General features: G+C 36.6%; 3 protein-coding genes, 1 non-coding gene and 2 pseudogenes across 7 annotated transcripts; 2 read left to right on the top strand and 4 right to left on the bottom strand.

The window, feature by feature from the left end:
• The first annotated feature begins 1167 nt into the window (after positions 1–1167).
• LOC145572213 (ABC transporter G family member 20 pseudogene) lies at positions 1168–3794 on the top strand (annotated as a pseudogene).
• Positions 3795–3905: 111 nt separating this feature from the next.
• Positions 3906–11723, bottom strand: LOC145572214 (uncharacterized). The gene is made up of 4 exons (XM_081631215.1): positions 11509–11723; positions 5973–6145; positions 4901–5099; positions 3906–4268 (listed from the first exon to the last, which is right to left on the bottom strand). Exons 1-4 carry the CDS (start codon positions 11579–11581, stop codon positions 4048–4050), a joined length of 666 nt encoding a protein of 221 aa, XP_081487341.1. The 5' UTR covers positions 11582–11723; the 3' UTR covers positions 3906–4047.
• An 8382-nt stretch (positions 11724–20105) lies between these two features.
• LOC145571046 (pathogenesis-related protein 1C-like) lies at positions 20106–20750 on the bottom strand. Its single transcript, XM_081630145.1, has one exon. It carries the CDS (start codon positions 20748–20750, stop codon positions 20106–20108), a length of 645 nt encoding a protein of 214 aa, XP_081486271.1.
• Positions 20751–27058: 6308 nt separating this feature from the next.
• On the bottom strand, positions 27059–32275 carry LOC145570447 (putative plastidic glucose transporter 3). 4 transcript variants are annotated; one of them, XM_081629532.1, is made up of 7 exons: positions 31977–32275; positions 31515–31772; positions 31053–31161; positions 28182–28248; positions 27816–27948; positions 27309–27408; positions 27059–27229 (listed from the first exon to the last, which is right to left on the bottom strand). In XM_081629532.1, the coding sequence occupies exons 5-7, from the start codon at positions 27932–27934 to the stop codon at positions 27116–27118; spliced, it is 333 nt and encodes a 110-aa protein (XP_081485658.1). In that variant the 5' UTR covers positions 27935–27948; positions 28182–28248; positions 31053–31161; positions 31515–31772; positions 31977–32275; the 3' UTR covers positions 27059–27115. The 4 variants fall into 4 exon arrangements, with proteins under 4 accessions (XP_081485658.1, XP_081485660.1, XP_081485659.1 ...); XM_081629534.1 differs by having other exon boundaries at positions 31582–31772; XM_081629533.1 differs by lacking the exon at positions 31053–31161.
• Positions 32276–35763: 3488 nt separating this feature from the next.
• LOC145573497 (small nucleolar RNA R71) lies at positions 35764–35869 on the bottom strand. The gene has a single exon (XR_014097504.1). It is a non-coding gene; the product is annotated as a small nucleolar RNA R71 (small nucleolar RNA).
• An 18363-nt stretch (positions 35870–54232) lies between these two features.
• On the top strand, positions 54233–56377 carry LOC145572212 (cationic amino acid transporter 5 pseudogene; annotated as a pseudogene).
• Positions 56378–72089: the final 15712 nt, after the last annotated feature.

Raw genomic sequence — 72089 nt, 5'->3', positions numbered from 1 at the left:
ACATCAGATTTTTATTTAGGCGGGAAAATTTTTCTTATAAAGCTGCCACGTGGACAACATGATGTCAGCGGTTGTTCCTTTAGTTTATTTATAGATTATAAAAAGCAAAAATAGTTGAGAAAATTGGAGGAGAGAAATGTAAAATTAATAAAATATGACTTATGTTGGGTCCAGTAGGTGAGAAAAATAAATTAAATATTTTAAAAGTTTTTCAAATAAGGAAATGGAGCAAGTATTTAAAAATAACTGAAAATGAATAATGGAGCATGTATTTAAAAACGGAGAGAGTAGTATATGAAATTCAAACTTACTCTTGCAATTATTAATTTTTGTTTATTATACTGCCATGTGTAAATATTGTTTGCAGTGAAAGACATATAATATAATATGACATAGTTAGTTATTTAAGCCTCTAACCTTAAACCTTGAGATTAAGAATTCAAACTTCAGCTTATACAGACTACTTCATTTCGTAGGAAGTATAATGAAATGGAATGATTACTCATGAAGGAAAGAGTATCACGTGGCGCATGAACTTGTTTAGAAACACTTTTTAAATGCATAGCATAGAAAGCGCTTTGTCATTTAAACGAACAAATAACTATGCACAATGACCAACAAAGTGAGTACTCCAAGTAACTATCCTTGGTTCTTATGATCCAAAACAACTGCTAAAGAACATAGTAAAACAAAAATTATTATTTGTGTATAAAAAAAAAAAAAAAAAAAAAAAAAAAAAAAAAAAAAATAAAAAAAAAAAAAAATGCTTGTACGATCACATGAACAACTTGAAAACAGCAGCATTACTGGCTAGTTGCATGCATAAAATAAGAAAATTTTTGTTTAACGAATGAAATATTCATGCAATTGATAACATTCATTACCCGTGAACTTCACCAGAAGATGAATCTATTCCATGTATACTTGCTTTCTTATTTTTAAAATATAATTCTACTCAAATCAGCTGCAACGCCTCTTACCTACTAATTCAAGTTTAGATGAGATATAATATATCATAAGTTAGTTCTTAATTTGCTCCACCAAACAACTAAAAAACAACCCATACTTTCAACACACAATCCTGAAATTAATAACACCCCTTATATATAAAAACTTCCGTATTATGTAGTCCTTTCTTTCAGGCATAAAACATTATATAACCCACAATCCACTTCGCCTTCGAAAGACCGAGTCTATATAGCCTTTGATTTCTATACTTTTCGATGAACTGAGCACCCAAAACACACACAAACACAGTAGGATAAGCTAAGGAAGTTTTTGTCATGTCTACTATAGGAAATGGCAATGACGAAAGCGAGGTCCCTAGGATTCCATATGTGAATCTGAAGGATTCCATTAACAATCACAAAGAGTATTCTCAGAGAATTAAGCCTAGCATATCGCCGACCCTTGGTGAGCTCCTTAAGTGGGTTTACAAAGATGATTCTGGTGGCAAAGATAAGCCTCCGCATCATGTTGTAGAGCTTGCTGATGCACCTTTTAAGCCTACGATTCCATACCCTTTTGTGCTTTCGTTTCACAATCTTACGTATAGTGTGAAGGTTAGCAAAAAGTTAAACGGGTTAGACCATAAGGTGCTGTTGAATGACATTTCTGGAGAGGCGAGAGAGGGGGAGATCATGGCGGTGTTAGGGGCAAGTGGGTCAGGTAAATCAACGTTGATTGATGCGTTAGCTAATAGGATATCGAAGGAGAGTATAAAGGGGTCGGTTCGTTTGAATGATGAGGTGTTAGAGTCCAAGCTATTGAAAGTGATCTCGGCATATGTTATGCAAGATGACCTTCTCTTTCCAATGTTGACAGTAGAAGAGACCCTGATGTTTTCAGCTGAATTTAGACTTCCTAGATCTCTTTCAAAGTCGAAAAAGAAGGCTAGAGTGGAAGTGCTTATAGACCAACTAGGCCTAAGGGGCGCTGCTAATACTGTCATTGGAGATGAAGGCCACCGAGGAGTTTCTGGAGGGGAAAGGAGGAGGGTTTCGATAGGTATCGATATCATCCATGATCCCATCATATTGTTCCTGGACGAGCCAACCTCAGGGCTTGACTCTACCAGTGCCTTTATGGTGGTAAAAGTTCTCCAAAGGATCGCTCAGAGTGGAAGCATAGTTGTTATGACAATTCATCAGCCAAGTTCTCGTATTCTCAACCTTTTGGATAGGCTCATCTTTCTCTCCCGTGGACAAACCGTTTTCACTGGTACCTCGTCAGAGTTACCTTTGTTCTACTCGGAGTTTGGGTGCCCTATCCCAGAGGGCGAAAATAGGACTGAATTCGCCTTGGACCACATACAAGAACTCGAGGAATCATCTGATGGGACCCAAGCAATGGTCGACTTCAACAAATCCTGGCAGCAGCAGAGGAGGAATAATAACTTCCCTTCTCATCGACAGCCTAAGATGTCTCTTAATGGTGCAATTAGTGCTAGCATATCGAAAGGAAAACTGGTTTCAGGCGCAGCCAATGATGACTCCAACCCAACCTCAGTTCCAAAGTACGCAAATCCTTTCTGGCTTGAAGTATATGTTATCGGGAGAAGGTCAATGTTAAACTCAAGGAGAATGCCTGAGTTATTTGGCATCCGTTTAGGTGCAATTGTGGTGACAGGTTCAATCTTGGCCACCATTTTCTTGCATCTTGACCAATCCCCAAAGGGTGCTCAAGAAAGACTTGGCTTCTTTGCTTTCGCCATGTCAACAACATTCTACACCTGCGCTGAGGCAATCCCAGTTTTCCTGCAGGAGAGATACATTTTCATGCGAGAGACAGCCTACAATGCATATCGTCGGTCTTCCTATGTCCTCAGCCATGCTCTCATTTCAATTCCATCCCTAATTGTGCTTTCTCTTACTTTTGCAGCCATTACCTTCTGGCCAGTAGGCCTTGCAGGTGGTCTCCAGGGCTTCCTGTACTACTTTGCCTTCATTTTGGCATCTTTCTGGGCAGGTCATTCCTTTGTTACCTTCCTCTCTGGGGTGGTGACCCATGTCATGCTTGGCTTCACTGTCGTTGTGGCTATCCTTGCCTACTTCCTCCTTTTCAGCGGCTTCTTCATATCACGTGACCGTATCCCCTCTTACTGGCTATGGTTTCATTACATCTCGCTGGTTAAGTACCCATACGAAGGTGTCCTTCAGAACGAGTTCAGTGACCCTACAAAGTGCTTCGTCAGAGGGATTCAGATGTTTGATAACACCCCTCTTCAGGCTGTTCCAGATATTCTCAAAACAAGGTTGTTGACGAGTATGGGTAATGTGTTGGGGAGGAACCTTACGAGCACTAGCTGTGTTACTACAGGTGAGGACATACTCCGGCAACAGGGGATTACAGATTTGAGTAGACTGAGTTGCCTCTGCATCACTATTGCTTGGGGCTTCTTTTTTAGATTTCTCTTTTATGTCGCCCTGATGTTTGGGAGCAAGGATAAAAGGAGATGATTAGGGAGTGGCATCAAGTATTTTCAATTTATTTTACTTTTCCCAGATTGATACTTCGGCTCGGTCAATAGTAAAAATCTAATTGTAACTTTGTAATATTACCTATTCCTTTCACATATCTTCGTCCCATTCTTTTGATCCCAAATTCCCAAATTATACGTTCTTAAAGAACAAAATAAATTAGAGATCTGTATCCGAAGAATTCAGGAGTATATATGGAATCAGACCACTTCGAGGGCGCTGGACCTCATGGCCTGAGCCGCATATGAACAGTTTCCCCACAATTATATTGATGGCCTGAGAACTTCAAAAACCCAAGCATATGAACAGTTCCCCCATAATTATATTGATGGCCTGAGAACTTCAAAAACCCAAACAAATTTTGGGGCAAATGGGAAGGTGTCTAAGCAGTCAACAAAATCTGGTACTTAAACCTCAGTATGGGTAATGGTTGTTTGAAAAGGAGGAGTATAACTAAAACTGCCAAACATCAAGCACACAATATATTTCTGAGGTTGAAATCACAACAATAAAGTTTTGATCTATACAGGTAATTCAGGTGCGGTGCACTGGTATACTGTGGTATCTATCATATAACATCCCTAAGACCTAATTCATCTTCGATATCATCATGATCCTCAAAAAGTTTCAGGAAACGTGCTTGCTCATTTTGCCTCTTCTTCTTCTGCCAATACTTATAACCTCCGACGAAGGCCACTATGACAATGATAGTAACAGCAGCACTGATAAGTATAACTATACCAACACTTAGTCCGTTTCCTTTAGTATCTGAACCAGAGGCAGCATTATCTATAACCAGAAGAGATGACAAACAAACTTAGACAAGGAACACAATGAATCATTTGAATTTTCTAACACCCAAAAAAAAAAAAAAAAAAAAAAAAAAAAAAAAATGGGAGTTCCATTCATTGCATAATAACATGAATTATTCTCATAATCAAATTTTAAAGACGGCCAAAATAAATGCATTTTACCTGAAGAAATCAAGAAGCCTAAAATTAATCCAAATTATTATGTGAAATTTAATAGAAATTGGGAAAATTACACTGCAAACCTAAACTTTTCAGTAACTTGCGCATAATGATACAATAAATGTGCACCATGAAATGTTATAGGAATATTCAACCATGAACTAGACTACCTATTACGTCAATTCACTGAGTGGTTCATCAGATTTACAATTCACAGGTAACAATAATTTCTTTTACATTTTTAAAATGATTCTTCTCTTGAAGACTTATTTAAAATGTTCCCAGTTGGATATGCGTCCATTGTCGGCAAGGCTACCATTGTATTATGAAATACTACAATATTAATACTCTGTAATGAGAAGGTCATGAAATTTCCTAGTTTATATTATAGTCTACTTACAGGCACTACATTGAATTATCATTAGACAGTACTTAGAAAAAAAAAATTACCTGCACCCATATCTACACATGTGGAACAACTGAAAGTCACATTTAATTCTCCTTCTTTAACAAGAGTATATCTTCCATCATCAGCTGTAAAGTCCGAAGGACAAAACTCCCATTCATCAAATTTATCATCAGGAAAAATTAAGTCCTTTTCAAAGAACCCACATCTCTTGCACTTTTTACTTGAAAATTCTGTCAAGGGCTACAAAACAAAAATAACAATTATTCAGAACATGACAAAACAGCTCAAGCCAGTCTTATGATTGATAGTCAAGAATGCAAAACAGACATTAAACAAGGAAGAGATAGTCACCACCCAGATTATATGAACAAGAAAGGAATTCTCCGGGATCATATCAGGACAAAAATGTACAGGTTCATGTGATTCAAAACTCCTTCTCTATACTTTTATAAAAATTCCAAAATGATATTTTAAGTATAACCTAATCTTTCTGATTTTCTCTCTATAGCAGACAAAAAGTACAGGAATCAAAACTTTGAGAACTGTACAATTTAGGAGAACCACAGGGAAATAAAAAAGATAATCATTACATGTTATAATAGACTAACAAAATTATTCAATGTCATTATTCCCTACAGCATGTAAAAGAAGCTTTTGGGCATTAAGAGGTTATAAGCCTATAACAAGGAAAAAGTCAGCAGCAAAGACAATTGCAGTACTACATTAAGTGATCAAGTTTAATGATGAGATAAAATAATTATTATGTTTGGGTTTGGATTTGGATTTGGATTATACTTACTGTGATTACTGTCTCAAGAAATAGCTCTTAAAATTGTCTGCAATTTTCTTATTATGAAATAGCATGAACAACTTTATTTATACATGATCTAACAATACAAGTTACAACATTACGGATCCTTTATATCAAATGATATGGTCCAAATTACATGTCAGGAAAAGCATTACATGGAAGAGGAAAAGAGGAGATAACCATAAGGCAATGTCACATATCAGCTTGATTGAGTGAAAAGTACAAGATTGGTTAGTTGATAAAATATATGAATCAATGAACAAGTATGATAAACATAAGAGAGACTATGACAAGAATATAACCTGCCATGATTCTTCTCCTTTGAAAGTATATATAGTATTGGCCTTCTTTACATCAGGAAGAACAGTCTTATTCTCTCCATTGCAATGAAAATATATTGTCGGTGTCTTTAACCAGTCATGAGTTCTGTATATTTGAATTGATTGGAGAGTGACTGCTGCAGCTGATAAATGTGCTGGAAAAGGACATTACAGCATTCAATTCAGAAAATAAGGCAAGACAAATTATGGCATTGCAGAAGACCTTTAAATATATTTCAAAGCAGCTCATACCAAAATCACAAAAAAAAAAAAAAAAAAAAAAAAAAAAAAAAAAAACAGTGTGCCACATATAGAGTTTAACAATAAAAGTGTGAGCTGAGAAACTAGTACAAATGATGATTGGAAGCCTATTAAATTAAAAGTTAGCTCTAAACTGTGAAAAAACAAAAAGACAGAAAAGGTCACGAGTATGTTGTCTTTTAACTTACATATGGTGACACACCATGAGAGTTACTGTATGTCTTCTAGAACATTTCCACACATTTGGTAGACACGAGGGGGTATTTGGTTTATTAAATTGGAATGGATTGGTATGGAATCTCATACTAGAGAGGTATGGATTCTAAAACCCATACTAGTATGAGATTGTTTGGTTTTAATGTTGGAATGAATTATATATTTCATTAATAATGAGTTGTGAATCTTAGGGGAGAGGTGGGTATGAGATTCCATAGGTATGGGGTAGAGTTAGAACCCTTTGGCTATGAAATTCCATACTTATAAAACTCCACCGAACAAAAAAATAGATGGCAAAAGATCCAACCAAACGACCCCTAAATTACTTTTGATATTTACATAAAAGTATTGGGTTAAGCTTATTACTTAAGGGGAGAGTTTGGGAAATAAAAATTCTTAATGGCGATTCTTAATGGCGCTAAGCCTTGAATGTTTAAGAAAATTGTAATATGCAAGTAACACTAGGACTTATCGAGATTATGCAACTAAAAATTTCAATCATGTTTTCTTTTCTAAAATTTTTTCCTCCTAGTTGCCTTTTGTTTACTTTGTCTCTCTTGATTCTTATTCCTTATTCACCAAAATGAGTTATATTTCTTTAATGAAGAACATTTGGTAAGCCTATAAAAAAAACTGGTTTGTGCGAGAAATATTTTGAATATCTACATTTTTGTGTGCAGAAGTCTGAAAGACAATCTATAATTATTTGTTGTAAAGTAGCTGTGGTGATAAAAAAATAACCCTTAAAAATAGCTGTGTGATTATTAACATATCTCCCTGAATAATTATAGCTTGTCTTTCAGACTTAAGTTAAATGTACAAACTTTGTTACATCATACAGCACTGTATTAAACTTGTGAGAGGTTGAAGTGATGATGTATCGCTGATAACGAGAACAAACATACTGAAGGTGTTTAATATTTTGAAATTACCACGTACTGATGGGAAAGAAATCAAGAAAGATAATAAGGTTATACCTAGAAATATGCTACATCATTCATGATATAGATCTATATCAGACTACTGAGTAAAGGAGTGTTACTAATATGGAAAAAGAGACCAATTCAATTTGGGCTGAAATTAATCAAGGATAAACGGAAAAGACAGAGGCATTGATAAAAAAAAAAAAAAAAAAAAAAAGAAAATAATAATGATTGGCCAACAAGCCTTGTAAAATAATTGTTTTGTTACACTTCCTAGTTAAGGAGAGGTGAAGAGGAAAGGATTAAGATGTAAAGTTAAAAATGTAATAAGATAGTTTGATGATTTGAAAAGATAGAATACATGCCAAAGATTGGGAAGAAACATGATCTCATTTCGAGATATCTGGTAGTGGTTTAACTGCTGAGAGAGCGGTTTAACAGCTGAGGGAAACATGTGTATATCTTACAAGAAGCAGATGTTTCTTAAAAGACCAACAACTAAACTTGGCAGATCCTTTTGCTGTGGCTATATTGAAATTATGTTCTTGTCAAACATGATGCACTGACACTTTATGGGGTTTCAATCAATCAATCAATCAATCAATCAAAGCCTTAATCCCAAAAGTGGGGTCGGCTAACATGAACCAAATTTGATTATTCCGTGTAGTCATCAACATAAATCTTTCTCCTCCATCCCTTACGATCCAAAACTTCATCCTCACGTAAATCCATGCACTTCATATCCTTCCTCACTCCTTCCAACCAAGTCATCTTTGGTCTCCCTCTTCCTCGTTTAATCCCTCCATGGTCCCACTCTTCCACTCTTCGCACCGGTGCACCCTCGGGTCTCCGTCTTACATGTCCAAACCAACGCAGACGATTTTCCCTTAATTTATCTACAATGTCCGCCACACCTACTTTCTTGCGAATAACCTCATTTCTGATTCTATCTCTTAAAGTGTTTCCACACATCCACCTTAACATGCGCATTTCCGTAACCTCCATCTTTTTAATATGCTCTTTCTTAGAAGCCCAACATTCTGTACCATAGAGCAACACTGGTCTTATGGCAGTCCTGTAGAATTTTCCCTTCAACTTTAAGGGAATGCTGCGGTCGCATAACACTCCCGTGGCCGCTCTCCATTTAAGCCACCCTGACTTAATCCTGTGGGTCACGTCTTGATCAATGTCACCATTCTTCTGGATGATCGACCCTAGGTACTTAAAACATTCACTCATGGTCAAATCCTTTCCATCCAAACTCACCACTTCATTGCTTGTCCCCCTCTGAGTGCCAAAACGACATACCAAATATTCAGTCTTACTCCGACTTAGCTTAAACCCTCTAGATTCCAACCTTTGCCTCCATTGCTCCAACTTGACATTAACCCCATCCTTAGTCTCATCCACCAAAACGATATCATCTGCGAACAGCATACACCATGGAACCTCATCTTGAATTGGTCTAGTTAATTCATCTAGAACCGTTGCAAAAAGAAAAGGGCTTAATGCAGACCCTTGATGCAATCCGATTGTAATAGGGAAATCTTTTGTCAACCCTCCGCATGTCCTCACATTTGTTGACACATCCCGATACATATCCTTAACTAGGTCTACATACCTTCGTGGGATACCTTTCTTCAACATTGCCCACCAAAGTATCTCTCTTGGCACCTTGTCATATGCCTTCTCTAAATCAATAAAGACCATATGAAGATCTTTCTTCTTTACCCTATAAAACTCCATCATTTGTCTTATCAAATGGATTGCCTCCATAGTAGATCTCCCAGGCATAAAACCAAATTGGTTATCTGAAATGCTTGTGCATGCCCTCAACCTTTGTTCAATCACCCTTTCCCACAACTTCATAGTATGGCTCATAAGCTTAATTCCTCGATAGTTAGAACAATCTTGAGCGTCTCCTTTGTTTTTATAAACCGGGACCAAGGTGCTCTTCCTCCAATCTTGTGGGATCCTTGTAGCCGTCCATATCTTGTTGAAAAGGTTTGTTAACCAATCAATACCAATCTTACCCAAACACCTCCACACCTCTATCGGTACCCCATCAGGGCCAACCGCCTTCTTAGGTTTCATCTTCCTCAGTGCAATCTCCACCTCTACTCTCCTAATCCTTCGCACATACTCCATGTTGATTTCTTCATCACTCATAGAGGTATCTCCTATCACAACTCCATTACTTCCATTAAATAATTCATCGAAGTACCCCTTCCACCTGTCCTTGATGCCCTCCTCTTGCACTAGGACCATTTGGTTCTTATCTTTGACACACTTCACCATGCCAATATCCTTCCTTGCCTCTTGTCTTCTCTTTGCCATCTTATAAATGATCCTTTCTCCCTCCTTGGAATCAAGCTTTTCATAAACCTCCTGATATGCCTTTTCTTTTGCTTGGCGAACAGCTGCCTTTGCCTTGCTCTTAGCCTCCTTACTTTATGGGGTTTATCTTCTTAAAATTGATATACAGAGATCACCCTTTGTCAGCTACTGTTGCACACAGATAGTTGATTATTTTCTTTACAATCGAACCATTAAGGAAGTAACAGAGTTCAAACTGGTCACAATCCTGGTGGAAAGACCATTAGATGACAATGAAGGTAAACAGATTCTATGTAATAACAAGTTCAAGAGTCATCTTAAACCAAAAAAATGTAGAGTTGCACAAATTCAAATAGTTGTATCAATATACAGGATTATGAAGTACTCAATCATGCAAGACATACTATAAAATTAACTTGGTTATTTACTTACTGCTTAGAAAAATTGATCCTGGTGCAAGGAGAATTAACACAAAGTATGAGCAACAAAAATTAATAATTTACTATGTACTTTCTCCACTTCAAAATAGTTGCATCATTTAGACTTTTGAATTTGTCAATGCAAAACGCGAGAATGTATATCTATGATGATCTATTAGTATAGATTGTGAAAAGTTGATACATTGAAAATACCCATTGAAATGACCCCCAATGACATCTTACAAAAAAAATACTTGTAGAAATTTACAAGAATTCTATGAAGAATAGATTTGGCAATAAAGGATACTCTTCTACTCACTCTGATTTTGTAATAAAAGTGTATCTTCATTTTAAATAACATAAATATCTGTGATGCTCATTTTTAGAAAGCATAAGACCTTTATCAACAGCCCTTGCTCAGGCTTCTAGTACAGTACAATACCTATCTTGCAACACAATTCTTTTCCTCTTTACTTAATCTACATCATTAAAGTAAACTATCAAATTGTACAAAACTCTATATGATTACACTAAACATATCATATTGTATCCAAACTCGTAATTTATATCATAAAGCTAAACATACCATATGATACCCAAACTGGTACATAATGACCTGCTCTAACACCAAGTTTATAAAGCGATTTACAGAAAGAATCCAATAATAGCTCATATATCCTATTCCTGCAACCTCTCTATGGCATCAAAATACGCATATAGGTCGGATGTCCATCCCAAAACTCAGTCTATGCATAACTTACAAGCCTTATATTCCTCATTCAAAACTGAACTACATATTATTCAATCATATATGGTCACCCTTTCATCTAATGGCAGCAATTTTTTTCCTCCGCCAACACTTTCAAGAGTCAACGAAAAGATCGACGATTACGACGAGTAAAAACCACAAAACTCAATCATTTCTTGACTAAATACTGTATTCATAATGCATCTATGCACATCCCATTGATTACTCATCTGAACCTTTCAATTTTGATTTTCATAGACATGTTGAATTCTATGTTCAAGCAACAAGATATTAGAAGTAAATGTCATCGAAGCACCAGAAATTTAGCTGCCCAAAAAACTAATTGAAGTTTAGGTTAAAATCATCAAAGAAAACAATTCAAGAGATTCAAATATCCCAAATTCGAGCCAAATATCTTAGAATCACACTAGATTAACACAAAATCTTAGTTAATTCAATCTTAGGGTTTATACAATCACAAATTCAATCCCAATAAAATAAAAAGTGCAATCCCTGGATAAATTCAGTTCTTCAACCAAAATTAAACTACAATAATCGATAACAAAGACGAAATTCAAAATCAAATTAGAATTTCAAGATGAATGATAACTTACCAGGGAAAGAGCTAAGAAAGATCGAGACTACGAAAAGTATTAGTGAAAATCCAGAATTCATCGGACATAACATCAAATTCGAATAACAAAAGAGATCGATTTGAGTCGACAATCGAAATGGAATGATGAAAGGACAGAAAGTACGAAAAAAGATGGAGACGTCATAAAGTTGAGAAGGAGAAAGATGAAGCTAATAAGCAAGGCGGTAATAGTTTGGTCATTAGACCACTAACACGCTCTTGTAAACGCCATCTAAATTCTATACACCGGGTAGAGCTGTCAATTTGGGTATTCGGGTCGGGTTTGAGTCTGGTTAATGTGCGTCAGATCAACTCAGATCAGGTTAGTTTGGGTTAATATGATTATCTTTGTAAGTCGGGTTTAGGTTGGATCAATGTGAGTCGGGTTACGTTGGGTCATACATCCTATCAAGTTTGGGTCCGGTTTAAATCAGGTCAATAATAGGTCGGGTTTAATTTGGGTCGCATTTACAACAGGTCGGGTTAAATTTGGGTTTCAACAAGTTGTAACGGGTTAAAGGCATTCTCGGGTTAGTCTTGGGTTCGGTTCAAGTCAATAATTTGCGGGTTGTATTCAGGTCGGGTCGGGTCTCGAAAACTGGGTTGACTCGGGTCTTGGGTTGGTCTTAGGTTGGGTCATATTCTGCTTGGATCATCAATTTCTCGGGTTTAAACACGTCGAGTAATCATGATCAGTTTAGATAGACATATTCTAAACACTTAGAAATGAGCAAATAGCTATAATTTGTCTAAGGAGTAGTTAGTATTGATTATTGAATTTCTCATAGTAAATCGTTGGCTCAAGAATACATTGACACAAATTGTCATTAAATTCATATAATATTATCTTATATTCTTAAATTATTTGCACGACGAACATTATATTCTCCTTAGAGAGAGCACTCACATCAGTGAGCATTTTTTTGCTCATGAGCAAAAATGGTGAGCAAATTTGGTAGAAATGGTACTACATCAATGAGGAAAATGAAAAATGCTCATGAGCATTTCAGAATTTGCTCATAGGATGAGCAAATTTCATGATGTAGTAATCTCGTGGGCCCCAGCATTCATCCAAAATTGATGAGCAAAAATGGTAGAAATGTTACTACATCAATGAGCAAAATAAAATATGCTCATAAGCAATTCAATTATTTTTTGATTACTAGTGGGATAAAATTTCCTCACCAAAAATGCTCATGAGCAAATTGGTTGGGAAGAGAGAGAAAGTGGCTAGAGAGAGAATGAGCAAAAAAAATTTTGCTCACTAATGTGAGTGCTTTTAGCAGAAATTAATTAGAAGGAAGTACGTAACTATATAACTATATGTCTATAAGGTGGTCGTAAATGAATTTAAGGTGATTTGAAATTGGGTTAGGTTAATAACATGTCAGGTTGAGTTTGAGATAGGTCATGAACAGGTCGGCTTGAATTTGGGTCGGGTCAATAAAAGTCGAGTTGAATTCGAGTCGGGTTAGTTACAGGTCGGGTTGAATTCGGATCAGGTTAGTAACAAGTCGGGTTAAGTTTAGGTTTTGACGAGTTAAAACAAGCTTGGGTCAATCTGTTCATGTTAGATTCAGTTCGTTTCAAGTTAATAATTTACAGGTTATATTTAGGTCGGGTCATCTCCAGGCCGGATCGTGTTTGGGTTCAGGTCTCAAATACCCAGGTTAACTCGGGTCTAAGGTTGGTTTTAGGTCGGGTCATATCAGATCCATTTTCTCTAATTCAAACAGATTGGGTCAAAATTGGGTTCAAGTAGCTTTTTAGTTCGGGTTAGGTTTTGACAGCTCTACATTTGGGTGCACCATGAAACCACATCCCGCAAAACTTAAAATGCACGGGACATTGAAACCTAAAAAAGGTGGAAAGAATGATAGGCGGCATGATAAAGAACATAGGATTTGTAATGAACATACAATTTAAACAAAAGAAAGAGAGGAAAATAAAGGTGCTTGATTCATTTAATTTCGGAAAATAACTAGCCATGTCCCACATTAACTCACCAAATCTTTTCGTACAGATCAATTCTAAAAAAATCATTTTCTCCCTATAGAACTTCTTATTTTGTGGTTTTTCTAACGTCTTGCTGGAGAGTTACACGGTGTATTGGAGTTTCGCCATTAAGTTAGTATCGTAGTAAAAGTAATAAATGATGTGAGGTGAGATGCCAGAGTAATTCTCTTTATTTTTTTGTATGTGATTGAATCTGTCTATTGATCAATTCTAAGCAATACTTATAATGCATGGAAATACCTGCTTTTTAGGTTATTAAACCTAAGTAGGCTACCACCGTTTTTACGGTTTTTCGAGAATTGGGCCTTAAGCCTATTTTACCTTGATGCTCACTCATAGGGGTGTTCATAAATCGGTCCGGACCGAAAAAATGGACCGGACCACCCCGGACCGGACCAGACCGAATTAATCGGTCCGGTCTTCGGGTCTTGAAATTCATTTTTTCGGTCCGATCCAAAACCCTATAAAAACCGGTTTTGAACCGGACCGATTTTTTTATTAAAAATATGTGTGAAACCTTAAATAATGGTTAAAATTATCCTTAATAAGCTTAGTAAACTTTAAATTTATAAGTTTTTTTGCACTAAACATACAAAAAAGACGTAAAAATGACGTTACAATATAGTTTTTTCAATAATTTTTTTGTGTTTTCCTCAACTTTATTAAAAATTTAGTATTCATTTTTAAAAAAATTCTTAAATCGGTCAAAGAGGTCCAGTCCGGGTTTTGGACCAATTCTTTCGGTCCGGTCCGGGTTCTGTCCTAACTTAATCGATCCGGTCTTCGGTTCTTAAAATTTTAATTTTCGGTCTTCGGTCCAATCCGGGTCGGTACGGTCCGGTCCGGTCTTGGACCGATGAACAGCCCTACTCACTCATGCCATGTCATGCCCTGATTGGCTCTTTATTTGAACATTATAATTGGGGGACACGTGTCATCATGCTACTAGTGCACATGTTGAGGGTATTTTTACCTTAAACACTTTTATCGAAATAGTTGTAAGAACACCCTAAACATCTGAATTAGAGCAAGAGAGAGGTTGTGCAGCGATTTTGGAATCGTAGGCAACTACAAATCAATGAAATCGCCGAACCCTAGACGATGAATAGCAACAACAACAATAGTGAGGAAATCTCTTCATAATTTCGAATAACAACACAGCAAATCAAGAATTGATTCACAAGAATTAAAACCCCTAAAATCTAAATCTATTCCGAATCAAGATTCACAAAAATAAAACCCCCAAAATTACCATATCTTGAACGAATAGGGAACTGAAAGCAGCATATATTAGATAAAAAGATTGGAAAAATGCTAGGAATTAGAGGAGAGAGAGTGACATTAGGGAGAGAGAGTGACATTAGAGGGGAGAGAACGATGGAGGAGAGAGATGGAGAAGAACGAAGGAGAGATAGAGAAGAGCCTTGACAGCTACGGATAAAGAGCCTCACTTGCGGCTCCTCCAACGGTATTCACCCGTGCACCCAAGCTTGGCCGGGTTTAGTGGCTAGACTAAAACTCGACACAACTCAAGAGAATTACGTACTCCAAAGATTTTCTCACTTTTATGCGAAGATGCCTTTTTCGAGTCTAATTCTTGTGTTAATCCCCAAAACATTGTTCGGTATTTATGGAGTTGGCATCTCCATTCCAAAGGTATTCTTTCCATGTGGGACTTTCAATAAAAGTGAAATCCTAGAATTTAATTTAATTCCAAATTAAATAAATACGGAAACAAATAATTAAACGACACTTGTCATTAAACTAAGGAGGAGTAGGTAAGGACCACAAGTGGAGGACCACTCCCTCCCTTTCTCCTCAAGTCTTCACCCGCCCCTATTAGCTTTGGCCAGCTGGCAGCCCTAGCCTTGGGCTCCAAGGCATGCCACATTGGCGGCCTAGTTGGGCCTACTAATTCTCACTAGTCCAGCGTGGTTGGCTGGTGGATTGGTGTGTGTACTGGCCTACTAGCTTCCTGCTAGCATGCGAGCCGGCATGCACATGCAGCTTGGCAGCTAGCCATGCGACGCATGGTGTGCTAGGCTAGCTGCCATGCTGCATGCATGACAAGCAGCCTAGCTGCCATGCTTGAGACAATAGGTAGCACACCTTGGCCTAGACCTCGAATGGCTAGCATCACGCTAGCACACCTTTGGCCATTTGTGTCGTTTGAATTATTTTCTCTTCTTCGTCGATTCCTAGAATCAACTTGATGTTCGACGATCAGCTTCGACGCTCTAAACTCGGAATCCGACGTCTGTGTACTGTAGGGAATATTTCAAGCATCCCACACTTAAGCCCCACTGTGATCATACACTTAAGCATGGTGGCGTCCAAAGGGAAGGAAGTTAGAGCAAAAGAGTCGCCAACAAGTTTTAGGAACTTGTAAACCGTTCACATGGTGAAGGTTACACCCCTTCACGATCCATGAGATCGATAACTCCATAGTGGTCCTGAACCATGACTGGATATTCGAGGATGAAGGTACAAATCCAACCTAAAAGAGATTGAACCTGCCCTAAATATAGGCCTCTACTTTATTCTTCTCATATTCATGTGCGCTTTCTGACTAACATACAATCAATATATTAATCCTAAACCTGTTTAATCTATGTTGGTTGAATATTAATGCACAAACAAATCTATTATTGGCGATCACTTGAATTAAATTCATATTAGCCTAAAATAAAATTATTAATTATCTTATTAAGCGTGATTTCAAGTACAAATTCCCTTTAAACCTGCAAGAGAGGGCGTGATAAAGCAATAACAATAAATATCAAGCAACATAATAATTATTGATATAACAAATCATCATCATCATCATAATAATATCAATATTCTCAAAGCATAATATTAGCAAGATCCTAGGCATGATACTAACAAGGTTAATAACAAATCCTAGCATGTCACTAAACAATAAAAATCAAAGCTTTAACCCTAACATGACACTAACATGATAGAAGAAAATAGGAAGTAACCTAAACATGATACTAGAAAGTAATAAAAACATCCTAACATCATACTAGGAATTAAAATAATCTAAGCATGCTTTCTATAAAAATATAACAATGAAATTACTCACTTTGTTGCCTCGTATCTCTTTCTATCAAATCAATACACACGTTAGTAACTTCAATGAAAATATTAAATCAAACAATTAATTTAAATAATTGAAATAGGGATTTGGGACCAAACCCTCAGAAATTATCAACCTTTCACGTCTAGAGTGAAGGCAACTTCGAGCCTGGCTATGTGTGTCTAAGTCTCGTGATGGAGAAATAGTGTTTTGAAAAGGCAAGGCTTAGAAATCAAGAGAGAGAAAGAAATAATAAGCTTTAGCTTAAAGAGAGAGAGAGATGGTGATTGTTGGTGATTTGAAACGGGGAAATACGACCCTATCTATAGAGAAAAACATCCGAAAACGATAGAAAAGAGTCAGAATTCGACTCAAAGTAAAATTGGTTATGTCGCGACGCGACAGAGTCATCGCAACGCGACAACCTTCATCGCGACGCGACAGCGTCATCGTGACGCGACATACTTCATCGCAACACGACAGATTTCATCGCAACACGACAGACTTCATCGTGACTCGACAGCGCCATCGATCGCTATGCAATGGATCTTATCGTGACGCAATAGATGATGTACGATAAAATTCGTACAAAGTCCTTCTTCCAATGAACTTGGCTAAGTAGAGTCCGTACTTATCTTTTATTAAATCAAAAATTTAATCCTTAAAACACTTGTTTTATTCCAAATAAAATCCTTTATCTTTTCAAAATCAAATAAAATATAATTATTAATCCTAATCTCTTTAGAACTTAAAAGAACCTTCTACATTATTCTAGTAAATCCTAATGACTTTAGGAATAATAATTTATGGTCCCTCCACTTGATCATTGGGCCGTATATAAAATCCGGTTTAGCCCATAACTTCCTCATTATTCATTGGAATTGGGCTTATAATATATCATTGGAAAGCTCTTTTTGAGCCCCATCCAACTACACAATTATTGGACCCTGATTATGGAATATACTAAAATGGATTGGACTTTTTTCATAAGTAGGATACGAAATGAATGATATTCGAAAGCAGAAAATGAATTATTTTTATTAAAACATTTTAGAAAACAGAAGAATTCACGAGACTCTTCAACATTTCACCTTACTCGATATCAACGAGGTGAAAGATATTCATCACTGGGTTTAGTTTTTGGGGAGACACAATTTGGCGTCTACAAGTACGAAATCTCTTTATTGATGTATTAAGACCTTCTGCTTAATTCGTCGCCTTAGTTTGGTTGCACGCTTTGGTGTGACCTGTTGGTTTCAGTCAAAGGAAAGCTGTGAGATTAATTACTGATCGAAGATGGCATCTAACCCGACTTTCCGATCACTTAACTTCACTGAATAATTATCTCCGTAATTAATTCTGAACCCACTGTCGGAATAATACACTTGTTCGAACGACAGGGCCGCTAAAGTATTTAGGAGGCCCTATGCTAATTTTTAATATTAGGCCTCTCAAAATATAAGAGACAATTTAATTTGAGATAGAGAATAAAATCGGTTAATTAAAAGAAAAATTAAAGAAAATCATCAAGGAAAATAATTGATTATTAAATTTTTAGAGGGGATAATTGCAATTTAACGGATTCGAAATGATAGTTGCATTGCTATGTATCAGAGGTGATAATTGCAAGTTGTGAAATTGCATTAATTGGGAAAATGATGCTTATATAAGAGTAGTTGAGTTCTAGAAATAAAACAACTTAAATAGACGAAGTTTAAAAAAAAATTAGAAAAAAATAGAAATGAAAAGAGGATGATGGGATTCGAACCTCATCCTTGTAAAAACTACAAGACACTAGCTACCATTATGACAACGCTTATCATTTGAGGCTTTCTTACAGCGTGCAATTTATATATTGTAATATATATGTACATAAACTTAAATTTAAGGCCCATTTCGTTGGGGCCCTATGCTGTGGGCCAGGTTGCACAGGTTAATAGTCAGGCCTGTCAAAGGACACCATTCCTTTCACATACATATACTACGTGTGGAGTACTTGATATTAATTTGTACATGCTCTAATAATTTATGATCTAATTCACATATAACAATTGAATAAATACTATCAAACATATTTTTGAACACACAAAATTTACGACATGAATTAAACACTTGTTGAAAATATAAATTTTACCATATGGTCGGTGAGCCATGTATTTTCGGAATGTTCTTTACTGTAACAGAAGTGAAGAATATAATAACGTATAAGATTTTGGAACTTGTACATCACAAACAAAAATATTCAAAAATCTTTGCAACTTATGTTCAATTTGATGAAACTTAATAAAAAAAATGAGTGAAATTTATCCTTACAAAAACAATTCTACCTCCGATTTTTTTTAGTTGCAACTTTGGGGTATTATTTGTGAGATTTAAAATATTCCAAAGTTACAACTAAAAAAAATAGGAGGTAGTAAAAGGTTTAACCTAGAATATAATTGAAACTTTGCTTTAATGGAATACAAAAATATACTGACTAGGCTTTAGGAATTTTAAATGTTAAGGTTGAAAGAAATAGAGACTGGGATGATCATGGAAAATTAAAAATCCTTTAATTAAAATTTGACACAAATGTTGTTATTCCTTTTCCTCGTAGAAATAAGTTTTTCTTACAACTTATGCTTGAAAATGTAACATTGAAGCACTAATTCAATATTTTGAAAAGGGAAGTGAAACCTTTATATTTATTACTTCCTACAATATTACAAAGGATGTGCATATGTTACCGACACAAGTGTCAAGATACACCTCCCTTCCTATCAAAGATGACACTTTGTAAAGAATTTCTATATATATATAAACTAGGTGAAACCCCGTGCAATGCACGGATATTGACTAATTATAATAAAAATATAATTAGATATTAAAAAACTAAATCGATTGATCAGTATTAAGTTCGTATTAAAAATGAAATACAGTTCGTATTAAAACAATAAAAATATGAGAGAGAAAATATTTAAATATGTGATATTTATAATGTGTAACTCGATATTTTAGGAAGTTTACTTTAAATTTTCCATAAAATAAAAGTCATAATCTAAATGCAATCCTTTTTTTTAATGTAATAATATTTTTTTTAGAAAGTAATTTTGGCGGGAATTTTTTTAATAACACATTGACAAGTGTTCTCTTAGATTCACTTTTAGTAGTATGTAATTGATTGATTGATGATTGATGATTGATGAGATTATTATAAGTATAAAATAGTAGTTTACATAATAACTCTTATCGGTTAATTTATTTAATTATTTTTTTGTAGCAACTCACATTTATCAAATTTCCTAGAAACAAGAGTCCTACACTAGTTGAATTGAACAAAATAATATAGGGGAGATACAATCAATCTCCAAGCTGTGTATTTTTTTTGTATTTGTAACAAGTTATATGGTGAACTATATCTTTATTCATCTATAATTACTTTATAATATAACATGTTCTTAAACTACAAAAGTTCAATAAAATTCGATAAAAAATATACATGTTTATGAATGAAATTTTGGTTGTGATGAAGAATTGACATTAATATTAGCTGATGATTTAATATTTCGAATGAAGGGGCTTTGGTTAACCACATTTCCCGGTGGATCATAGTTGCATATTCCAATATAACCTTTGTTTAATCCAACGCACTTAAGACGATTACATCCGACTCGTGTAGTATCTGCCCAAATAATTTGAGTAAAATGTCCACATTCTGTCCAATCCTTTGTACATTTCCCTCCCTTTAGATCAAAAAATTCGGATTCTTTAGCCCAATCTTCAACTATACGAGATGGTGTCCAATGTTCTAGTTTACCCCAAAATAGGTTTTCTCCGTATTGGCTTACCGAATGCACCATGGAGCAATTCCCAACCAATTTTGAAGCATGTCGGCGAGCATAGTGCGCTAGTCTTTTGTCCCATATTAATGGGGGCATTCCGTACTTGGCACGAACATTATTATGCGCTAGAAGAAACTCATGAGAAAGAGATCCATGTCTTCTCCATGGGTGATACTTCTTCATTGATTCATGGCACTGATGGTGAAAACGATCAAAAATACGTGAGTGAGAATGCACCCTAATCGTCAAGAAATAAATTAAAATGAACAGGACATGAAGAAAAACTTCACGTGTCCTGAATAACATCTTCATAAAAGAAACTCCCAAAACTAGATAGTTATTCTAAAATTATTTTCTTTGTTTTCTTAGAGATTTGCCAAAATATTTGTGGTGGGACCTATAATTAGTATATGTGAACATTTATTACATATGGTATTGATAAAAAAAAAAAAAAAGTTTCTAAAATTAGGTAATATTTCATTTGATATTTCAAGGTTACTATATAAATAGAATGTCAATCTGTTCAATTGATTAGAATATCATTTGGTGAATGGATAGTTATTTTAAGAAAAGAAAATGTTTCGTTTTTTCTAAGAAAGTTCTTAATTTGGGATTTTTATTTTCTCGCCACAAACTAGTACATGAGAATATATAATGAATTTTAACTTTTTATAGTAATTGATTAAATATGATTGCTTATATAGAAACAATATAATAAATTCCTATACCGAAGGGTGAGATCCCATAAAATTTACTTAAAATACCATAGATCATACCATTTATTTTTTATATTAAAAAAAATTATGTACACTTTATATGATATTCCTCTATTTAGTATAAGTATTGTACATAATTTATAAAAGTTAGTGTTTCTTAAATAAGGATGTAATATTCTCTTTATATTAAACCTAATTCAAATATATTTACAAAAGAAGAAACCTGATCTTGAATATCTAATATACTTAATTTGGATGGTATTTAATTCTTAAAACTGAAAAAAAAAAAAAAATTAACATTGTGCCATAAGAAGAAGAAGAAGAAGCATGTTTTTATCATCATAGTAAAATGCGAATAGCCCCTAATTAAACATACATTGTATGTATGTTGAGGCAAATATTGTTCTTTGCCAACAAGTCAAATACTCTATCTTGTTCCAGAGTATTAGGGGGCTACTCCTAGAGTTACTAGTTTTAAAGATTGATAGCCTTGCTAACGTAACAAAACAAAATAATAAAGGAAGCTTTCCCAAAGAAAGTAAAACAAGTTAGATTGCTTAAAAAAACGACTAGATGAATATATGACAAAAAAGATACAAATGCATTCCATAAATTAAAGGATAGAGTCAGGTCTACAATTGCATGAATTGAAGGAGAGGTTACCTTTACATTCATACAATTGGAAAAGAACCGACAATCTTCAATATATGCTAAGAAAACTACATTATCGCTTGGGTACTAAGCCAAGGGAAACTAAGAAAGCTAAGAAGAAAGCTTGAAAAGAAATGAAATGCTTGTTGTTAATTGATTTGCTGATATGATGTCCTTCCTTTGCCCTTCATCCTTCTATTTATAGACAAATTAGAGCGGCTATGCCTGACTCCCATAATTATTTTGCAGTTTATGTTTCTTGGCGCCAACTCTGTTTGAAAATCAAATTGTCAATCTTACCTCAGCTCTTAGCCATTTTTCTTTCATTTTAAGCCTTTAGGTTATACCATCCCACTTTCACTTATCCCTGTTTGTTGGGCTCAAAACATTTCACTAATTCTAAGGTTCATTTTACTCGATCAATAGGGTAAAAGTCAAGAAAGTCAAACATCTGATTTTTAGGTGTAACAAATGCCCCCCTAATTTGGGAGGTTGATGGCATTTTATACCAACCAAATTATGACCTTATTGTGTAGTAAGGATAAGTATCGTGTTTAATTTTGCGAATAATAAAACACAAGACATAAAACATTTACTTCATACTAGTTGTTGGCCCGCGTGCTACGCGCGCGGTCCTCCAATTTGGTGATCTATGCTCGGTGATTCATGTGTAATTAGTCGTTGCTATATGTGTAGATTATTTCTAATGTTTTATTGGTAACGGAGTCAAGTATATCTGTTATCGTTGAATAAAGATGAAATTTGATGGAATAGATTGTTTTGCTAATGAATTAATGTAATATGTGTGTGTGTAAATTAGTAAAATTGTTTCAACAAATTACTCACGATTTCAAAAGCAGTAGAAGTCATTATTAAATTGTTGATTCGAAATTTAATGGGCTGTTAAAAGTTTGGTGATATTTAATTTGATAAATTTATTATTACTACTTAAGTGACAGAAAAATTTGATTAAGTTATATTTCTTATACTTTAATTAAGTTGTAGTTTCTTATACTTTAATTTTAATACTTATGATGATTTGATTTTTTATAATAAGGGTAAAAGAGTTGTTTAATATTGTTTGGGATTTTGTTAAAAAAACAATGTTTAATGTAAAAAAAAAAGGTAAAATAAATAAATAATAATAATAATAATAATAATAATAATAATAATAAAAGCATCCCTTACAAAAAAGTAAAATATTCTAGCTATGATTATCTTAGTGTTAACAATAAGAGTATGACATCCTGTAGATTACTCTGGATACTTCGTAACTAAACTTTTTGGAAAAAGAAAATGAAATAGATTGCAAATATTTAAGAAAAAAGGTTTATGGGTAAAAGATCTTGTAAATAACTAAAAAACGATACTTGTCTCCCTCTTCTGCTTAGTTACCTTCCTTACTTTCTATCTTCATTTACATTTTAACACTTGAATTATATGGTTTTACAATATTTAGAATCTTTTCGAAAAGTAACATTTACCTAATCTTAAAATACATACTAAAGATGATCCTCTAAAAAGTTCTTTACCTGTTTCTTTCTCTTTCTTAGAAGCCCCTCACAATTTTTTATCTCTTCATTTCATATTCCTAATTTCTCTGCATTTCCCTTCTCCATAACCTCTAAGTCTCTTCCACAATTAAGCACTAAGAATGATCTTTTGAAGAGTTTTCCACCTCTTCCTTCCTTTATTGACCTTAAACATCTTTCTCCCTACCCCTCTTCTCTCTCTCTCTCTCTCTCTCTCTCTCTCCCTTTATCTCCTTCCTGGCCTTGTCCCCCTGCTCTCTCTTATTTTTTTTATTGATTAAAAATTATAGGTCACACTTGCTCCTTTTTCACTTATTCTTTTTTTTTTATTGTCCCAAACTCTTTATTTCACTTTCTTTTCCCATTTATTCTTGTCCCTATTCATCCTCAAAAAGCTTTAAAAATTATAGGTTGTATTTGGTCCTTTTTTCCCAGCCTTTCTCCTTCTCTCCTTTGCTTCTCTTTATCTCCATCTTTGTTCCGACCTCCCTATCCCGCTTTCCTTCTTTCCTGACTCTTTTCTCTCTCTCTCTCGCCCCCTTTCTCTCTTTATCCATCTATTTTTTCCTCTTTCGATCCCCTTATCTCTCATGACCCTATTTCTCTTCTTCTTTCTCTTTCTCTTCCTCTCTCTATCTTACTCTCTTTCCTTCCCAACCCCCCCTTTTTTTTCTCTCTTTTCTCCCATCCCTTCTTTCTTTCTCTTCTCCTGAATTCTTAGCCCTTCTTTTTCTCTCACTTTCTCTCTCTTGACCCCCTTTTCTTTCATGGCATGCCCTCTCCTCTTCTGGCATTCCCTCTCTCTCTCTTTTGACCTGTCAACTCTATCTTTGATGGCTCCTCTTTCTTTTCCGTTCGACCATTTTCTTTCATGGTTTCCTCTCTCTCTCTCTCTCTCTCTCATCGCCTTTCTTTCTCTACCTATCTTTCTGTCCATCCCTCTCCTTTTCTCTGCCTTTCCTTCTCTACACTATCCTCCTCTTTTTCTCTCTCTTCTTCCCTCCTCTCTTACTTTCTCCTATTCCTCTTGCTTCTTTCCCCTCTCCTTTGCCTCTCTCTCTCTCTCTCTCTCTCTCTCTAAAGCTATGTAATACTATGGTTTTACAAATTTTTTAAAAAAACAAAATATTTCTCATGAATCTAGCACGATTCCATCATTGTGTTGAAATTTTTATTCTAAAGGTGCTACTAATAAGTTGGCTTTCTCATAATTGCTACATAACCATGTTGGTTAATTAATAACATTTATTGATTATTAAAATAAGTTTGTCCAAATCTAATTGTCAAAATCCCCTATTCTTGCTTATTTTGTCTCTACATTTTTTAGCTTTCTCTTTCTTTCATTCGTCTTTTATGATTTTAAGCACTTTGAAAGAATCTAAAAATTAAAGTATTATCATCTCCTTACTCAATTACATTCTAAAAAGCATTTTATCGCTTTTTATTTCACAAAACTCTCTCTTTAAACTTCGTCTCATTTCATCTCATTTCGTTCCTCCTTTTTAATTTAAGAGCACATAAAAATGGCAATTAAGTAAACATCTCTATCTCGCTCTCTTTCTCCTCCCTTCCACACCCTACCCTATTTCCCTATCTTATGATTTTGCATAATTAATGAAGTTAATCTTCACTTGTGTTCAAACAACCCCCAGTATTCTCTCCCTCTTCATCTTCCTTTACATTTTATCACTTAATTTATATGGTTTTTATAAATTTAGAATCATTTCGAAAAATACTGTTTTTCTCTTCCTTGACAAGATTTTAAAAATAGCCTTATATTTAAGGGTTCTTCATCTCTTTTCTCCTTTCTTGAATCCCTCCATGATTTTTTCTATTTTTTTTATTTTTTTTTATTTTATTCTTTTTTTTTTATTTTATTTTAATCTTCTTTTATTTTCATTCCTAATTTCAGTCATTTATCTCTTTTGTGGTCGATGTATCAAGTACAATTAAACATTATGAATTTCTATTCACAAAAAAAAAATAAAAAATAAAAAAAATAAAAAATAAAACATGAATAATATCTTGAAATGTTTCCCACCTTTTCCTTCCTCTATTGTCCTAAATTCTATTTTTCCTTTTAGCCCTCTTCTGGCCTTGTTTGCCTACACATTCTTTGAAAATTATAGGTCATATTCGCTCCCCTTTCATAAACTCCTTCCTTTATTAGCCCAAACTTTCTTTTGCCGTCTTTTTTTTTTTTCCTAATCCTTCTACATGTTCCCTTTTTTAATGGATCTGAAAATTATAGGGTTTACTTGCTCCTTTCTCTCTTACCCTCCTATTTAGCAAAGGTCTTTAGTAAAAATGCTTTTAATACATGTAGGTTACGTGTTAATCAATAAATTTATGATAATTATAACTTATATTTGCCAGATAATTTTTCTAAAGGTTTTTATCTTATCATAGCATAGATAGCTTGTTCTTGTGATGTCTTACGAAAGAGGTCTTAGGACTTTAACCAGTAGAGTACGTTAATAATCCCTCTGTGTTTTAATAAATTAAACGTTTTCCTTTTACATGCCATGTTTAAATAAATGAAATGTTTTCCTTTTTATTAACTTCTCTTTATTTATTTATTTTTAATAATATTCTCTCTATTTTTAATACTCCGTAACATTCTACTAATTAATGGTCTCCACAAAATCCTCTACTCTCTTCTCTCTCCTCAACTTATGCCCAACTACCTATTATTTTAATAAATTCAACAAACCTTAACACTCTAATACATAAATTCAAAACATTTCATTTATTTAAATATGAGGGAGTATATGCTCTACTCCTTCCGCCTTTTTTTTTTTTTTTTTTTTTTTTTGCCTCATTTGACTTTTTACGGTCTCCAATACGAGTTTTAAAACGTACATATCTAATCTATGCATTCAAAAATTATAAAATTTTTGATATTACTCCCTCCGTCCCCAAATAATAGTCCCTTATGAGCAAATTTTAGTCCCAAAATGTTCAGTCCATTTGTTTTTTCCAACAATCATTAATATTAATTTTTTACCAAAATTCCCTCCAATTTGCAACAATATTTGTGCAAATTTAATTTTACCATGTAAATTTTGTTTTCCCATATACTTTTATTACTTTGTCTTTCTACTTTTTTGCATACCCTATGTCAATTTACTTTTTCAATATACTTTTACTATTCTTATTTGTGTTTATTAATTCGCGTGAAAAATGTCCATAAGGGACTATCAATAGGGGACGGAGGGAGTAATAAATACATAATAAAGCAAGTACAACAAGACTATATTATACGGAGTAGTTCTTTAGCTCAATGACAATTAATGGGCCAAAGTATCAAATGTTTGACCCAAGTACTGGGAATGGGACACACACTGACACACCCAAAAAAAAAAAAAAAAAAAAGGAAGAAAAGAATTATTAGTGAACAATTATCTTGTATATAAGCAAGTGTATAAGCATCACGGCTTTAAATTTATATATTCAATATTTGCAAGATATAAAATATGACATCATTATTCTGTTGTAATAAAGATCAATAACCTTGTTACATTTCTGAACTACTTAATCAAACATCCATTACCTATACCAATCAAACAGCTCTAGATTGTATGACAAGCAAGCACAGCTCAATGTTTCAAATTCCAACTCTTACGATAAATCTTACTTCAGCTTTTCTCTTAATACTCACTTCAGTAATGTGGAAATTCCGGAAGAATTTTCACCAAGCTCACCTGCCAACTGATTAGGTGAAAAAAGTCTATCAAATTGACAACATAAAGTTGCGCTTTTTAAATCTTTCTTAATTCCATACATCTGTAACTACATTGCTATTATTGAAGGACCCCATAAGTCCTAGGCATGAGGCAATTTGGGTGAAACTTCCAAACGTAACCCTAACATATGTTGGTGAAGCCTGCAATTTACATAACATGATTCAAACTGTTGGAAAATAATGCTCCCATAGAATTGCTAAAGTGAAACATCTAATGCACCTCAACCACATATAGAGCTACAACAGCTTGGCCAAGTCCCATGCCAATTCCAACAAGAAACCTTCCAGTAAGCATGCCGGGCAAGCTACTTGTCATTGCACTACACAATTGAGGACAAGGTTGAGAAGATGTCAAACAATAATACAGCTTAACAATTGTATTAGTAAAAAAAATCTCTTGAAAGAGGAATTTAGCAATTGTAAGTCATGGCCAACCATACAAATTTCACATATTAGTATAAAAAAAATGGGGCTAATCACCTAAAAAAAGCTACTTGATTTGGTAACATGCATATCTAATCTAATGTTTTCTCCCAAAACCATCCCATAAGAGCGAGAAAAAGAGACCGGTAACGCTCATAAATTGATAATAGATGCATCCAAATTAGCAACCCATCAGGTGACACTATAATAATGAAGCCTTATTCATGCACAGTGATAAGCATCAACACTAAATTAGTCAAAGACAAGAAAATCTAGAGTATAACATCTCATCAATCGCACGGACCTCATTGAGGCCCCAACCATCAGAGGCAACGCACACAGTTGGAAGGACCTCCTTCGGCCAAAATAATCAGCAATTGATCCACTGAATAAAGATCCGAGAAATGCACCACCCAATGACATACTTATAACCAAACCTTCAAGAAATAATTATAAAATGTCAGTAAAATTTACACACATCTTTCAGAAAGTTTATATAATGTATGCTTCCATGACTCTAATTTCAGCAATAAAAAAAAAATTGATCCTCAACTAAGCGATACAAGATCAACCAAACTGTATAAAAAAGATAGTTATAGAAATAAAAATAAAAATAATAATAATTATTATTATTATAAATAAAAAGCTCGTGCCAAGAATATATGATTACCTTCAGCCAAGGTATTACCACTAAAGCCAAAATCAATGGAATACTTTCTGGTGTATCATTCACTACTCTGCATATGACAACAAACAAACAAACAAATAAAGATATAAGTTGCAGCAAAGAAGCACATTATATCTCATTATTGACCGAACTAAATTACAGTCAGTCGTCAATTCATAAATCTAAGCTACCAATTAACCCCTTCATCATACTCTTTCATGTTTCCATCCTTTTAAAGAAGCTAGACTTTGATAAATTATATATTCGATCGGCTATGTTCAAATATTCAACACCTCAACATTTGTACAAGGTATATACGAAGTGTATATAAGAGTTTACAAATCACAATAATTAACACAGTGCACTTAACTCTTATGATTCCTAGAATAAGAATATGGATTGCCCAGTTGAAGTTCGGGCTCAATCCAAATCCTAACCGAAAACAAAACATCTTGAATTTCAAACTGGAATCAAAATTAAATATGAAAATTTTAGAGAAAAAAAAAATCAGAAAAATTTGTGTATTGAACAAATCAAATGGTGACAACGTATAGACATAGACAACATCGATCTCTTTGCTATTAAATTTGAGCAAAGTATATTGAAAGTTGGATTTGGATAAACTAAATTAAAAAAAGCTAGAACAATTATTACTAATATAAGGTTTATTGAAAATTGGATTTAGATCCAAATACCTGAGCCCAAAATAAAAGTCCAGATTTTGAAAATTCTAAGCTTACGTTCAACCAAATTGAAAAATCTTTTACAAAGAAAGTAATTACATTCTTGGCTGACTTTGAACTTAATGATAACCACTACTGGATCCTTTTTGGCTCGCTCAAAGCCAGTTAAATAAAATAGCGAAGCTTTTTAAAAAGGACATATTAAAAGTTATTCTCACAAATATTCTTAATCGAGCCTCAAGTTATTCATCACAACAGCTTCATCTCACTGAAAAGACGTATCTTGATTCTTGAGACAGTCATGACTTTAACATTCTTAAACATAACTATAAAAAAGAAATACACCATCAGTTCGAGTAAAATTACATGCAAAATTGACTAATATTTTACCATTAAATCATGCAAACAAAAACTAAAGCAGTATAAAGAAAATTTCCACTAATTTCCACAATTTTCAAATCAAATGCTCTTCCTTTTGTACACGAAGTGTTTTTTGATAGAGAAAGGGGAAGAAAAAGAAGGGGAGTGAAGGAAAGGGGTGTCAAGGGAAGGGGAGAGGAGGGAAGGAAGATGAGTTTTCCTTTTAAATCTCTCCATTGTTAGAGGTATCAATTTCTTATAATTCAATCCCTCCATTTTTCTCCCCTCCAATTCCTTTCCTTCCTTATTTGTTATCCAGATAAAAAATTATCCATCCCTCCATTTCCCTTCCTTTCTTTCTCTCCATTTCATTCAATCCAAACAAAGTGAAAAAGATCAACTAAAAATAAGTGGACCAAAGTCATTCCACCATTACTATAAATTGCACATCTCAAAACTCAATGATGTAAAATTCACCCCAAATTCAATAATTAGCTAAAAAAATCAATTAAATCATTCAAATTAAAATGCACATATAAAGCAGAAATTAATATATCAATAATTATAAAGCTATAAAAAGAATAAGCTGAACCTGTTAGGCTGACCTGGAAAGGCATGTTAATAGCAAAAGGAACAAAAACTAACATACCTAAATTATTTGCAAATAACAAGGATGAGTCATCACAATGGCATGCTTCTCACTTCTTAGTCAACTTGCTTACCTCTTGATTCAGTATATATTAGAAATGACCAGCAGACAATTCATAACCACTCATCATCTTTCTCGTGTATTACCAATCATCAGTAGCACAGAGCATACAAATTTATACTGATAATCCAATAGATACAATACAAAGATCATTACAAGCATTATCTAATTCTAAATTCCAGCTAGACAAATTGCAATTAAGAGTCTAATACTATCGCTTTTTTTTTTTCTAACGAGAACTATCGCTTTTTAGGGCTATTGCTAGAGGCAAAATGGCAGAGATCAAAATTCTTGCAGAAGTTGCGAAATTAATTAAAACAGGGCCAGCAAGCTAGTGGAATGATCACCACCTAAAAACATTCAAAAAAATAAATAAAAAAAAAAAAAAAACTAAATAAATCAAATAGATAGAAAATGATCATTATCTACCCTTAGTTGTTATCAATGACCTCCATCCACGCGAATCAAATTCAAGCTCTTCAATTTTCCATTTTCACAGAAAAATTCAACCAAAATCAATAGCTAGCAATTTCACATACAATATCTCTGAGTTCCTAGAGTATGAAGCTAAATCAAAGGCAAAGTCGTAATTGTCACAAGAAATAGGCCTGACCAAAAAGAAAAGATGGAAAAAAAAAAAAAAAGAATTACAGGAAATAAGACATGCAAACAGTACTGCTACAACTTATTTTATTTTCCTTGGCCTCTTTTTAAGCCAAAAGTAAGATTATGCTTAATCATTGTGTCTTTGAAGGAATACATCTCGCGGAAAGAAATTATTTACTTGGTCAATGATATAAAAAATTTGGTTGTAAGTGACACATCTTACAATTGTTGAATATATCTATCCCTTGAAACTTCAACATGGTCAATAAAGCGATTAAGCAAAAATTCAATCAAGGGGAAAAATTATTTGAGCAAACTCATAATTGGAAATAAATTTATCAGAATCAACAGTCAAAACCTATTGAATTTGTTGAAAAAAACCACATCAATTCATTATCTATAACTTTACTCTAGTATAATGTGGTTGATCCATCAAATTCAAAACCCAGATAGCATCTAACAGAGTTCAGCATAGCTAAATTAATAAGTTAAATTAATAAAGAAAGTGCAATCAACCTGTTTATTATGCTCTTTTCTTTCAAGTCCTTTATTTGACTGTGAAATGAAATAACAGATTCATCCCTCTAATAATAATGTGCCAAGTTCCAGTAACCCGGATTAAATCCTGATAGTAAGCAATTTATCATAAAAAGATATCAGATCAATAGAAAAGAGTATATAAGGTCATTGGAAATTTTAATCATAGGAGGAGCTTTAATAAGCAAATGCAAAAAAACACTAAGAAACAACAAACACACAACTAATACTTTGTGAAGTAGTATAACCACACAAACTAATTAATCCAAAGACAATTTACAAAACAAGATCTCAGAATCATCATAAAATGTCATTTGACATATCAAGTCTCTCAGTCAATTTGTTGCTCATGCGTTTTCAGGTACCAAGATCTGAACAAGATTTTATTCTAAAAAGAAAGCATTTTAGCTGCCTGAGATAAGAACTATGCCAATAACCAACCTTATTAGAAAAGAGAGCAAAAGGCGATTACACACAACGAAATAAATGTGTGGGTGTGGTGCTTCACCTTCAGCAGTGGAGCTTAGACAGTGGAAGTGGAGGCCATGGAACTGGTCCTGCTCTTTCGGGTATGAATCTCCGCGACTGAAGTTGTTCGACTATCCTCCCAAGTCATTATCCGAGTCACCTCAGTCAAATCGGTTAACTCGTCCGAGTTTGAATTCTTCTACGAGATCTCTCTACAATTCCGCGCAAATTCTGTGAAAATATAACTTTATTAATGATTTTTCTTCCAAATTCTATAAAATCTGTGAAATTAAGAGGTAAAACTATGCAACTTCTAGCTAAAAATACGTAATTGTACATAAATTGAGCTTGCATATTCTCGTAGAAGGCGATCAAATTCTACTATTTTTTTTCATCAAAATAACAACTTAGCGAAGATTTTGTTCAATTAATTACCTTAACAGAAGGCAAATTAGATCGAAAATCAATTAGAGAAGAAGTTTGACTGCTCGATTCCTTGTGATGTGAATCAACTGCTACTTTGAATTAAAAGATCCAACTTCTCTGCATTCAAAATGTTGACAATTTCGAAAAACAAAATTGAAAAACCCTAATTATGCGCTAATGATCAAAAACAAAATTGAAAAGCCCTAATTTTTCATAAATTATCCTAAAACAAGATCGAAACCGAGATTTTTTGTTGAAATTGTACATAATCCAACACGAGGGAGAAGCAGACTCATTTATTTAGTGAATTGCTATTCATCGTTCCCATATTACACAGTAACACTCCTATTTTGACTTGAATGGACAAAGATGTCCTTTATGCAAGTTGTAATATTTAAAAAGGACTTTATTCCCTTCATGCACATTTTACATACTAACGGTCCCCTCAAAGTAGTACACCGTGAATCCCGAGCCCACCACATCGGTCCCCACGTCCTTCAAACCAAATTGGTCCCCACGACCACCTTAAATCGTTTTTTTTTAAAAAAAATTAATCATCAAGTTTTTTTCGACGGGTCTTGGATGATGGATGATTGGGACATCCGTACGTCGGAGAATGCGTCGGATTATTCTGTAAGTTTTTTGTTTTTTTTTTATTTTCTGATAATGGGACATCTGCCCAAATTTTCCGGATGTCCCATGGTGGATCCGCCTATACCGCCCAAAATTTCCGAATGTTCCATGGTGGATCCGCCTAAAATTTCCGGATCAATTCAGTCAGCGCATCCGGAAAATTTGGGCGGATGTCCCATTATTCAGTTTTTTTTTTTTTTTTTTTTTTTTTTTTTTATTGTTGTTGTGATTTAGTTTTTAATAATGTTATTATTGTTTTGTAATTGTTGTTGTTATTAGTAGTAATATTATTATTATTATTATTAGTAGTAGTAGTAATTTTATTTTTTGAAACCTTATTATTATTATTATTATTAAATTAATTAGTAATTATGTTAGGGTATTACTGTTTTGTTATTTATATCATTAATATTGTTATTGTTGTTGGTGGTGTTTATGATTATTGTTGTTGCTATTATGATTGTTGTTATTAGTATTAGTTATTAATGTTAATAATATTATTAGTTGTAATATTGTTTTATAAATATTATTAGTTGTAATATTGTTTAAGTTAATTAATTTTATTTTTTTTTAATTATTGTTGTGATTTAGTTTTTGATAATTTGAGTAATTAGTAATAATGTTATTATTGTTTTGTAATTGTTGTTGTTATTAGTAGTAATATTATTATTATTATTAGTAGTAGTAGTAATTTTATTTTTTGAAACCTTATTATTATTATTATTATTATTATTATTATATTAATTAGTAATTATGTTAGGGTATTAATTGTTTTGTTATTTATATTATTAATATTGTTATTGTTGTTGGTGGTGTTTATGATTATTGTTGTTGCTATTATGATTGTTGTTATTATTAGTATTTGATGAGTGGCATTTATGTCACAATTTAGTGTTCTCATTACGGGTTTTTCCCACCCATTTGTAACTTGTTTGCCCCCTTTTCTCTCCTTTTTGTTCCTCTTTTCTTTGTTTGCCTTTCTCCTTGTTTTCTTTGTTTTGTTTTGTAGGAATCAAGGCATTGGAAGAAGAGCAATTCACCCCAAACTCCCCTGTGTGCGGGCGCGCAGCACTGTGAGAACCCGCGCAGGATTGCTCCAAGAACAGAACACAAACAGAAGATTTGTGCGCCTTGTGCACGCTTTGTGTGCGGGCGCGCGACCTTGATGTGTGCGGGCGCGCAGCCCTGGGAGAACCCGCACAGAACAGCATCAGAAGCAGAATCAAAACAGAGTGTTGCGTGCGCCTTGTGTGCGGGCGCACACTCCTCAAGCGCGGGCGCGCAGTGTTGCTGAGAGAAGGCGCGCATCCATGGGTTTCATTCTCCGTACCCACAGATCTGCGGGCGCGCAAGATCTGTGAGGGCGCACACACAACTTCTGCACGGGCGCGCACCGCTGAGTTGCAATCTTTTTATTTCGTATTTTTGTATCTTTTAAAGGACCTATTTATATAGGTCGTAGGGAGTTTAGTGTATCATCTATCATTACTTAGAAACATTTTAGCCCTAATCTAGTGAGAGAAACTTCATTAGTAGAGAGAGAAAGTGTGGATTTCCATTGATGAACTTGGATATTGAAGAAGGAGCTTGATTGAATCTTTGTAAATCTTCATCTTCAATTAATGAGAAATCTCTTACTCTCTTTCTTTACTTTTGTATTTAGTTTTGTTTGCTTATTTTGATTTTCCTTCTTTGCTTATTGATCATGTTGATGCTTATTGATTTGATGATTGATATTGTCTTCAATATGGTTTGTGAGTAGTCACCTAGCCAAGGGTGTGGGGATGGTGTAGTTGTTGATTGTTTCATGCTTATGATGTTGGGGTTTTGTTAATGGTGATTAAAGTCTTTGTATGTTTGATATTCTTTAATCTTCTTGCAAGTGCACATTGTTAGTTGATTAAAGGTGAATCTTTGCTAACAAGAAACGGAAGTTGACTTAGTTAAGGTTCATTGTTATCGATAGTTCTTTGATTGCACCTTCTAATATATGGTTCTAGTGTGGAAACATGGAGGCTATGTTAGGAGAAATTGATTAACCCCGGAAGGCGGTTAGATTGAGCTTTAATTCGATATTCTTGCATGCTTAGTTTACCATTGCTTTGCTTCCGTGTTATTGCATGATTAATTGGCAACTACATCTACCTACTTCCCTTGGTGCTTAGTTATATTGATTTTTAATCATTCTTAATCTCTAGTTTAATCTCTTAGTTATTCACACTTCTTGTTCCGAGGTAGCTTAAGTATTAAGTAGTGAATGTGGTGTTTATGCATGTCTCCTTGTGGTTCGACCCCTATGCTTGCCTTATACTTGTATTGGGTTTGTTTAGGTGTATAAATTATATTTGATCTAGGGATAGACAAATTGACGACGCGTTTATTCCTTTGTTAAATTGGCGCCGTTGCCGGGGAGACGACTTCCATTGCTTTTTCATTACTTTATTTGAGACTATCTCATTTCTTGTTTGTTAGTATTTGTTACTACTTGTTACTTGTCAGTGCTTACGTTCTCCTTAGCTTTGTTGTATGAACAGAGGACGAACTCGCTCAAGGTCTTTGATTCCCATTGATCCGGAGCTAGAAAGATCTTTGTCCTTACTTCGAAGAGAAGCGAGAGCGAGGAGTAGAAATTCTCACACCCCAACGAAAGAAGGAGTAAGAGAATTGGAAGATAATCCACCATCTTCACCCTCAAGTGAAGACTTAGATAGCCCTAATTCGCCATCAAGTCCGGAAATCAACCCCTTTTCAATCTTTAAGTCCGAAAGTGAAGAAGGTTCTAAAATGGGAGAGAATACACCTTTGAGTCGTCTTGGGGCTCCCGAAGCCTTTAGAGCCCAAAGTGGGATCCTAACCCCTACCACTCAAGCCAACAATTTCGAAATCAAGCCCAATTTGATTGCTTTAATAGAGAGGAAACAATTCTCGGGTGGAAAATTTGAGAGCCCTTATGAGCATTTGAAAGAATTTGAGAAGTATTGTGACACGATCAAAGCCAACAGAGTGACTCAAGAGTACATCCGCCTCAAGATGTTTCCATTTTCTTTAATTGGGAGAGGTCTAGAATGGCTAGAGAAGGAGGTGCCCCCTAATTCTCTCACAACTTGGGACCAAGTGACTACGGCTTTCTTGAGGAGATTTTATAACCATAGGAAGACCATTGAGGCTCGATCTTTAATTCAAGGCTTTCGCCAAAAGAGTGGTGAGACTCTAAGTGCGGCATGGGACCGGTACAAAGAGCTTCAACGTCAATGCCCACATCATGGGATACCCAAGTATCAACTCATCCACACTTTCTATGGAGGTCTCTCACCTCAAGGGAGAACAAGCCTTGATGCCGCCGCCGGCGGTCCAATCATGAACAAAGGAGAGGATCAAGTGGAATGCATCATAGAGGAGGCCGCAAAGCATTATGATGATTGGTACGAAGGAGAAAGGGAGGCCACTTCTAGCAAAGGTGTCTATGCATTGGAGCAAGCCAACGCAATCAACAACCTTTCTTCCCAAATCTCCAAGATGGCCAAGCAAATGGACGAAATGATGAAAGAAAGGTCCAACCCTCATGGTAATACCTCCCCTTCAACCAAGGGAAGCAATGGTATGGCCACTTCTTCCCCCTCTTCTTATAATAAAATGCCTCAAGGATGCATGTTTTGCTCAAATTGTGAAACCTATGATCATGATACCTCCCATTGTGTGTATGCTTGTGAAGTTCAACCCCCTCCCTATGAACATTATGATAATGTAGAAGATGTCAATGCTATGAATTTTGCTCCTAGAATGGAAAATGTAGGGAACTTGAGGCCAAACTCCAATCAAATGGGGAATTGGAATCAAGGTGGAAACCGTGGTTGGAACCAAAGTGGTGGTGGTTATGGTAACCAATACCATGGTGGGGGAGGCCCTTCCAACTTCAATGGAAGAGGCTACTCTAACCAAAGGGGGTATGGCTATCAAAACCAACAACCCAACTCCCGATACCATGACCATCAAAATCAAAATTTTGGTGATCAAGGTACCATGGGAAACAATCGACAAAGCAATGTTCCCAACCAAGGAACCGGAGGCAATAGGGGCCAAAATGTTTCTAACTATGCCCAAACCAATAGGCCTCCAGGTTTCCATCAAGCCCAACTTCCTCCACCTCAACAATCTCTTCAAATTGAGGCCCCTCCTAATGATCCCGTGATGGCTAAGCTAGATGCCATCATGAAAATGCATGAGGAGGAAAAGAAGAGAAATGAGGAGGATAAAAAGCGAGCCAATGCTCATATGAAAATGCTTGAAACCCAAATTGCCCAACTTGCCTCCAATTCCTCTTCTTCTTCTTCTTCCTCTATCCCTAGTCAAGGAGTCAACCCAAAACCTTTGTATGCCGTGACAACAAGGAGTGGAAAGGTAGTAGGGAGTGACCCCTTAGTTGAGGAGGAACCTCGAAATGAAGTAGAGTTAGAGAGGGGGAATGAGAGAGCCAAGGAGCCTTCTAATGTTGAGAGGGAGAAGGATGTTGAGGTGCAAAAGGAAAAAGAGACCACTCCCTTGCCCCTAAATCTCCAACCTAGAGAGGAGAGGTTACCTTTTCCCCAAAGATTTGTGAGAGCTAAGCTTGATGCTCAATTTGGGAAGTTTTTGGATGTGATTAAGAATTTGCATGTTTCCCTTCCTTTTGTAGATGCTATGAAACAAATGCCCCATTACTCTAAGTTTTTGAAAGATCTATTGAGTGGGAGAAGGGAGTGTGAAACGGTGAGCTTGACCGCCAATTGTAGTGCAATCCTTTCCAACAAACTTCCCGCCAAGTTGAAGGATTCGGGTAGTTTTTCCATCCCTTGTTCTATTAATGGCATTGAGTTTGACAAAGCTTTGTGTGATTTAGGAGCAAGTGTGAGCCTCATGCCCTACTCCATTTACCAAAAGCTTAGTGTAGGAACCCTTTCCCCCACTAACATTACTCTCCAACTAGCGGATCGGTCCATTAAATTTCCCATGGGTAAGGTTGAGGACATTCCCCTTAGGGTAGGAAAGTTCCCATTCCCCGTGGATTTTTATGTGCTAGAGATGGATGAGGATGAAAGGATTCCTATTATCTTGGGTAGGCCGTTTTTAGCCACCTCTAGGGCCATCATTGATGTAAAGGAGGGCAAAATATCTTTGAAAATTGACAATGATTCAATTGAGTTTGATTTGAATAATGTCATGCAACAACCTTCCTCAAGTGGTGAATGCTTTAGAGTAGATGTTCTAGATACCATGCTCAGTGAATTTTCTCGTTCCCATTTGCATGCTTCTAATGATCCCCTAGAAAGTGTATTGTTGAATGATTCTAAGCTAGGTGCTCATAAGGACGACATTCAATTCTATGAGGATTTGCTAGAGGAAAGCAAGAGCAAGTGCATGGATGAGAGCATGGAGGAGGAGGCTTTTCACACCCATGACCTCTTTCAAGTTGAGGAAAGAGAGGAGAACACCAATGGTAAGGGAGCACCAAAGATAGACTTGAAACCTCTACCTTTGGGCTTGAGGTATGAATTTCTTGGTTCTAATGAGTCTTTCCCCGTAATTGTTAATTCCAACCTAACGGAGGAGCAAACCTCCCTCTTGATCAATGTTTTGAAAAAACACAAGAAAGCTTTAGGCTATACCATTGATGACATCAAAGGTATAAGTCCTTCTTTATGCATGCACAAAATTGATCTAGAGGGAGATGCCAAACCCGTTAGGCAAAGGCAAAGGAAGCTTAACCCTTCCATGCAAGAGGTTGTGCGGAAGGAAGTGGCTAAGCTTCTTGATGCGGGAATTATATACCCAATTGCTCATAGTGATTGGGTATCTCCCGTGCAAGTTGTGCCTAAGAAAGGGGGAATGACGGTAGTGAAAAATGATCATGATCAACTAGTCCCCACTAGGCTTGTAACCGGTTGGCGCATGTGCATTGACTATCGCCAACTCAACACAAGTACATGCAAAGATCATTTTCCATTACTGTTCATTGATCAAATGTTAGAGAGGCTTACAAAGCATTCCTTCTATTTTTTTCTTGATGGTTATTCGGGATTTTTCCAAATCCCGATTGACCCCAAGGATCAAGAGAAGACGACTTTCACTTGTCCCTACGGTACTTATGCGTATCGTAGGATGCCTTTTGGGCTTTGTAATGCTCCCGCAACATTCCAACGTTGTATGATGTCTATTTTCAGTGATATGATTGAGGATGAGATAGAGGTCTTTATGGATGACTTCTCCGTTGGAGGAGCCACCTATGAAGATTGTCTATCTAATTTATCTCGTTGCTTAGAAAGATGTGAGAGGGCTAACCTCGTGTTAAATTGGGAAAAGTGCCATTTTATGGTAGAAAGTGGGATTGTTCTTGGGCACAAAATTTCCCATGCCGGCATTGAGGTTGATAGAGCCAAGGTAGAGGTCATTGAGAAACTTCCTCCCCCCACCAACGTGAGGGAAGTGAGGTCTTTTCTTGGCCATGCCGGGTTCTATCGGCGTTTTATAAAAGACTTTTCTTTGATTGCAAAGCCTCTCACATCCCTATTGCAACAAGATAAAGAGTTTATATTTGATGATGCTTGTTAAGAATCTTTTTGTAGGTTGAAAGAGGCCCTTTGCACTGCCCCTATTGTCCAAGGTCCGGATTGGTCTCTTCCATTTGAGCTCATGTGCGATGCAAGCGACGAGGCTATTGGTTCGGTTCTTGGGCAACGGAAGGATGGGAAGCTTCATGTCATACATTATTTGTCCAAAACTCTCAATGATGCTCAACGAAATTACACAACTTCCAAGAAGGAATTCTTAGCGGTTATTCACTCATTTGAGAAGTTTAGAACCTACCTCATTGGTTCTAGGACAATTGTGTACACCGACCATTCGGCTCTCAAATATTTGATAGGGAAGAAGGAAGCTAAACCAAGGTTGTTGAGATGGGTTTTAGTTCTCCAAGACTTTGATTATGAAATGAGAGACAAAAAGGGAGCCGAGAATGTGGTGGCGGATCACCTTTCAAGGTTGGGCGGTGCAAGGTTCAAGGATGATGGTTTGCCAATAGAGGATGCTCTAAGGGATGATGTGCTATATGTTCTTGAGGTGAAGTCGGCTCCATGGTATGCGGATATTGTGAATTACTTGGCTTGTGGTGCCATACCTCCGGATTTCACTTCACAACAACGTCGAAAGCTCAAGCACGAGGCAAAGAGATATATTTGGGATGAACCGATTTTGTTGAAGAGAGGGGTTGATGGGTTGTTGAGGAGATGCGTCCCCGACGATGAGTTTCAAAGTGTTATCCATATGTGCCACTCTTCTCCTTGTGGTGGGCATATGAGTGCTCAGAAAACCGCCTCAAAAGTTCTCCAATCAATGCTCTTTTGGCCTTCCTTATTCAAGGACTCTTAGATATTTGTCAAGACCTGCGATAGATGTCAAAGGGTGGGGAATATTTCGAGAAGGGATGAAATGCCACAAAACCCCATCCTTGAGCTTGAATTTTTCGATGTGTGGGCGATAGATTTCATGGGCCCTTTTATCTCCTCAAATGGGAACAAATATATTTTGGTTGCCGTTGACTACGTGTCCAAATGGGCGGAGGCCGTAGCTTCTCCAACAAATGACTCAAAAGTGGTGGTTAACCTCTTGAAGAAAGTGATCTTCCCAAGATTCGGTGTTCCGAGGGCGATTATTAGTGATGGGGGGTCACATTTCAAACACCACACCTTCGTGCGACTACTTGAGAAATATGGGGTATCTCACAAGCGGGGGCTTGCTTATCACCCCCAAACAAGTGGTCAAGCGGAGGTCACAAATAGAGAGCTCAAAGTGATCTTGGAGAAGACAGTTGCCAGAACGAGGAAGGATTGGTCCTCTAAGCTCATTGATTCTCTATGGGCTTATAGGACCGCTTTCAAGACGCCAATTGGGACCACCCCTTACAAGCTTGTTTATGGGAAGAATTGTCATTTGCCCGTGGAGATGGAGCATCGTGCTCATTGGGCGATCAAGCAAATCAACTTGGATCTCCATAGTGCGGGGGAGCAAAGGCTTTTAGAGTTGCATGAGCTAGAGGAATTGAGGTTTAGTGCCTATGAGAATGCGAGTATGTATAAGGCAAGATCAAAAGCGTGGCATGACGCTCAAATCATCAAGAAAGATTTTGTCAAAGGGCAAAAGGTGTTCCTCTTTAATTCAAGGTTGAAGCTCTTCCCGGGCAAGCTCCGATCAAGATGGAGTGGGCCATACATTGTTACGGAGGTGTTTCCGTATGGTGCTTATGAAATTTTCCAAGATGGCCACTCCCCTTTCAAAGTCAACGGCCACCGCCTTAAGCCTTATTTTGAAGGATTCCCAAGTGATGAACCAATTTCGGTTACTCTAATTGATGTGCATCATCAATTCCGCCCTCCTTAATCATCTCGAAGAACGTCGAGCTAACGACGCTAACCAAAAGCGCTTCCGGGAGGCAACCCGAGTTTCTGACCCTCTTCTACTTTCTTCTCTTCATGTTACTTTCATTTTTCAATTTACAACTTTGGATTATTGGGATTTGTGAGTTTTGATTATATTTGAGTCTTTAATAAATGGTGCATCTAGCATGATTGTATGGAGTTTAGATGTGTGATTAAGGACTATTTTTGCAGGCCGTTTGGTGTTATATTTGGAGCTAAGTTGAGGTTTGGAGACTTGGAAGTGAGTGAGGAGCAATGCAAGAGAGGATTTGATGAAGACCCTGTGCGCGGGCGCGCAGGCCTAGGAGAACCCGCGCACAGAGAAGCTCAGAAAATAGAACCTGGCAGAAACTTTTGCGCGACATGTGTGCGCCATCTGCGCGGGCGCGCAGATAAAGGCTGTGCGGGCGCGCAGGCCTGGGAGAACCCGCGCAGATCGAAGACAAAAATATAGATTTTGGCAGAAGGTTTTGCGCGGCATGTGTGCGCCATCTGCGCGGGCGCGCAGTACAATTGCGCGGGCGCGCAGTATACTTGCGCGGGCGCGCAGATCTGGGTTTATCGGGGCTTAAGTCCTCCTTTTCCCCGTTTATTTCATCACTTTCTCACCATCTCTCACGAATTCTCACACTCTCTCCTCAAGAACTCAAGCCCTAATTTCCCAAATCCCCTCTAATCTCACTTATTTCCTCGAAATCTCAACAAATCCCTTACATTCCCTCAATTTCCTCACAAATTCATCACTTTCCCCTCTCAAAATCACCCATTTTTCACCAAATTCGTGGTTGCTCTTCGGTGGTCAAGGTGGTGGTGCGTGAGGGCTCTTGAAGGTCTTCAAGCTCTTCAATTGTGGTATAATCCTAATCCTTGAGTACTTTGTGGTTTTGATTCATTAGATAAGATCATGTTTTAGGATTGTTAAGCAAAAATTGAGCTTGTATGGATTTTGTGTGATTTTGGGGTAGTTTTGCTTACAATTGTGGAATTTGTCATGAATTTCTTGGTGATTTGTGAGTATTGTTGATGAAATTGTTGTTTTTATGCAATTTGCCTAGCAATTACTTGACTTGGATATTGAGAATTGTGTGAGTGATCACTAGCTTGATATTGAGCATTGAAAATTGTTAATGCATGTGGAATTGAAAATGTATGTTGTTGAGAGTTTTTGATGCTTGATATTGAAATTTGCTTAGTGATTGCCTCTTTAGTGATTGAGTATTGCAAATTTTGGCATTGAATATTGTTGGTGATAGTTGTTTTCCTCTTGTGTTATTTGTATCCTGGAAAGTTGTTGCTCCTAACCCCTTTTCAGATAACAAAATCAAAGGCTTCAATTGTTGTTGTTGTTGTGGGAAAGATTTGGTATTCTTGATTGTGGATCTCTCCTTGGTGTTCTCGGTATTTTTGGGTTGTCAAGTAAAGTTGGTGAAGATGAGTGGTAGGAGAAGGAGTAGAAAGGAGCCTAGAATGTCAGTTGATGAACCCCAACCCTCCTCTCAAAATCAAAACCAAACACAATCCTCTCTTCCCACTTTAAAATTTGTGAACCGAGACCATGCACCCTTCCATCAAACACTCCTCAAACGCAAGCTTAACCCCACCCGACACTACTACCAACGCTCAATGCGTGACTTGGGGATAGATGAGGACCTTCGGTCCCTTCTTGACAACCTTGGGATGAGTGAGTTCATCAACCACCAATACCCAACCTTCAAGGAACCCACCTACGAGTTCCTCGCTTCCTTTGAGAAGGAACCCGTTGGAAACAACGAGTTCCAAATCTCCTTCCAACTTTTCAATGCCCGCCATGTCGTCTCTCTTCGGCGTCTAAATGAACTCCTAGACTTTAACCCCGACGCCGACCTTCTTGCCCCATCCACCGAGCTCTTCCCCGAGTACGATGCTTTCCGTTGGTGGCGGACAATTACCGATTCGGATGAGTTTAGTACTCGGTACTCGGTGGCAAGCCAAATTATCCATCCAGTACTCCGCATCCTTCACCGCATCTTGGGGTTTGCGGTGTTTAGCAAGCAAGATTTGAGTAAGCTCTCTCACGAAGAGCTTTTCACTCTTTGGGTCGCCACAAAGGAGGAGTTGAGTGGGCGGCTCAACATGGGGTATTGGTTTGTGCTATGTTGCGAGGCAATCAAGAATGGGAACAAGACGGGAGAGATTGCCTTAGGAGGGATGATTTCAAGGATCGCCTCGAAGCTAGGGGGTGAGGTTCTTTTCCCTTTTTGCACAAGGGTAGGAAGAGACAGAGACATATTCGTGGACATCTCCTACATGCGGAAGTCGGTCTTCATCCAACTGACCGACGATGTGAACAACTTCCATGATTGGTGCGTTGAGAGGGAGCACCATTGCATACTTCCATTCCCGAGCCGCACTTCCTTGGAGAGGAACGCAAGGAATGTGTGGAAGGTTCCTAAGGACAATGGTGTCCTTCCTAACGCTCTTGGAGGTGAGCGAAATATGATCGTCCGCGAGCGGCATTAGCAGCAGCAACAACAACAACAACAAGAAGAACAACAAGAAGAACAACAACAGCAATTCCAACAGCAACAGCAATTTCAGCAACAGCAGTTTCATCAACAACAACAACAACAAGGGTTTCAACTACAAGGTTTTCAGTATGGGGAGGGATCCCAAGGTTTGCGCATCCCCTCCTCTAGCGAGGGAGGTATGGCCTCTTCCTCTTCTTCTTTTAACCTTGAGCGAGCGTTCCAAAACCTGTCAATGCAGGTAAACCGGTTGACGGAGGCCGCCGATGGGTACTCGGTTTACAATGCCAACATCTATGATTGGCATGTAAACCAAGGACACTTTGACCCACCGGTGAACTATCCGTATTTTCCGCCCCAACAGGGGCCGGTTCCTTCTCACGAGGAACCGCATTCTGACGGCACTCCCCGTCAACCGGTATGGCCCTATTGGTCCGGGCCTTCATCTCAAGGGACCCCCCGAGTGAACTACCCCACCTCTGAGGGGTATGATTACAAGGCATCGGGGGGGTGTGATTACCGTGGGGACCCCAACTACCCCATGTACACATCCGAGCCCCTTGAGATGCCCCATCCCTATGACCCTCTTCCGGACTACCAACAACAGTTGTACCGGAACCGCGGTTTTCCACCGGGTTACATCGGTGGTTGGGACCCCCATGGCCCTCCTATCGACGTCGACTACGAGTGGCGTCCTTATGGAGAGGGCTCTAGTTCTCACATGGAGGACTAGGGCCCTCGGGCCGAGTTTAGCCCTTCCTCCCACCCCATTCTCCACTTTGTTCAAACCGAGGACGGTTTTCCGTTCAAGTGTGGGGGGGTGCTCATTTATTGTTTCATTTAAGGGCTTTGTTCTCATGGGGCGCAATTTTGGGCCAATAGGTGTCTTTTTGGAAGGTCCCTTCCCTTCTTTTCAAAAAAAAAAAAATGATGATGATGATGTTTTCAATGAAACCTTGTGTTGTTTTGGCTCCCGTTTTTCTCGAAATCCAAACTCCCCTTTAATCCAAACCTTTTTTTTCTTTCTTTGTCCTTTTTCTTTAGTAGTTTCTTTTTTTTTTCTCTATTTTGTTTTTCTCTTTATTTCTTTGTATAAAATTCTCTTGCTACTAACCAAATATTTGCCGAGTTGTTTTGGACTTTGACATTTTGTAGGGCTTATGGGCGCATTCCCCAAATTTTTCCGAGCAATGGAGTTTCAACAATTGTGGATTTGCGTTTGCTAAGCGTAATTGGGTGACAAATTCTCCTTCTCAACTCTTTAAATATTTGATTGGTTGCATAACTTAGGTTAGTTTAGGAAGGAGTTGAATGGTTCGAGGTTGATTGATTTGGTTCTAAGGAACCTGGGATCGTTGATGTTGTATTCAACGATCATTGTATGTCGATTGGGATTTATATGATTTGCATACCTCATTTATGAACCTTCTTGATTTCTTCCTTTATCTTTGTGCGTTGCTTTTCTTCTTTCCTTTATGTGACATTCATAATCATGACAAGAGAAAATTTTTTGAAAATTGAGAATTTGCTCGTTCATTTGGAAATGTGGACCTATATGCTTTTGCTATGACATATTTTTGAATGCTTACCTTCCTAGTTGAAGAGGGTCTTCACGGTTTGAGAGTGCTTAGGGTTGAACTAGACACATTTTAAGCTAAGGTAGCCCGGTTTAGAACTCTTAAGGACATTTGAACCCCTAGTTCACGGGAAAGTGGTAAGATGGTGTTGCTCTCCGTAGTGAATAGGATTCCCTTGGTTGGTAATTGCTTACTTTCATATCCCATGTGAGCGTTTATTGTTCAAGCCTCCATCACTTTTGTTGAGCGGCATTTTGGATCCTTAACTATGCGTGTCTTAATCCTTGTGTTGGTATCTAGCTCCCAAGACCGTGATCATATAACTCTAGAGGAGGAAGAGGGCATCTCTTCTCATTTTTCTTTGTTTTCCTTGTGTTTTGTTACAAATTTGTTTTTTTTATTTTACATGTACCTTCTTGCTAGCCATGTTGAGCCTTATTCCCCCTTTCTTGGTTAAACCACGTTACAAACCTAGCGGCCTATGTTCTACCAACCCTTGTAGTTAGTGAAGCATCGGCTTGTGAGGTTCGGGTTTGAGAGTCTTGATTTTAAGCAAGGAAGTTGTGCAATTTGGTTCGAATGAGGTCTTGAAAGTCTATTCATGAAAAAGTGTGCAAAAGGTTTGGCAAGGAAGTTGTAATCTATGAAAACCAAACACCATTAAAAAAAAAAAAAATAACGAGGAAAGAAAGAAAAGAAATTGAGAAGGAAAAATTGAGTTGAATGAAAATCTTGGAAAAAGAGAGTAGTATTGTCATGTAATTTGTATTGAAGGTTGTGATTTGAAACTTAGGTTAGATTCCTATGTTGTTATTGAGAGATGGACACTCTTATGCTTCACTTAGGAGTTCCCACCAAAGTTTTCAAATTAATTCCTTACCTTAACCTTTAGCCATGACATTACAACCCTAACTAAGACCCTTGGACTTTAGAGGAGCGTGGTCAAGGAAACGGTGGAGGGAGATGGATTTCAACCCTATGGAGAGAGTACGCATGGTTGAGATGTCGGGATAGCCTCATTGTTCCACATAGAATTATTTTTTCCGGTTCCCTCGAGGAATCATGAGGAGCCAACTAGGGGATGAATTGAAGCTAGCGGAGAGAACGTGGACCGCCTTGGATGGGGCTAGGGCGGAGAATGAAATCATTAGTTCTCTATGCTTAGCTTAGGTTTGTTTCTTTCAATCTTGAGCATCTTAAAGCGTGTTTTCCCTCTTGAATTGAGAAAGGTAAGTATTCTTTGATCAATGTCATTATATCTGAGTCCGAACTGAGCATTTCTCATCGTGGTACTAGATTGATTCTCTTGAACCTTGTCATGTTGTGTTTGTTGTCTTTTGCCTTGGGTTCCTTTGCTTGAGGACAAGCAAGAAGCAAGTGTGGGGGAATTTGATGAGTGGCATTTATGCCACAATTTAGTGTTCTCTTTACGGGTTTTTCCCACCCATTTGTAGCTTGTTTGCCCCCTTTTCTCTCCTTTTTGTTCCTCTTTTCTTTGTTTGCCTTTCTCCTTGTTTTCTTTGTTTTGTTTTGTAGGAATCAAGGCATTGGAAGAAGAGCAATTCACCCCAAACTCCCCTGTGTGCGGGCGCGCAGCACTGTGAGAACCTGCGCAGGATTGCTCCAAGAACATAACACAAACAGAAGATTTGTGCGCCTTGTGCACGCTTTGTGTGCGGGCGCGCGACCTTGATGTGTGCGGGCGCGCAGCCCTGGGAGAACCCGCACAGAACAGCATCAGAAGCAGAATCAAAACAGAGTGTTGCGTGCGCCTTGAGTGCGCCTTGTGTGCGGGCGCACACTCCTCAAGCGCGGGCGCGCAGTGTTGCTGAGAGAAGGCGCGCATCCATGGGTTTCATTCTCCGTACCCACAGATCTGCGGGCGCGCAAGATCTGTGAGGGCGCACACACAACTTCTGCGCGGGCGCGCACCGCTGAGTTGCAATCTTTTTATTTCGTATTTTTGTATCTTTTAAAGGACCTATTTATATAGGTCGTAGGGAGTTTAGTGTATCATCTATCATTACTTAGAAACATTTTAGCCCTAATCTAGTGAGAGAAACTTCATTAGTAGAGAGAGAAAGTGTGGATTTCCATTGATGAACTTGGATATTGAAGAAGGAGCTTGATTGAATCTTTGTAAATCTTCATCTTCAATTAATGAGAAATCTCTTACTCTCTTTCTTTACTTTTGTATTTAGTTTTGTTTGCTTATTTTGATTTTCCTTCTTTGCTTATTGATCATGTTGATGCTTATTGATTTGATGATTGATATTGTCTTCAATATGGTTTGTGAGTAGTCACCTAGCCAAGGGTGTGGGGATGGTGTAGTTGTTGATTGTTTCATGCTTATGATGTTGGGGTTTTGTTAATGGTGATTAAAGTCTTTGTATGTTTGATATTCTTTAATCTTCTTGCAAGTGCACATTGTTAGTTGATTAAAGGTGAATCTTTGCTAACAAGAAACGGAAGTTGACTTAGTTAAGGTTCATTGTTATCGATAGTTCTTTGATTGCACCTTCTAATATATGGTTCTAGTGTGGAAACATGGAGGCTATGTTAGGAGAAATTGATTAACCCCGGAAGGCGGTTAGATTGAGCTTTAATTCGATATTCTTGCATGCTTAGTTTACCATTGCTTTGCTTCCGTGTTATTGCATGATTAATTGGCAACTACATCTACCTACTTCCCTTGGTGCTTAGTTATATTGATTTTTAATCATTCTTAATCTCTAGTTTAATCTCTTAGTTATTCACACTTCTTGTTCCGAGGTAGCTTAAGTATTAAGTAGTGAATGTGGTGTTTATGCATGTCTCCTTGTGGTTCGACCCCTATGCTTGCCTTATACTTGTATTAGGTTTGTTTAGGTGTATAAATTATATTTGATCTAGGGATAGACAAATTGACGACGCGTTTATTCCTTTGTCAGTATTAGTTGTTAATGTTAATACTATTATTAGTATTAGTTATTAATGTTAATATTATTACTAAGAAATATACACTGTCCAGTTCTTATAGTACATGACTAATAAAAAAGAAATATAAAGCAATTCAAACAAGTTCACATAAAAACCACTAACACGACCAAAAAAGCAATCTAGAGTCCCATTTTTTACTTCCAATCAAATACAAGCTGCTCCGTCATTGTCCTAGTCTCACTAGACATGTGAGGATACTCAGCCAGTGCTCTTTGGTGAATCTCCATGGACCAACTCATCCACTGCAAATCACACAATAACATATTATATAAACAACAATTATTATAAGTCATTCTAAATAGTAAAATAAATGCAAAAACTTACATAATCAGTGTTAGTCCGCTCTGGTAGATTGCTTGTAACTGCTGGACCTGGAGATACCCGAGGGTGAGAAAACATGTACAGTCACTGCATGTAACCAGGCGTAACAGAAGGAGCTCCAGCACTAAGTCTGGTGAGGGCACCTAAAACTACACTCTAAGATACCCCAGGGACAAACCTCCTCCACATCACATCTGTCATCTCGGTCGGGAAGTCTACCTGGTACATCTTCAAGTTAGTCGCCCTCTTGGCCTTCTCTGGCCTAATAATGTCACGTGGAATGCCTTGCACGAAACCAAGCTGTCGAACCACTCTATCAAGCATGTACGGCTCTATGATGTTACGGTACTAGATGCAGCCAATGAATAAAGTGGGGGGCACTCCAAGTCCAGGATCAACTCCGTATGGTAGCCAGTTCACCTCACGGTCAGTCAGCGCATCAATTCTATTACGAAAAGATATCAGGCGCTCCAAGTTCTTGCTAGGACATCCCAATCCAACATCCCAAGCAAACGCACGAGGGATATTAAGGTCCCTCGTCAAGGTACCCTGCTGAGGCCGAAAGCACGGAAAGTACTCGTAAATCCACGCTTGCAGAAGCGTGAGACAACCCGCGATCGAATCAGCACCTTTCCGTGATGCCATGCCCAATTGCCTAAACAAGTAAGCCAGTGCAGCTGTGCCCCAAGTGTACTCGTTAATAGGGACATCCATATAACATAGCTCGTGAAGGAAGGAAGGATGCGTACGGTTACCACTCTTGTCTATAAATAGTGAACCTCCAAGCACTAACCACAAGTACGCAGTATACTGAGCACTAAACTGCCTCTCAACCTCCAATGTCGACTCAAAAATCTTATCAGTCAACACCCCACTACCCTGCCAAATCGTCTTTGTGCCGCAAATCTCAGACAAATCATCCGGAGTCATATCCATGGTAATCGAGCATGCGTCCCGTAAGTAGTCCGTGCTAGGTGTAGCGGTGACCATCTTGCCATGTACATGTAGCCCAAGAATGTTGTACACATCGTGCAACATGATCGTGATCTCCCCAAATGACATATGAAAAGTGTTTGTATCTGGCTGCCATCTCTCAACAAAAGCAGAAATCAACGGCCAATCAAGTTTTTTAAACATTAGCTCGGGCAAGTGAGACAACCAACTACCATCAATCAACTGGAGGTTCTCCGCTGATTGATGACCTCGCCACGTAACCAAGTCAGAACACAGCTTTGACCTACTCAAACACCGCAAAACACCTCGCTCCTACTCAATCCATATATATCGTGCCACGTGACCACCAAAACTAGGGATAACAGTCTCATCCTCAGGACCACCCGGCATCGGCTCTTGCACTAACCATGCCTCTGCAGGTAGTAGGCTGACTCGATCCACTACCAACAAATCTCCCATACTGACCCCTATATACCATATAATAATCCTAAGGGGGGCTCGATTCTTCATCCCGGTCACCAGCATGACTAGCCGAGACTTCCTCCTCGTCAGATGTAGGTACTCCACCTGGCTAATACATAGGCCGACTACTTCCTGACTGTTGGTCTCCCGACCAACCACTAGTAGACCCGTATTGCTGCTCGGGTTGAAACGGTGCTGAACGAGATGATTGTCTCCTAACAGACGCATTCAAACGTTGTGATATTGCATGTCGAGCACCAAAACCCTCGATCTACATAAAATAAGTACAAAATCCAATTTTAGTAATAATTACAAAAAATACTACTTGTTTAAAGTTGGACTACAAAAAATACTATTCAAATTAATTAATTTCATACCAACACACCATTAACAACAACAACAACAACAATAACAACAACAACAACAACAACAAGAATAATAATAATAATAATAATAATAATAATAATAATAATAATAATAAAAATCATACTCAAAAAAATAATCATACCAACCACAAATTTTAAAATATAATCATAATCATAATAATCACAATAGAAAAAACAATAATCATAATCACAAAATAAACTAACAATAACATACTACTACTAATAATAATAAGAATAATAAGGTTTCAACAAAAAAAAAAGAATAATAATAAGAATAATAATATAAATAATCATAATAACAACAATAAGAATAATAATAATCATAATCACAAAAATAAACTAACAATAACATACTACTACTAATAATAATAAGAATAATAAGGTTTCAACAAAAAAAAAAAGAATAATAATAAGAATAATAACATAAATAATCATAATAACAAAAATAAGAATAATAATATAAATAATCATAATAAAAATCATAAAAATAACAACAATCATAATAATAACAATAATAATAATAATACTATTACTAAATATAACAATAACATTACAAATAATGTACTAATAACATAATAATCACAATAACAACAACAACAATCATAATCACAACAACAATAATCATAATCACAAAAATCATGCTAACAATAACATATTACTACTACTACTACTACTACTACTAATAATAATAATAATAATAACAATAATCATAATAAAAATCATAAAAATAACAATAATCATAATAATAATAAGATTTATTCACGAAAAAAAAGAGGAAATTGGGACTTCCGCCCAGAAATTCCGGAACTCCCTTGGAGGATCCGCCTGAAATTTCCGGATCCTCCAAGGTTTTTCCGGAAATTTCAAGCGGATCTTCACTTCCGCCCAGGAATTCCGGAAAAACCTTGGAGGATCCGGAAATTTCAGGCGGATCCTCCAAGGGAGTTCCGGAATTTCTGGGCGGAAGTCCCAATTTCCGTTTTTTTTTTTTAAAAAAAACTTTTACCTGTTCGCCGCCGCCGCCTAACCCACGACCACCGTAAGTCACCCTAATTCGCCTTGGATCAGCCATCCCTTTGCCTTGTTCTTCAAGTGGTGGTTGTAAGGTGGTTGTTGGTGATGGTTTTTTTTATGGTTTTTTTTTTTTTATTTTTTTTTAGGATTTAAATTTCAGATTTTTTTTAAAATTTCATATTTAAATTTTTAGAGAGAGAAAATGAGAGTGAATGAGGTTAGAGAGTGAAATATGTGACTCGTTGAGTAGAAACTCCGTAATTATATGCTAGGGGTAGAAAAGGAAATTTCTTATAAAAATGGGAGCGTTAGTATGCAATTTGCGAGCGACGTTTAACAACACCCTTTATTTATGGAAGCTTGTTTAACAATGGCTGATGTAGATGAGGTAGGAGAGAGAAGAGCTTGACAAATTTTGGAGTAAAAATGGATTTGCAGAGAAGAAAAAGGAAGTAATAGTTTAGAATAGGGTTTAGCAGAGTTACTGATACGGAGTACCATATTTGGCGAATTGAGGAAGAAGATGGGGAAAATGAGATAAGCATGAGAGAGAAAATGTGGAAACGAGGCAAATGATGATGGAAAGCAGGAACAAGCCACGAAGACATACTAAGTGAAAAAACAAATAAGACCATTATACCCCTGGTAAATTGGGCAATTCAGCAAAGGGGCCTAAGGGCATTGGTGGTATTTCCCTGTTCCTAAGGAACAGTGATTTTGGGTGCTACAATAAATATGCTATGGACTTTTATAAGAGTTGTAAATTTGAGGTGATTTTGGGTGCTACAATAAATGTGCTATGCACTTTTATAAGAGTTGTAGATTTATATGAAAATTAGAAATTTGCAAAAGTAGAGCATTTCAAAACTTAATAGTTTTGAATTGTGTATGCTCTTTAAGGGTTAAGGCTAAATATATACATTGATATACTTATATGATGTGTTGCCTCTAATACCTAGGATCATCTTGAATATTTACTACATCATTTCGTAATCCAGGATCATCAAGATAATCCTCTAATTTATCATCGCTAGGCTCTAAGAGCAGCCAATTAATTTTGTGATTATCAATGATCTCCTCGTCCCATAACTAACATGTACACTTGTACATTAAAGTGTGCATCTCCCCTTATGTCCCTCGAGTTACTTGGACTTCGTAATATCGCTTGAAAAAAGGATTGTTCTTGCCTCCAATTCCCTATTGAATGACTGAGGAAAAATTGCTCTGATTTCTTTAGCCCACCCCTTGCATATTAGAGTGGCATTTGCTTTATCCTAGTCTTCTTCGCGCTTAGGGAGGATAAAATTTGTAAAAAGATCGGCATTTGCACCCACTAAGCAGGCGCTAAGGCCAGCGGGACCCTCATTGTCTTCAAGAATTGCAGGCTTCTCGTTCCATCGCTTGTTAATTCTCCAGTTGAGACCGATCCTCTTTCTATGTCTATAATTTCTTCTCCACTTGGCCCGCCTATCCATAGACAGATGATGGTTTGGACATTAACTTGGGTACTCCAACGACCCATGGAGAACATTATTGATGTAGAATGCCCCTGCCCCATGAACTTCACCACTGGGACCAATATGCAATATTTGAATGGGTTGCAAGAGATCTTCCATTTGTATGGAAAATTTGAAAATTCAAGTTTTTGAGACTAGGTAGAAAACTCTGACAATTAAAATTTTTAGTGAGAGAGAAAAAGAAAGAAATTAAACTTGGCTTGATGAAGAAGAAAATTGAGTGAAATCAAGAACGACCTTAACTTTAGTCTGATCAACCTCTATACCATTTTTATGAACCACGAACTCTAGAAGGCACACTTTAGAGGGTTCATTTTTAGATTAAACTTCCTCATTCTTTCAAAAGCAAGAACGAGATGTTCTAAATGTTTCGATCAGTCATGGGCCGGGATTTCACCAAAACATCATCTATGTAAATCTCCAAAGAATCAACTATTATTTCATCAAATATGAGATTCATAGCTTTTTGATACGTTGCCCCTCCATTCTTAAGTCCAAATGGTACTGCTACATACTCATAGAGTCCCAAAGAACCTAGAAATCTAAATGTAGTCTTTGAGCAATCATATTCAGCGATCCTTATTTGGTGATACCCGATAAATTAAAAACTATCTAGTGTTGATACAAACTTATGTCTTGATGAGATATTTATCAACATATCTGCTACAGGAATAGGGTATTGATATTTTGGGGATGCGCCGTTAATATCTCCGTAATCTAAGCATATTCTAATCTTGCCATTCTTTTTAATTACATGCATAATGTTAGCTATCCACTCTGCATATTTGGTGGGTTGTAAAAAATAAAATAAAATAAAAAAAAAATAAAAAATAAAACACGGGTGAGAGATTAAGAAATTCTACTAACCAAAAAACTAATGTGATGGAACTAATTAATTTAAAACTTTCATATTATGAAAGTGATGCAACTAAAAAGAAATAAAACCCTTAATATACAGAGATATTATTTTATTTATTAATTAATTAAAAAATTGGTTAAAACTTGATGATAATATGATATCATTTGCAATCCTCTATATGCTTCGAAAAATGTTGCCTTTTGTTGAGTTAAAGCAGTTGGATTAAGAGTGATTTGGGAGGGAGTAATAAATTTTTTCTTTATAGACTTGCTGATTAAAATTAATTCCTTGTAAAAGTAGGTGATGGAATTAACTTCCCCTTCCAAATTCTTATTGTACAGGAGCACATGGCAATGAATAAAAGGACCAAACAAATGAACAATGCCATAAATTGATTACACATACAGGACACAGACCTTAATTGACAATGTGATAATTTCTTAAATTCAGGAAAAGATTAACTTGATATGCAATCAAACTCAAGAAAAATATACCCTTATCTTGATTTTTTGTTGCTAAAATACAAATGAATCTGGTTCACAAACTTATAGTCAGAAAACTTTAAAGTCAACAACTGCATACTACTAATAATTCTACAATTCCTTATTTCATTGTTGCCAAAAGAACATTCTTACTTAGAAAAAAATGGCTAATCTAAGTGAATCTGACACTGCAAACCCACCAAGTTACTGGAAATTGAGTAAGACTGATTTTTTCCCTGGAGAGTCCTTTAAAAACTGGAGTGCCTACAGGTCTGCAGTCTCGCAGACGTGCCACCGGTTCAGAGACCGTCTTATGAGTCGTTCAAATGATGCGAATGAGCTTGGTGATATTCGACAGCAGAGTAAGAACGATATGAAGCGTTGCCTGAATTGGTGGGATTTAATCTGGTTCGGGTTTGGATCAGTGATCGGTGCAGGAATATTTGTTCTTACAGGCAAAGAAGCACATGACGATGCTGGACCTGCTATTGTCATGTCTTATTTGGTTTCAGGTTTCTCAGCAATGCTTTCTGTTTTCTGCTACACAGAATTCGCAGTAGAGATTCCCGTTGCAGGTGGTTCATTTGCTTATCTGAGAATAGAATTGGGAGATTTTGCTGCATTCGTAGCAGCAGGTAACATTCTGTTAGAAGGAATTGTTGGGAGTGCAGCAGTTGCAAGAGGTTGGACCTCTTATTTCACAACTTTGTTGAATCTTCAGCCGAATTCTTTAAGGATTCATACTGATCTTTCTGAAGGGTTCAACATGTTGGATCCTATTGCAGTTGGAGTTCTAATAATTTTGTCTACAATCGCTATCATCAGTACTCGGAAAACTTCCATCTTTAACTGGATTGCATCAGCAATAAACACTGCTGTGATATTCTTTGTGATCATTGCAGGACTTTTACACGGAAAAACATCGAATATGACCCCATTTCTTCCCTGTGGAGTTAAAGGGATCTTTCAAGCAGCTGCGATCATCTACTTTGCTTATGGTGGATTCGATACAATAGCCAACCTGGCTGAGGAAACAAGAAACCCAGCAGTAGATATACCAATAGGATTACTCGGGTCTATGTCCTGTATCATAGTGATATACTGCTTGATGGCTCTTTCACTGAGCATGATGCAGCCTTACTCAAGTATAGACCCTGATGCAGCATACTCGCTGGCGTTCCAGAGTGTGGGATTGAAGTGGGCAAAGCCGCTGGTAGCTCTTGGTGCACTAAAGGGAATGACAACAGTACTACTGGTAGGATCACTAGGCCAAGCCCGATACATGACTCATATAGCACGAGCACACATGATCCCACCAGTATTTGCTTTTGTACACCCGAAAACAGGCACTCCTATAAATGCCACACTCTTAACAACCATATTAAGTGCCAGCTTTGCATTCTTCTCAAGCTTAGACACATTGTCAAGCTTGTTATCTATCAGCACTTTGTTTATCTTCATGATGATGGCGGTAGCACTCCTCGTGAGAAGGTACTACGTGAAAGGTGTCACCAGTCACAGAAACCTGAGGACACTAATTGGTTTATTGCTGATCATCATTGCTGCTTCGATAGGCAGTGCAGCTTATTGGAGTTCAAAACCTAAAGGTTGGTTAGCGTATACTATAACAGTCCCATGTTGGTTATTGGCAACCACGGGTATAGCACTCAAGCTGCCTCAGCAGCGTACACCAAAGGTCTGGGGTGTTCCTTTGGTCCCGTGGCTTCCATCCTTATCTATCGCCATCAATGTGTTTCTGATGGGTTCATTAAGGGCTGAAGCTTTCATTAGATTTGGCATTTGTACTGCTGTAATGTTGATCTACTATGTACTCTTTGGTCTCCATACAACTTACGACTTGGCACATCAGGAGCACTTGGAAATTCAGAAGGTTCCTGACAGCAGCACAGCTTGATCAGGATAGCAGGGTTTGGTTTATAGGAAGCCTAAAAATTGTGAGGACAGTCGATGATGATTTAGAAGAGTTATGTAAATAATCCTTCTATCTGGTTATCACAAAGATTGGAGTAGTTTAAATTACACTGTTATTGTGAGTTTGATGCAGGGGATATATACAAATCTAACAATAAGATTTTAATATACAAATAATATTTGCACTATTCTTATAAGTTTTTATGCCTCTTTATTTTCATTCGTCTCAAAATAGGAGGGATGAGACCTTAAGAATAGGTAGTATGGATTGTCATGTGCGTTCTCTCTTTTTTTTTTTTTTTTTTTTTGAGGTTAATGGAAACATAATACGAAGTACAAGTGATACAGCAACTCAAAACTGCAAGAAAATCCTTGTTTAATTGCTATGTTATTTATGGATACTAAAGTGTACCCGTGCAATGCACGGGATATATATTTTATAGAATGATATTACAAAAAATCTAATACAAAGTAACAAAAATTACATTTCAAATACTAAAGTTAAATTTTGTATGGTATCTAACTGTTATATGTGGCTGGTCACACCGTGTGCCTAGTTGTTACATGAGCTATTTTATTAGTTTATAGCCATTTAGTGTTATAGAGATAACTCCATTAGTGTTATAATGGTTATTCCGTCAGTGTTATTGGAGTTACTTTGTTCCTTTGCAAGGAGCTACACTGGTGGTTTGCCGCACATAAAACGTATTGTATATTGTAAGGAATATTTCAAGCCATTAACCCCAAGCTTGAACCCCACTGTGATTATACACTTAAGTATGGTGGCATCCAAAGGGAAGGAAGCTAGAGCAAAAGAGTCGCCAACAAGTTTTAGGAACTTGTAAACCGTTCACAAGGTGAAGATTACACCCCTTAACGATCCAGGAGATCGTCAACTCCAAAAGTCTTGAACCAAATAGGGTTCGGGGATGAAGGTACAAATCCAACCTAAAAGAGATTGAACCTGCTCTAAATAGGCCTCTACTTCATTCTTCTCGTACTCATGTGCGCTTTCTGACTAACATGCAATCAATAGGTTTACCCTAAACCTGTTTATCTATGTTGGTTGAATTTAATGCACAAGCAAAACTATTATTAGCGATCACTTGAATTATAATCATATTAGCCCTAAACAAGATTATTAATTATCTTATTAAGCGTGATTACAAGTACAAATTCCCTTTAAACCTGCAAGAGAGGGCGTGATCAAGCAATAACAATAAATATATATCAAGCAACATAATAACAATCATCACAATCATAATTATAATCATAATCATAATTATCATAATCATGTTAAAAATAAAGCATAATAATAGCAAGATCCTAGGCATGATACTAACAAAATTAATAACAAACCCTAGCATGTCACTAAACAATAAAGATCAAAGCTTTATCCCTAACATGATACTAACATGATATTAGAAAAGAGTAAAAGGCACCCTAAACATGATACTAGAAAGCAATAATAACATCCTAACATGATACTAGGAATTAAACAAATTTAAACATGCTTTCTACAAGAATAGAGCAATAAGAAGATTACATACTTTGATGCCTCGTATCTCTTTCTAATAACAAAATACACGCGTTAGTAACTTCAAGGAAAATATAAAATCAAACAATCAAATTAAATAATTTGGGACCAAACCCTCAGAAATTGTAACCTTTCACGTTTAGGGTGAAGGCAACTTCGAACTTGGCTAGGTGTTTCTAGATCTCATGAATGCGGAATTTTGTAAGAGGGAAGGTTTAGAAAAAGAGAGAGAGAAAGCTTCTAGCTTTAGATAGAGAAAGAGAGATATGATGAGAGTTGATTGATTGTAGATCAGAATTGGTTGTAGATGAGAATTGGTTGATTGTTGATGAATAAAAACGGAGACTTAGGACCCTATTTATAAGAAAACAGTCCGGAAATAGGTAGAATTTGATAAGGAATAAAACTTCACTCTGTCGTTGCAAAACCGACCTTGTCGCCATGCGACAGGGTTTGTCGCGTGGCGACAAGCCTGTTTTTTGGCGACAGCCTGGATTCCTACGCGCTTTTAAACACGGAGTCCACTTATCAATCAAAATTGACTTGTAAAGTCCGTATGAAAACTGAAATCGTATTTTCATAAAATAATATTTTATTCCAAATAAAACTTTATCAAAATCTAATTATTAATTCTAATCTTATTAGGATTAAAGAGAACCTTCTAAAGAATTCTAGAAGACTATAATTAATTCTAATAACTTTAGGAATAATAATTAACATCGGGCCCTCCCCTAGATCATTGGGCCGCATGTAAAGATCAAACCGGGCCCAGTTAGTATTTTGGCCATAACTTCCTCATTATTCATCGGAATTGGGCTTATAATATATCGTTGGAAAGCTCTTTTCAATCCCCATCCAACTACACTATTATTGGACCTTTGTCGTGGACCAAATTAAACTGGATTGGCTGTTTTCATAAAATAGAGTTGTTTTCGAAAACAGAAAGAAAGAATTTTTTATAAAAACTAACCGCAACACTTGACTTTTCACACTTTCACCTCATTCGGTAATCATTCAACGCAAAAGGTATTCATCACTGGGTTTGGTTTTGGGGAGACACATTTGGGTGTCTATAGAAGCCCCCACTTTGACTGAGTTTGGAGAAACGCAAGTTTCGAAAACGAAAGTCAAAGTAGCGATAGGGACGGAGAATGATTTAGAACGTTCTGCGATCCTAAATCATTCTTGTAACGCCGATACCTGCAAACTAGCATTAGTTAAACAGATAAGAGAGTTAAGAAACGTGTATCTTGCACCGTCGAGCACACATCTCTGAAGGTAACCAATTTGTTGCATTTTGTTGAAGACCACTCTGCTTGTAGCTGCCTCCTATTTCATCGAAGATGACTCTGCTTGTAGTCATTCTCCGCCGCTTGAGACCATCTTCCACATCCCAGGGAACACGATCGAAGATAACTTTGCTTGTAGCCATCTTCAGTTTTTTTGTAACCATTTTCCACATCCTAGGGAACACGATCGAAGATAACTCTGCTTGTAGCCATCTTCAGTTGTTTGTGACCATCTTCCACATCCTAGGGAACACGATCGAAGACAACTCTGCTTGTATCCATCTTCAGTTGTTTGTGACCATCTTCCACATCCTAGGGAACACGATCGAAGATAACTCTACTTGTAGCCATCTTCAGTTTTTTTTGTGACCATCTTCCACATCCTAGGGAACACGTGTAGGAGTTTATAGGTACTACGCAGCGGAAATAAACATGAATCATATTCATACAGTACCTAATCCAAGGATCTTTGCATAACACATAAAGAACACATAATTGTACCTTTGAAGCGTGATTCCACATGCGATCGAGCAAGAACAAAGGGAGATAAAGAACCTCAAGTGTGATTCCTCTACTTGGTCCACGGGCACAAGTTAAACCTCCACTAATGCTAGTTAGTCGTGACTGAACGCTTCAATCAACCTTCAACGGAGAGGAGAGGAGACAAACGAGCCACGAACCACCACCACCACCACCACGAGCAACCACCTTGCTAGGGTAGTCCGTACAGTTATATGGATGAGGGGAAGGAGAGAGGCGTGTGAGAGAGAGTTCTAGAGTGTTTGGTTGCTTGTTTCATAATTCATTGTATGAGTGAGTTGTGACTTGATGCAACCCTAGGCATGGCCTCTATTTATATATCACATATATAATTAGAGTCCATGTGAAGCCCAAACACTTAGCCCACTTCTAACTACACTAGCTCTATTCCTTACATGGCTTGTTATATCCTCATTAGGCCCATTAATGGGCCTCTTACTTGTTTAACCCAATACCCTTGTTGTGTGACCTCATAGGATCCATTCTATAAGGCTTTGGGCTATTTAACTAACCCAAAGATCAATTATCATATCTAGCACCAGATATTGACGACCCTATAGAATGAACTTATTATCTCCATAATAGTGATCCTTGATATATCTAGTAATTGCACTTATCGAAGACATAACTCCTTCAATCTCCCACTTGTCTGAGACAAGTGCGCAATATTCAAATTCCTTAAGTCAATGTGTGTCGATTTGATAATATGATTGCATCTCATGTCGTGATCATATTAATCTACAAATCTTTCTTGAAATCTGAGTTAGAATTACAAAACAAATGGTTACAATGTAATCCATTTGAGCATGGCCATGCATTTTCTGAATTCTCTCTCTTCAAGGGGCCAAGACACATTCCTAATTAAATAGGTAGACTCTATCCAATCTTGTGGCAACCAAAGCTCCCACTCAACTCATGAAATAACCGGGAAACATCCTTTATAATCTCCAGTTACGGCTAGACGTTTGAATGTACCACAGTTATAACATCCATTGAATGAGATCAATGTTCCACTCATGTCAAAAGAATCCACTAATATATCCGGAAGCTCTATACTTGAACTTCAAAGTAGGTCTATAGTTCGATCATGCATCATTCATGCATATCCATGTGATTGACCGAGCATCACTACGCTCCTATAGCCCATGAAACTGCGCTATCCAATCAATCTTAACATGCTAGTCCATTAAATGAAATCATTTATGTCCAGTTTAATGATTCTGAACTAGGAACTTAAATAATATATGAATTTAGTTCATGTGTGGGGTTTCATTCAAAAGGTCATTAACCTAGTGAGCCCATCAATTCATAATTATTTTGGACATTTTATTTAATCTCGAAACCACGATTAAATAAATTGAAACTTTGTTTCAATTGATAAACATAATTATGCAAGATAATGTATTACTTTTGTAATATGCTTTCTCAAAACATACACAACTAAAATTACATAACTTGCTTCAATCCAAAAACCTTAGTATGACTCTCATACCTTGGTCATGGAAGGGGTTCAGTAAGTAGAGTTCATGAGACATTCTCATAAACATGAACTTTGCAATTTCTAAATTTTATAATCATTTTCATCTCCATACACCAAGAATTTTCTTTCACCCTTTCGCAAGGAACTTAGGAATTTCTAATTTGTATTCCAACGTTACATTGGATTTCGATTGAAATCTATCATCATTTGTTCTAAAACACGTGAATCAACTAGACGAGTATAGTCCATGACATGCATGATGCATCCTTTGTAAATTGCATAAGGATCATCACTCAAAGTCTTAATTTCATCAATCTTTCTCAAGGTATTGAATCATTAAGCAACGTGCCATGTCACATGGGATTGAAAACCTTTTCAATATAATGTTGAACCTTATAAGAATATTATCAATATAAGCTTCTTAACCAAAACTCAAACATCCTTCGAGACCTATCTATATAGATCTTGAATCCCAAATGTACTCATCATCCTCTTCAAGGTTTTTCATACAAAATGCATTAGCCACCACTTGACTCTTCAAGCAATGAATAATTGCTCTTTATACTAGACCAAGAAGACTTTATAGCTTCCACTAAACATCTTGTACATACAAGACCTTTTCTTCATTTTACGAGAACATCAAACGATTTGATTAACTCACAAAATTAGGAACATAACTCCCTGATGCTAACTTCAATCCATTATGGATCTTTTATGCATCCCTAGGATTATTGGATCTCCAAACTTTTGATTGTATCATATACAAATCTTATTTCATGAACAATTTCAAGAAAGTGTTTTGAAATCCATCTACTAAATCTTATAAGGTAGAAATCACTAAATATCTTTAATAGATCGTTGCAACATGTAAAGGTTTCATCGTAATCATAGTCATACTATGAATTAGTTGAATCCTTTAACAAGTCTTTGATTTACTTAGAAAACATTTTTCTTTCTTGTCTGTTTTGCTTATGTTGGGTTTGACCCAATTTAGGCACATTAATCAAGTGTCATACACTTGCTTACAGACTTAGAATCTATTTCAGATTTCATGGTTTTAAACCACTTGGAGTTATAACTTGTCAAATCATCTTTATTACTTGCATAATCATCATGTTCCAAAATAAATATTTTAGAACTCTTAGTCAATATGAAATCATATTTCTTTGGCTAAGTTTTACATATGCTACTCATCATTGTGGGTTTGATGCAACAATTGAAACTCATACAACAACTTTGTTTAGTTTTCAATGAGAAACGACAATTGAGGATGTGCACTTGGAATGTACTACCTTCGACACATGGTTATTAATCCCATTACACTTAATGAGACCACGCGTTGTCATTTGTAACATGAGGTGAATCATGCTCATATTGTTGCTTTTATTCGATTACTTCTCGAATTTCTTCAAGATTTTCGAAGTCATTTTTCTTGAAATCTTTCAAGGCTCTCGAACTTTTCGAGGTTCTTATACTCCCACTTGCCTTTTGAGGAGGCATATTTAGCATAGGGTGAACCAACCATGGTTTTTAACCATGTTTGTTTGTTGCTTTTCTCGAACTTTTTTGAGATTTACACTACTCCCACTTGACCTTTTGGAACAATTTCCATAAGGGCACTTACTTGAGCAACAAACATTTTGTGCTAAGTATGGTTGTGTAGTAGTACCCTGTGCTCTATATAGGAATCGAACGTGCATCAAACGGTTTAATACATGTTTTATTCCTTGCTTTGTAGAAAGACTTAATAAGAACTCTTCTTATCCATATCACATATGAAGCCTTTGCTACATTTGATTTGACGTATGTAGTTTGTTTAGTTTTGTAGCTTATCTTAAAAGTATATCCCTTGAACAATGGTTGGAAGATAGGTAATTTACATCCATTATCAAAATATATCTCATATAGATTGATAGCTTCCTTCATAAACACTTCACAAGGTTTTCTTTCGGAGTTTGTTGTAAAACGATTTCATAAATCTTGGATGTTTATCAATGTCTTGGCTTAAATTCTCATTATTACGATCATATCGCAATATCTCGAATGTGTTGCCAAGTACATGTCTTGACTTAAATTTTCACAATTACAATCATATTGTAATGTAATCATTTTCTTGTCAAGTTGATACTGAACTTCATACTGAACATTTTGAACTTTTCAAAATCTTCACTCTTATACTTCAACTAAGCACAAGTAGTGATCGTATCACAAATGAAGTTTCATTGTCTGTCTCTAGCCTTTGAATTTTTGGTTTTCTTACATCGATATGTATTCGACCTTGAGTTCGCATCATCATTTCTCTAAATGGTGACTTTGTCAAAATTTCAAATTAGAATGATAATTACATATATCAATGAATTCATAATCCAATTATATTTAAAGTCCATCCCTTTGGATCTTCCGCATGCAGTTTTCATTTTCATTTGAATTAATTGACATATTAGAGACAATTTATATATATAGAAATTGTTTAATTATTTCTATCATATAGAATTTTAAACCTATTTAGCAATTCAAAACACATTATGACTCAATGAAACATAAAATAACATTTATTCCACGTTTTTGAATCTTCGATGTTTAGTCATTACTAACATTGAATAGTTTTTTGATAATGGCAAGAATGAATAACATTTATTTAATTCTAGCCAATTATTAGTGGTGAAATACTGGTTCTACTTGTAAAGTTGCAACTTTTGCTTCCAGACTTGTAGATTCTACTTGTGAAGTAGCAACGTTTGCTTCTAAACTTGTAGATTTATTTCTCCATTAGCAATAACTTCTTCCTTTAGTTCAATCACATTGTGCAATGAGTGATCTAAACAAGACATCGTATGTCCAAGAAGTAGCAATATGCTAAATCAATTTCTATAATATACTTCTTAAATTGGAACATTTCCATTCTTTTTACCTTCCAACTATATGAGGTAGTTTCTAATCAATTGGAATTGGTCCAAACATTTGTTGTTTATAACAACTTTTAGCATGTAAGTAGTTCTAGGTTTGAGAAGTAGCAACTTGTTTGCATTTCTTGGCCTATAACTTCTTATTGCAATCCTCATACTTTCTTAAACCTATTCCATTTGAGCCACTTAGAACACTTCTCTTAGGTTCAAAATGATGCTTTGCTTAACTTCTTTAATCACTTTTCATGATTTTTCTAAGTCTATTCAATCGTTTTTCATATTTGAGTTTAATCAAATATTAAACTCTATATGAAATGGATGAAAAATAGTGTCATTTTATCAACTTTTGATCATAGATATTTCCAATCACTTTCTTATATTCAATCATATTGAAGATAAGAAATTTTATTGAACTTCTATACTTGTCTTTTAGAGGGTTTGTACCTCTCATATCATTATATCCCTTGAAACACTTTTCAAAATGAAGATGTGTTGGCATTTTACTCAAACATTTTGAATAAAACCAACCTTAGACATGTGACATGGATTTCTAAAACTTGCCTTTTAGAACCATCTTAACAAAATTGGAATATAGATTTATGGATAATCTTTTAAACTTTTGAGAACGTTTCTCAACTTTATTTTCAATCGAGGAGATTATATATAACAATAAAATTAGAACGACATGTTACTCATCAGTAAACGCAAAATTCAATTATGTTTATTAAAATTTAAAGTACCAAAAGCGAATTAAATTGGTAACTTTAAAACATTTATTCAATTTTAAATGATCCCTATTGGATAAAATGATTCCAAGATCCTTTATTTGTGCAATAATTGACCGGACTGAGGCCCTGCCATCAACCATTACATTTTCAAGGTGAGTAAACTCTTTACTGATTACAACTCTTGTAACTCTTGGTTGAATAATTAACCATCACATGTTTAATTATTACCCTTAGCTTCAAGGTTCTAAACGCTTTAGGTAACCTTGTTGAGTATAACCAATTAAAATTGTAGAATGGGTCCTACCCCCACTTCCCCAAGATATATTATGACACTCTGCTGAGGCCGACCCATCATAAACGATCGAAGGTTTCGTCGGGTTTTTAATTGGAAAAGCTGCCTCAATATTACTGGGATCTAGATTTATTATGTTGTGATTAAATAGTGAACTCTAGCGCATCATCACAAAACATCAATACAATCTAACATGCATAAAATACTGAATGCAAAAATAAGACATAGCATGGCCCCTAATCCTAAGAAAACTAATAAAGTAAATGGCTCCCACTTGAATCTTCATGGATCTCATCCACCTTGCTCGTTTGGGCCTTCACTTCATGGGCTTCTTGGATTAATTGCAACCTGTAATTCTACTCTATTCTATCTACTACTTAAATAAAATAAAATAAAATTACAAAATACTTTATCGGTTCGTAGACCGTACTAAGATTACAAAAATACATCACGATGCGCAGATCGTATTTTGCAATCTACTGGCCCATACTAGTCATTATGTAGCAATAAAAAACATCATATATTATAAAATTGCCACATAATAAATCACTTATCATGCTTTCCTAAACTACAACATCGAATGTTCACAATTAAGGAAACATGGCATCTAAATATCTCATATTTTAATTAATGTAATTAGATAATATCATATATTATTCATGATCATCAATAAAATATCGTATATTTTAAGTTAGTCAAGAGATAGAATCAAATCTTATTTTAATCTTAAAAGATAAATCATATTTATCCTCAAAGATTATCCTAACAAAATTAGGAAATTCTATCCTAATTACTAGCCAATCACAAAATTTTAAATCAATTATATCCAAAAATAATTATGGGATAATCACATTATTTAAATCAATTATTATCCTTTTGGAATATGCTCAGAATATCCTAACAAATCTTATCCATAATTAACCACTTTAATTTAGGATAATTACCAATTTAACAGCTTAAATATGGATAATATCAAATATAACAACTTTTGAATATTTGATTTTATCCTAAAATAAAAGATCTTATCCAAATAAAACCAATTTTATCTTTTAAAATAAAAGATCATATTTTCAAAATATTTTAACTTATCCAAAATAAAACTGATTTTATCCCAAAATAATTTTGTAATTATCTTGAAATATTTTCAAAACAGATTTTTTTTTTTTTAAAAACCGTGCACCAGCCACAGTGGTGTGGCCAGCCTAAGCCGGCCACGGTGGCCGTACACCTTGCGGTGTACGCTGCTGAAGCAGCGATGCAGCAACATCGGCAGCAGTGCCGCGCAGCCCTAGCACGGTGCTGCTGTCGCCGCCCTTGCTGATCCGATTTGAAAAACCGTGCACCAGCCACCGTGGTGTGGCCAGCCTAAGCCGGCCATGGTGGCCGTACACCTTGCGGTGTACGCTGCTGAAGCAACGGTGCAGCAGCAGCGGCAGCAGTGCCGCGCAGCCCTTGCACGGTGCTGCTGTCGCCGCCCTTGTTGTTCCGATGTCCTACCCCACCCTACCCCTCCCTCCGGACCACCTGCAGCGGCAGCCGCCGTGGCTGCGCCACCCAGCCGCGGTTGCCGCTGCTAAAATCCCTTTTTTTATTTTTTTTATCAATTTTAAACAACAACTTTTGTTAAATAAAATTCATGTGGTCCATGATAAATTAAAACATAACTTTTATGCTAATTCATCCAATTAAAATTAAATTCACAATTTAATTTTAAATCTAGGGTTCTTCATGAAAATAATCCCCAATTTAATTTAACTTTTAAATCAAATCATTGATCATGCAAAATTCATAATTTATACATGAAATCAACTAGATTAAAAACATGAAGTATGAAACAATCGAAATTATTCAAAACCAAAACACAAAATCAAAATTTTAGGGTTTAGGGTTTCGAAAAATTCGAATCTAGGGTTAGGGTTTTCGAAATTTTCGAGCATAATAGGGCAAAAATCGGATCTCTTTATGGCTATTTTGAGCATTATTAAATCACATTTAATCAATTCAAAGAGTTAAATTACATTTAATATAATAATTGACCCATAATTAAATTATTCTCCCTCCTAATTGAATTAAAATTGTGGATTATCAAAGAATTATTGGCAATATGCGTAAATGCAATAGGCTAACTGATACCACTGTAGGATTTTATAGGTACTACGCAGCGGAAATAAACATGAATCATATTCATACAGTACCTAATCCAAGGATCTTTGCATAACACATAAAGAACACATAATTGTACCTTTGAAGCGTGATTCCACGTGCGATCGAGCAAGAACAAAGGGAGATAAAGAACCTCAAGTGTGATTCCTCTACTTGGTCCACGGGCACAAGTTAAACCTCCACTAATGCTAGTTAGTTGTGAATGAACGCTTCAATCAACCTTCAACGGAGAGGAGAGGAGACGAACGAGCCACGAACCACCACCACCACCACCACCACGAGCAACCACCTTGCTAGGGTAGTCCGTACAGTTGTACGGATGAGGGGAAGGAGAGAGGCGTGTGAGAGAAAGTTCTAGTGTGTTTGGTTGCTTGTTTCATAATTCACTGTATGAGTGAGTTGTGACTTGATGCAACCCTAGGCATGGCCTCTATTAATATATCACATATATAATTAGAGTCCATGTGAAGCCCAAACACTTAGCCCACTTCTAACTACACTAGCTCTATTCCTTACATGGCTTGTTATATCCTCATGAGGCCCATTAATGGGCCTCTTACTTGTTTAACCCAATACCCTTGTTGTGTGACCTCATAGGATCCATTCTATTAGGATTTGGGCTATTTAACTAACCCAAAGATCAATTATCATATCTAGCACCAGATATTGACGACCCTATAGAATGAACTTATTATCTCCATAATAGTGATCCTTGATTGTCTAGTAATTGCACTTATCGAAGACATAACTCCTTCAACACGATCGAAGACAACTCTCCTTGTAGCCATCTTCATTTTTTGCGATAATACTCTAAAGAATATCACCAAAGATCAATGCCTCTTGATCCTTTAAAGTTCGCTTGAACTTTGCTTCCGCTACGCCAGTACGTCGACGCCTTTGCTGTTTATGAACCATTATGTCGGCCTTCTGCTACTTATGAACCATTATGTCGGTGCCTTTTTAGTGAGCCAATGTTCAGGCGCTTTAAGCTAAGTGAGACGATCTTTCATCAGGTCGATCACTTGATTTAATCGTAATCGAGTCGATCATTTAAATCATGTCAAGTTACTTATAGGGGCTAACTGGCGTACCAAGGAACCCGAAATTGCTGCACGAGGTTCGCATAACCATATTATGGAGCCCTGTACTCTGTTGCCGCCCCAGCGCTAGCCGGAACTGCTTGTCGCCGCCATTTCTGCTTGTCGCCAAGAGACAGGCTTTGTCACCGCTATTTCTGCTTGTCGCCGTTGATGTTCACTCTTTTTTTTTTTGAACCAAAGAGCTTCTTTTTGAGGAATGTTTACTCGTCCCTGAGCAAAAGATCTTGAAAAGAAATGTCCACGCGTCTCTGAACAAAGAGCTTTAAAAGAAATGTCCACGCGTCTCTGAACAAAGAGCTTGAATGATATGCCCACGCGTCTCTGAGCAAAGAGCTTTTTTGATATGTCCACGCGTCTCTAAACAAAGAGCTTTAATGATATGCCCACGCGTCTCTGAGCAAAGAGCTTTTTTGATATGTCCACGCGTCTCTAAACAAAGAGCTTTAATACTTGAATGTTCGTTGAGATCGTTCGGTTGGCTGCGAACAGGAGCTTTGCTGAATGGTTGTATCCTGTAAAAACCAAAAGATTGCCAAAAGACTTTGCTGGTGTTTTTCTTAGGGTTGACCTAAGGTTTAGTGTTGCTTGACTCATTGACTTGACACGACTCGAGGTATAAACTTGACTCACTGTGATTGACTCGAGGTTGACTCGACTCGAAGTGAAATGACACGTGTGACTCATGACCCGTGTGTGCATTGTATTGTGAAAAGCAAAAAATTTCCGTCATTTTTGTGGAGGGTACCGACTTTCTCCCGAAAAAGAAAGACGCGAAAAAGAATCGAAGTGAAGTTTTTGAAGGTGCATGTTGAATGAGCTTAATCCGTTAATTTTATCTCTCACAGTACAAGGATTGTAACATCTTAGACTATCCTAGTTGACTTGAAAATGAAAGTATTTAGGTAGCTTAGGCGCGGAGGCTAAGTACTTCATACTTTATGATGCAATGATGATTGATCTTGATTTTGACATGACAAGGCATGCTTCAGCGTTGTGTTAAGATTTCATGACAAAGGGTTCCTAAGGGAAGTATATTTGGTTATGTATCTGTGTAGTGTGTGAAAGTGACACTAAAGTTAGGTTGCAAGAGCTAAGTGTGTGGAAAAATATATTGAAAAGAGTCAAATGACGGTGACTCTTAGGCTGGGTAAGCTAATAATGTAGGGATCAAGCCCCCAAGTCTAGCTCTAAATGAATAGGGATGAGCATTGGAGATTCTTTGATATGATCATGGTGTGAGTGTGTGAATGTGAATATGAATGCATTTTTATTTCGGTCGCAATCCAATGTGAGGTTGCCTACGTATCTGTTAGGAATCAGGCCGAACGTAGCTCTAGCCGAACCTCGCACAAGTGTGTGTATACCTCAAAGAGGTCTTTTGAGGGTTGTAACATGGTAAGGTTGAAGAAGAAAGGGATAAAGGCTCAAGACCCTACATAAGCCCCCAAGGTATGCAACCTTGCTTTTGAATCTTTGTATTTTTATGCTTGAGTGTTTTAACTCTTTTTTGCTTTTGCATTTTTGTTCTTATTTTTATAAGTGTGGGCAATCCCGATCATGCGGTCTATCACTCACTTGGCATTCATGTTTCTCAGGCACGGTACCTAGCACTCGATAAGAAACGCAATCTGAGATGTGTTCATATCAAAGACATATTCATGTCAAAGACATTGGAACACTTGCCCTTTTGTACACTTTTATTGTTTTTGCTATTTTATTTATTTTGATCTTTTGAAATCACTCAAGCTTTTTAAAATTGCATAAATTGCACACTGTCCCATCCCAAGGTTAGGTAGATATGGGTTGAAAAATGACAAGTCTATCGTTAGACGAGGCTCAAAGTGGTTTATCAAAAAAGGATTGCATATATGAAGGGTGAAAGGTGATATGATGTGGCTACAAGGGGTGCCTCAAATCATTGGTATATCTTGTGCTTAGTTTGACATTTTTTTTAATGCAATGCAATGCGATGATCATATGCAAGAAAATAAATGCTCATTTTATTAAAAGGGGAAGAAATAATGATCCTACAAAATAAATCTAAGGAGAATAAAACGGTGCCTATGCTAAACTTATTGGGGAAAGGAATAAAAAAGAAATAGAAAAAGAGGTCACAAAATCTTGTCGTTGAAGCTCGCCTCTTGTCTTGTGTCTTATCATCACTCGGTCTTCTTGCCGACCGGAGGTATAGGAAGCTTGTTATTGTCGATCAAATATTGAATTGCTTCCTTTAGCTTCCAACAGCTCTCGGTAGTATGACCCCTACCTTGATGGTACTTGCAGCGTACATTTGGGTTCCAACTAGGCAATCTCTTCTCAAGTGGGGGATCTTGAATGGGTCCAATAGGAGTAACGAGTTTCTTTGCATGGAGTCGATCGAAAGCATTATCGTAGCTAATTCCAATAGGGGTGAAATCCTTTCTTAGTTGCTTTCTAAATCCTCGATTATCCATGGCTAAGATTTCATTAAGGCCGAAAGTACCAATACTGTTGCTAGAGTAGGTGTTTTCGGAAGAAGAAGGATAGTCGTTCTTCTTTCCTTTGCAGTCACTATTGTTATTGTTACTAATCCTGGCCTTCTTGTCGCGCGGAGGAACATGAAGGAAACTTGAATCAATGAGGTCTTGAATACGATCTTTGAGAGCGAGACATACTTCGGTGGTGTGACCACGACCTCTATGGTATCGACAATAAGATTTTGGGTCCCAATTTGGATATCGTTTTTCAGGCGGAGGGTCTTGACTGGGACCAATGGGGCGAATGAGACCTTGATCGTGGAGACAGTCAAAAGCTTCATTGTAAGTCATTCCTATTGGTGTGTATTCTTCAATGGTCCGTTTTGCCCGTGGTTTAGGAGCATTGAGCTCTTCATTAGATCCTTGGTGAGAATTTTGTTCAACAACCATCTTCCGATTTGCTAATCCTTCTACCACATTCAAGAGCATGGCAATGACATCTTGCAGTTTTCGGACGTCTTCTTTTAGACTTGCCAAGTTTTCACTAATATTACTTAAGAAAATTTCCTTTTCACCGGCCATTACTACAACCCTTTTGTTTTATAAAAAAGTGATGCTTTATCAAAAGTGTTGTCTTGGTTGAGTGCTCTTCTCTCTTTAACCAAGTACTGTGGAAAGGGAAATTAAGGAATATTCATTGTTAATTATTTGACTCAACTCTATTCAACATGCAATAGATGGAAGATGGTAGGAAGAATGAATATTGTGACATGGGGAAAGCATGTAGAGAATGGAAAGATGATGTAGATGGAGAGATATGAAAAAATTAGGAATATAATGTACCCCCAACTCAAATGACGGAAAAAACCGACTCATGCATGAACCTAAGACATGGTCATGGTGACTATATAAAGTGTGTGCTAACACTAGTGAGTGTATGTGACATGCTTTGACTCTTGTGTATGACCATGGGACTAAGTGCCTAGACTCAATTAAGGACTTAGACATGGCTAAAGCCATTAACAAATTGGTTAAACTGATTAGCAGACTGTTTAATTAGACTCGTCGTGATGACTCGAGTAAGAATCTGGACTGTCGCCAAAACAACAGAACTATCGCCACAGTTTGAAGCTTTTCGCCAAACGACGAATATGTCGCCAGGCGACAAGCAGTAAACTGCGGCGCCACAGCCCAAACTCCTGTGCCATTTCTGGAACATTAATCTGGGACTGTTTCCAGTAAGCTTACTTTAAGGGGACATGCCTAAAGTCGTACTAAGTCAGATTAATTACTTTATTAGTCTTTAATTAGTCAAATTAATTAATTAATTCATTAATTAGACAAAGTCCTTTTTAGTCATTAATTGGGTTATAGACTTAAACACAAGTCAAACAAACGGTTAGCACATATAAGGTATGCACAAGCAAAGAATGCACAAGTAGTTCAAATAGTCACAATATGGTGCAATGAGTTTGCAACCTAACCATGGCTCTAGTTCTCTAAAGTTCAGGATATGGGTTAGTCAAAGAGGGTCCATGGTTATGAGTCCGGATGCACCGCGCGG

Source organism: Chenopodium album, chromosome 12 (assembly GCF_948465745.1).
Source record: "Chenopodium album chromosome 12, dcCheAlbu1.1, whole genome shotgun sequence".
NCBI lineage: Eukaryota > Viridiplantae > Streptophyta > Magnoliopsida > Caryophyllales > Amaranthaceae > Chenopodium > Chenopodium album.
The sequence above is the reverse complement of the archived record's forward strand: the minus strand, read 5'-3'. Positions and strand labels throughout refer to the sequence as shown.

Bases quoted from the DNA above. Each gene is read 5' to 3' on its own strand.
- LOC145570447 (XM_081629532.1), bottom strand. From the start codon at position 27,934: ATGTCATTGGGTGGTGCATTTCTCGGATCTTTATTCAGTGGATCAATT. The intron at 27,409-27,815 runs GTCCGTGCGATT...TCAATTGTGTAG, and splicing joins ATGGTTGGGGCCTCAATGAG to TGCAATGACAAGTAGCTTGC. The intron at 27,230-27,308 runs GTGCATTAGATG...TGTAAATTGCAG, and splicing joins TAGCTCTATATGTGGTTGAG to GCTTCACCAACATATGTTAG.
- LOC145571046 (XM_081630145.1), bottom strand. From the start codon at position 20,750: ATGTTATTCAGGACACGTGAAGTTTTTCTTCATGTCCTGTTCATTTTA.
- LOC145572214 (XM_081631215.1), bottom strand. From the start codon at position 11,581: ATGTTATGTCCGATGAATTCTGGATTTTCACTAATACTTTTCGTAGTC. The intron at 5,100-5,972 runs GTTATATTCTTG...TTTGTTTTGTAG, and splicing joins AAGGAGAAGAATCATGGCAG to CCCTTGACAGAATTTTCAAG. The intron at 4,269-4,900 runs GTAATTTTTTTT...TTCTGGTTATAG, and splicing joins ATGTGTAGATATGGGTGCAG to ATAATGCTGCCTCTGGTTCA.